The sequence below is a fragment of the Diadema antillarum genome, unplaced genomic scaffold, assembly GCF_040938485.1.
Source record: "Diadema antillarum isolate AM-2024a unplaced genomic scaffold, OU_Dant_1.0 seq00000484_RagTag, whole genome shotgun sequence".
Taxonomy (NCBI): domain Eukaryota; kingdom Metazoa; phylum Echinodermata; class Echinoidea; order Diadematoida; family Diadematidae; genus Diadema; species Diadema antillarum.
This window is the reverse complement of record NW_027271447.1, coordinates 145,142-211,108: the sequence shown is the minus strand read 5'-3', so window position 1 is coordinate 211,108 and position 65,967 is coordinate 145,142. Positions and strand designations below refer to the sequence as shown.

Sequence of the window (65,967 nt, the reverse complement as noted above, 5' to 3'; positions counted from 1 at the left end):
ATGGACTAGCTTAACGACTCGTCTTGTGAGTAACACTGTGCGTGAATACACCGATTATTTTATCATCCATGCTGCTCATCAGCAAATAACGATACGAATACATATCATCGGATTGATGAACGCTTTGCAGAGCATTCTATATTCGTTTCTACATCGTAAGATATAGCTGTGTAGCTCGTACAAAATGTTGTCAGAACATTTTCGTCGCACGAATCACTGACATTCGCCACATTGGACAGTTGCAGTTCTGTAAACAAGCATTATCGACGCGCACCGTATCCAAGTACGCGCAATACCCGAGCGTTTCATTCAAGGACTTCCATTGTTGACGTAACAATAGACCAAGTTCGCATTACCTGAGCGCACCGTATCCATTGACATCCATTGTTGACATAACAATAGAAGACGCAGATAGACGCGTATTACCCTGGACTGGCCAGAATTGTGTTTATCTTATCGGCATAGCAACGTGTATTGCGACATCATTGCTTCTACTGGGACCATCACTCAGCGGAAGGATATTTCTGACAGAGCATACACAGTTTCCCGTTATCGCAGTTCATCTACCCTGCAAGCTACATGTACAACGTAGCGAGGACGGACAATCAAGACACGGCACGATCCAGACTGAGAGTGAATCCATATGCAACCAGATAAAAGAGATGAGAATTAGTACAATTCAGTAAACTATCTCAGACATTTGAACACTTGCGTGTGGACAATTACATACATTCGTTATTTGTGTACATGAATGTTTTGACATATTCATATGCATCTGTGTATTACTGTGGTAATATTGACATCTAGACATGTTTCGATGTATTTTGGAGAGTGTACATTATTGATACATGTATATCAGTAGTGACTTTGTGTCATATATTTCTGTGTTTCCAAACTATTCTTGATTTGTTTACTTTGTAAACTATATCTGTAACCATTCAGCCGTATAAGTTTGCACAGTGTGACGTTGATATCAAGCATTGTATCATTTGTATCTCCAACTCAATCTAAATCAAACCGCACGATGGCAAAGTATCCAGAAATGAATTGGAATAGTGCTGATGTGCCGGAAGAATTCAAGTTATTCAAACAACGCATGGAGTTATGCTTCCAAGACAACGATGTCCAAGACCCAAAGAAGCAAGCAATCAAAATCAAAATTGCAGTAGGAAATGAAGGTTTGCGTAGAATTAACGCATCCGGTTTATCCAGTGAGGATCAAGAAAAACCTGCAATGTTGTGGTCTACTCTTGAAGGTCAGCTGAAAGTCAAGCTAAATTTTCGCATCCACAGACTGGAGCTGATGCGATATCGTCAACACGCAAATGAAACTATCGACGAATTTGTAAATAGATGCCGGAGTAAAGCCAAAGAGTGTGACTTTACCGAAAATGAGCTCTCAGAACGCGTGACAGAGCTAGTCATTGCGTCTACACCTATCGAGGCGTTCCAGAAAGATCTTCTAGACCAACCCAAAGGCTACAAGATAGCAAACCTCCTTGATGAAGGCAGGAAATACGAAGCCATAGCCGTAGGCAAACAGTGTCTTCGTTCGATCGACTCCTCCGCAAGCAACGTAGATGCTCTATCACATAACCAAGATAGACGCAAGAAGTGTGGTAACTGTAATTTGAATCATCCACCACGAAAGTGTCCAGCCTACAGAGACATTTGCAAAGCATGTGGTTCCAAAGGACACTGGGCTAAATGCTGCAGAAAGACAAAACACAGAAAAGTGCTTCGAGGACGAAGTCCAAGCAGAGGACGCCAAGGTGGTAACCGCAGTTTTTCACCACGAAGACAGAAGACACCCACCAGGCAGCCAACCAAACAAAAGGTAGCCGAGTTCTCCAAAGAGCCAGAAAGAGAAACCCAGGAAGATTTTGAGGAATTTAACACTATCGTACTGGGAAATGACATAGACGCATCTATCGATTCTGTGCATCAGAAAGAAGCATTCGTGAAGATTGGAATTATCTGTCCCAGCAAACGTGGACAACACATCTTACATGCAAAGGTCGATACCGGAGCGAGTGGAAATACACTCCCTCTACGGACAATCAAGGCCATGTATGGAAGCAGGTGGCAAGCAGTTGTACACCCGACTTCAGCACGTCTTACCGCATACAACGGTTCCCCGATACATTGTTTGGGCACCCTTCAGATCACGTGCAAGTACAAAGACTCCGAGTGGAGAGATCAACTTTTCTACGTGGTCGATGTCTCAGGACCAGTGATAATTGGACTACCTATGTGCAGTGAGTTACACGTGGTAACAATCCATGAGATGCACCCTCAGAGTCGTAGTCCAACTAACAGACCGTCTCCGTTGAAATCTGTCAAGGACCTGCAAGTGCTCTATCCGCAACAGTTTGATCGTATTGGTAACTTTCGTGGAGAAGCAACACTACATGTCAAAGAAGGAGCTGTCCACACCATTGATGCTCCAAGAAAGTGCAGCGTCCACATCAAAGACAAACTCAAGGCTGAGCTTGACTCAATGGAGAAGCAAGGCATCATCAGACAAATTGACCATCACACCGACTGGTGTAGTTCGATTACTACAGTTCTCAAGAAAGATGGATCCTTGAGAGTATGCCTAGATCCCAGGAGATTAAACCAGAATCTCAAACGATGTCCCCACAAGATTCCAACTCTTGAAGAGGTCAACCCAGCTTTCTCCGGAGCAAGGTATTTCTCTAAACTCGACGCGAAATCCGGATATTGGTCTGTTCACCTATCCAAAGAATCCCAGGAGCTGACGACTTTTCGTACTCCATTTGGCAGATACTGCTACACACGCCTACCTTTCGGACTTTCTGTCAGCCAAGACTTGTTCCAGCAACACATGGACCGTATCGTTGGTCAAGTAGATGGATGCATCTGTATCGCTGATGATATTGCAGTTGTTGGACGTACCGAGGCAGAGCATGACAAAAACCTCCATAGACTGATGGAAGTTGCCCAAAGAGAAGGACTTGTCTTCAACAGTAAGAAGTGTATCATCAAAACTTACAGCATCAACTTCTTCGGCTCTGTATATACCAGAGATGGCATCCGCCCTGATCCACAGAAGATTGAAGACATTCATGCCATGCCAACACCTCAAGACAAAGAAGATCTACAGAAGTGCCTTGGTCTTCTTAACTATCTCGCTCCACACATCGCCAACTTCTCTGAAAAGGCATCACCATTACGTGAACTACTGAAGAGAGATGTGCCATTCACATGGCAAGACGATCATCAACATGCCTTCAACGAACTCAAGAAAGCGATCTCTGCAGAATCTTGTTTGCAGTACTATGATCCAAGGAAGACAACGATCCTAGAAGTTGACGCATCATCAAAAGGCCTAGGAGCTTGTTTGATGCAAGAAGGCAAACCTGTCGCATTTGCTTCAAAGTCTCTCTCATCGTCACAAGCTAACTACTCCAACATAGAGAGAGAAACGCTAGCCCTCGTGTTTGGAACACAACGTTTCCACACATACCTGTTCGGAAACCAGTTCACTGTCCAAACTGATCACAAACCCTTAGAGATGATCACCAGAAAGCCACTGAGATGTGCGCCACCACGTTTGCAGAGACTTCTCATCAAAATTCAAGGCTATGACTATGATGTCAAGTACAAGCCAGGCAAATCGATGATCATATCAGATGCTTTGAGCAGAATGCCTAATCCAAGAAAGAATCAAGACGTTCCCCTTGATGTCAATGTGGAAGAGATCTGTGAGGAAATCGACATATCACAGATTGACCTTATCTTCTTTGGACAAAAGAAGAGAAATGAGCTGCAACAAGAGACGTCGAGAGATCCTACCTTGCGAGCTCTGTGGCAAATCGTCACGAATGGTTGGCCAGACACAATCAAGGAAGTACCTAGAGAGGTCAGAACATTTTGGCCATACCGCGATGAAATCGGAGTATCAGATGGTGTACTTTTCAAAGGCAATCAAGTCATCATTCCCACAGACCTCAGACAAGACATCCTGAATCAACTTCATCAGGGTCATCAAGGTATTGAACGTACCCGCAGACTAGCGAGGGAAACCGTGTATTGGCCGAACATCAATAAAGACATTGAGCAAATCTCAAAGAATTGCTACGCCTGCCAAGAAAATCAGGTCAAGCAACAAAGAGAACCCTTGCAACCTCACGACATACCAACTTCGCCGTGGACGAAGCTTGGAACTGACTTGTTTACTTTCAACAAGGAAGAATACCTGTTGGTGACCGACTACCATTCAAAGTATCCAATCGTTCGCAAGTTGAAGGATACATCCAGTGCGGCAGTCGCAAACATACTGAGTGGTATCTTCAGTCTTTTCGGACCACCAGCAACTCTGATATCAGACAATGGTCCACAATTCGTTGGAAGACCATTCCAAGAGATGTGTGAGAAATGGTCAATTGATCACATTACATCGTCTCCGCGATATCCAAGATCCAACGGACTCGCTGAACGCATGGTACAAACTGTGAAAGGAATCATGACCAAGTGTACCAGAACTGGACAAGACATCCAGACAGCACTACTACATTTTCGTGCCACACCAATCGACTCCAACCTACCATCACCTGCTGAATTACTCTTTGGAAGACCAATCAGGACAACACTTCCAAGTCACCACTTGACCAAACAATCGTCTACGCCTGATTTGTTGTTTCAGAGACTGGAGAACATGAAACACAATCACGACTTGCATGGAGGTAGAGATTTACCACCTCTACACGTCGGACAGAAAGTGAGAGTTCTGAATCCCAAAGACAACACTTGGCTTCCAGCCGAAGTGAGCAAAGTACGTCAGGAACCAAGATCCTACGAAGTAGCAACTCCCAACGGTAGCATCTTGAGGAGAAATAGATCTCACCTGAGAGAGATGCCAACCGGAACGAAGCCAACAGTTCCAAAACGGGTTCACTTCGAAGACGACGACAGGAGTGAGGAAAGGAGACAACATCCAGACAGAAGACAAAGACAATCTGATAGGAAATCAGTCTCTACCCGGTACATAACGCGATATGGACGTGAAGTCAGACCCCCATCGCGGTACCAAGAGTAATGCAATGCTGGAAGATGAACTAGCAGCATTGTCAGTGTAAATAATATGTTCATTCATTATGTTTAGTGTTGATTTATTTACAGCACATTTGTGTAACCAAGTGAAACACATCATTTTATTTCACAAGACAATATTTGAAATTTAAGTCAGGAACCATAACAACTACGACATATGCTACATTTATCAAAATGTTTGTTGCATGCTATATCTGTGTATTACTGTTAATCACATTTGTGTATTGAAACTATGATGTAGCTGTTCACTAATTTCACATACAAAAGTTAATCTCAACTGAATGTTAAAAAAAAACAACAAACATACAAGCATATATAAATTATTTCCTGTGTTGATGATAATCTGAGTACAAACTCAAATGCTAAATCATTCTGTTTCTATTACATATACTATATACACATTCCATATGAATGTAATTGTTCCTGTCTTATACAATTAAAGATATCACGAAGATATACGTGAAATTATTTGTAAATATGCTGGTGTACGTTAAACTGCATGCATTTTGTGACAATGAGTTTGAATAACGTTATGGTTTTATTCGTCTTATCTTTCGATACCAGATATGTCGAGATTTGTTCAGTATATATGAGAAATGTAAAAACTTATACTGATAAAAAGAATTTCTGGTACATTGCATTTGTGAGACCAGCTGTTTCAAGTAGAATAGATTTCATTTGCCTGCCTGATTGTAATACAACGTATCTATGCAAATCTCAAACAAGCTTCCTCCATTTTTCAGCATTTTGTGTCAGAGATTCACATTTATAATACTTGGAAGATCAATGTGAATGTTTCCATATGTACAAGTGCAGTTTAAAAATATTCGTCATTGTATCTTTTCAGAAGGAGGGGGATGTTGTGTTATATGAGCGCACTACATTTATCACAAGTGTACGCATATTCTATGTATTCTATATTTGAGTGATACGGTCAGAGTAGCAGTCATTACATGACGCTAGTTTGTGATAGTGGATTAAAGTTGTTCATTTTATCGTTAAACAACTATGTCCTCTGTTCATCATTGAATCTGGTCCACTATTACAACAGATGAAATAACATTAATGGTTGTACACTTTAGTATTCTTGTAATAAATTTTAAATGTTGAAAATTTACGTTAAGTAACTTCGTCACAAGCAATCTAAATTTATAGCTATATACTTAAAGCTACCTCCGTTTCCTCTGAATAATCGAAAGAAGACAATCCTGGGCAACCCTGAAACCCAGAATTGCCCCCGAAAGGCACTAAGACTAGTAAAGAGCAAAAAGTCTAGAATGAAGTGAGTGTAAATTTACGTTGAATAAAACACATCACATGTTTTAATACCTGGGACTGAGCAATGAACGATTTCTATCATCACTCTCGTATTCGAACGACTCTCGAAACTAGCAAGAGAATTGTTTTTCATTTACCGAATAAAGCGACAACAATATCTCAGTATAATATCACATATAGCTAAATGTGTTGCTAATTCATATTTCATAATATTTGTGAACCTACCGTTTTCTGTGTACCTTCAAATTCGCACAAGACTCTACGGTCAAAAGAGCAGACGTCTGTCGTGTCGCCATAGCACCATCAAGCTCAACCACAGCAGTATCATCTTTGGTATGATCGATGATGCACGGGGGGTTCGGTGTGCATGCTCAGCATGCACGCATGGCCGTGCCACAACTTCCATTCATCATCTCTCTTCCCTCCATACTGCAGTAATCTACTAGTACCTTCTACACCCTTTCTCCATTTTTATCAACTTCATACAAATCTTGACAGCTCTAGTATCTTATTCCGCACTTTGGGATAATGGAGAAGGCGGGAACACAACAACGACGACGACGACGATGACTCGTCTTCGACGACTACAACATGTAGGCCTACAGTTATGATGATGATGATGATGATGATGATGATGATGATGATGATGATGATGATGATGATGACAATACTAAAAATTATTACAATAACAATAATGATGAAAATAGCCCTAAATATGATGATAACAATGATATTATGACCCGGTCCTAAACATAACCACGATAAATTGATAGATAGATGATGAAACAAATCAGACATTTGCTCCCTAACGTACGCCCCTCCTTGAGAATACTCAACATAACTTTCTCCCCCCCCCCCCACCAATTATTATTGCTAACAAGAGAAAAACGAAAATTAAACCCATTATGTGTCTCGTATTCAGACACCATCAATCTTAAACTGTGAAAGGGATGGTATAGTTTTTGTTGAGACCTGGGGGGCGTTTCATCAACGAGTTCGTCGGGGGTTTTCACCGACGAATTTGCTATCAGCCAATCAGACGCAAGGATTTACACTGACAACTGTTAAAAGCTAATGAAATCCTTGGTCTGATTGGCTGATAGCAAGTTCGTCGGTGAAAACTCCGACGAACTCGTTGATGAAACGAGTTCGTCGGAGTTTTCACCGACGAATTTGCTATCAGCCAATCAGACCAAGGATTTCATTAGCTTTTTAAAGTTGTCAGTGTAAATCCTTGCGTCTGATTGGCTGATAGCAAATTCGTCGGTGAAAACCCCCGACGAACTCGTTGATGAAACGCCCCCCTGGGGGGTGTTTCATCAACGTTTGTCATTGTCAGCGCTGACAATTTCAGCAAAATCCTTGGTTTTGATTGGCTGAGATGCTCTGGTCACTGACTGTTACTATGGTGATTCAAGTTGTAAGCGCTGACAAACGTTGATGAAACACCCCCCAGGCTTTAGGCTTCTATTTTTTTTTTTTGTAAGATAATGAGAAACATCTCATGGAAAAACATACCATTCCACAAAGAATTCAAAGTTTATTTGATGAAAACTGATTTTGAAATGGTTTAGAGATCCAAAAATATGAAAAAAAGGTACGTATGTGGAACCCACCTTTTACTATAACCACTTTGTGTGGTTTTTTTTTTATATCTCAGCCATTTAAAAACTGATTTGAATAAAGTTTGAATTCCTCTTCCTCATTGTATGCTCTATGATACTTTTATAAGTTGTTTGTAATTATTTATCTCGCAAAAAGTAAAAATCTGGAATTCCCAATCTCAACTAAATATAATATCTTCCTTTCAAGTAATGATTTAGGTCATCTGAAAAAGAATGAGAGTTGCAGAGAGAAAGAGAGGGAGAGATAGAGGCGGAGAGAGGGAAGGAGAAACGGTTGATGAAAGCAGTCAAACGCAATCATGAGCTCAATGAAAACTTTTGGAAACTATCAATGATAATTTGAATACAGGATCAGAAAGATTGACAGAAATTGTCGGGAGCGCATAGCGCCATCTGTGGCAATTAATCAACTACACAAGGGCTATAATTTGACCACAAAGTCGGGCAGAAATATAGTATTCAAAGACTATAATCTGAGAGATGGCAGCTAACATGACCTGCGAAGGGCCTTACAATGTGATATTTCGTTGTTCTGAAGTGTCTGTACTGCTGCTAGGAGTGACGAAAAAAAAAAACACAACAACAACACACACAAATTTAGGACAGGCCCGACATTTGAAATACACTAGGCAAAAAAAGGAAGTAAACACTTTTTCGAGTTTGATGAAAATCAATGTTTTATATGCTATATTAAAGATAATCTAATTGGCTATCAATCTAGTAGGTTACTACAAAGGGAAACTTTACGCTTGAGTGAACACATTCATTTTTGCCCTCCAAGGCACAAACGTGAAAATTGCTAAATTTGACATGTTGTCTTTCATTTGGCAATGCCCTTCAAGATAAAAACGACAACAAAAAGCCATTTCAACACAATGAGAGACATGCATTAAATATCAAAAGCAAGTTTTTGTTCTCTTTATCTCTTTATAACCTCAAACAGAAATAAAGTGAGAAACTAAAGGGGAAAAATAAGACATTTCTGTCAGCTTAAACTTCAAACGACATATAGGGAGTAATGGCATAAAGATGATTAAATAAACATAATTTTTTTATTTCACTATTTTTATTTCGTAATTTAAGGGTTCATGAGATAAATTTAAACATCAAATATTATTTACAATTTTCCTAATTTGAAAACAAATTGAAATTTCTACCATTTTTCATATCATTGCTTCTTCTCTTATTTCATTTGAATTTGGGTTTGACCCAAGATTCTTCATTTTTCTCCGATATTTTTGGCCTTTATTGATATTTTGGGCTTCAAAGATATTATGGGGATCAAAGGTTTATTTTTGCAAGCTAATTCATGTATCTAATTGTGTTATTTTTGACTTTTTTTCTTATTGTTATATGGAAGAGCAGTTACGCATGAATGACAACTTGTTCATTTTTGCTATTTTAACTTTTGTGCCTTGGAAGAGGAAAACAAAGGTGTTTACTCATGCGTAAGGTCTCCTTTTTTTTATTGACCTACCAGGCTGATAGCCAATTAAATTACCTTAAATATGGTATGTAATACATTGACTTTTAGCCAAATATTCTATGAGAAATATGAACTTGAAAAAGTGTTTACTTTTTTTTTTTTTTACTGAGTGTATACATAAAGATTACTTCGGTCCGTCGTCGAGTATAATAATGCACAAAACATAGTATTGAAATCACTGGTGAACTGTTCATGATTATACACCAATTCGAAGCTATTTTTTTATATAATCTGGAAAACAAAATGGGTAACGGATGGTGCTAGGGAAACTTATATGATCCAGTTGTTATTAAAGGGAAACTAAAAGGCAGTTGAAAGTTATTTTGAAAAGAAGGAATATTTTATTTAGCATGCAAAACAATGAAAATTTCATCAAAATCGGATGAAAAGGTTGCAACATTTTGAAGTTTCGCTCAATATTTAGGAAACAAGCACTCTTCTTGAACAAGTATGAATATGCAAAAAGTGAAGTGATTATGTCGTCCCCTCACAACTTGCCATATTATACATTGTGTATACATGAAATTTTGAAAATAGCAGGGGGTTTCCTTCAAACGCAATTACGCCCAAGTCTCAAATCCTGATATCTAATAACTGATTATTATTCGGTAGTTATTCAAGCAGGAACAACATCATGTTTTACACTTTGATAACGGAAACATTGCATTTTTGTCATTTTCTTACATGATCGATGGAAAATTGTGAGGCGATGACATGATTTTGTTCACTCATTTGCATATTGGCTCTATACCCTTCCTGTTCACAATTTGACCCAGTCTTCAATTTGCTGATACACGCACTATGTCTTTTAAAAGTGTAATTTCACACCACGTTCAAATTTTTTCTCGTCAACAAGGTAGAAATTCGGAAGAATAAAGTACAAGTGGTCAGTCATCAAAATCAGACCAAAAACAAGAAACATAGATTATTGAAAGATATTAAATAATTCACACATGCTGCCACTGTGCGAAGCAGTGACTTTATTAAAAATTTCTCCTTACGCTGCAGACAACTTTCATATCTTTGTCATTTTCATGATTGATATACTATTTTGAACAGGTGTTGCTCTGAGTAATAATGAAACTATATGGATGAAGCGGCGCAAGGAAACAATTAAAAGGGAGATAAAAAATAAGATGTTTTTCAAAATAAATGCACTGTAATCATGAAGGTGGGGATGTCTGTAAATAATTATAGCTAACACCAACCAACTGCAAAGAGACATGGAAGAAAAATGGATGCTATTATGGTGGAACATTCATTTTGTCTAGAAATACATGTATACCACCTTTCCTTAGCGGAGTTAACAAAACAAAACAAAACAAAATAAAACAAAACAAAACAAAACAAAACAAAACAGAGCCTGTGAAGAAACATGCGAGTGAAAAAGAAAAGAGTCCCGCGTATCAGAGCCTTTCGCAGTATGTACCAAGGTCCTTGCAAACCGTGTCACTTCAGTCGGAACTAAGTATTGCTACTCCTTGATCCTCGAGTTGATGGAACTACTTTGCGGGTGCAGTGTGACATCCAACATGGCTGACAAGAGTAAGTACCAAAATTGCTCATCCCGTTTTCGCATAACTTCTTTAACGAACTTATCCTGTCGTTTCACATTTTCAGCAGTACACTATATTACAAATTGTGAATTTCACGGATACCGTGAATACTTTTGCGAGATATGCCAAAGATTCTCAGAATAAGACGTAGAAACGGCGGCTGGGCCCTTCTCGATCTCGCGAGCGCTGGCTGCGTAGCGGCTATGTGGTACATAGGGACTGCCAGCTGCCTGGAGCTACACAGTGCAGTGTAGGCCTACTTACCTGGAGGCGGCCGGTGGCGCGGCGGAGCTGAGTCGGTCGGCGGAGGGCAATCAATGATGTCTCGGCTGAAGGGCACTGCACTAAAGCCTTTTAGATTATAGACAGGTCTCCTAGAATCTATTCAGTGTCTAATGTCTTTAATCTATACAATCTTGAATGTTGGCGCTAGTGTACTTTCGCACAGACACTGTTTAGTGTTTGTTAAATGATCTCCAAACATGCACAAAGCAAACTCACCCTCCCTGGCCTGGGAGGCTGGGTCCCGGACCCTGGCCTTGGCCTGGCCTTTAATCTTATTTACTATTCAGTACCGGTAACTATCGCTATCTAAAATACGGTAATTGCATCCGAGTCTCCAAAGTCGAATAGATGTGAACTTGAAGTTTTAACACTAATAACAGTATAACACTTTTAGTAGTTCAGTTTGGGAAACCCACTCACAAGGGGGGCCCCTCCTTATAAGTAACCCGTCCCCCTTATAAGTAATCCCGTCCCCCTTATAAGTAACCCCCGGGGCACCCCTTATAAGGAGTCTCCACGCTTTTTTGCAATGCAACACGAAAATGAAAGGACTGCGGCAATTCGCTTGATTATGTCCATAAAGCTTCACAAGTGAATTTCGGTACCTGTACGTGAGCACACTTGCGTGAATCGATCAGTGAACACTGCTGCTACGAATCTATGAAAAAAACCCGAATAATTTTGAGTATGTGTATCAAATTTAACAGGATTTCTTCGATCTTACCTGAATTGGGTGTTGAAAAAGCAACTTTGAAGGCTGTTTTCATACCCCTGGACTAGAGTTTTCAGCAGTTTTCATACATATTCTGACAGAGTGAAATGTCAGCTTTACAATGATACCAAACTTGCTGCCTACCATCGTATCGCAAAAAACCGCCGACGGGAAATCTCGGGGCATGTCCACTGCCTGAACCGGCGATATGCGAGAAAAGTGTGCATTGTCAATGGGAAATCTGGTTGTGTGATGGTCGCGAGAGTGTGTGAACTGATTGGAGAGGGGTGCAGTTTATCTTTTCCTGGTTTATTTAGTTCTTGAAACGCAATAATAAATCATCCATCATTTAGATTTTTAAACTACATGTTGTAGATTTTGAATTATTTATGAATTAATATTTTTTTTAAAGGAATATCATGTCATTTTAGTTCCTGCGGTAGCTGTAGTAACGTTAGGTGTAGAGTAGGATTAAGTTTATCTAGATTTAAGTGAACAATTCAACTGATACAAAATTGTTTATAAAATAATTGCAAACCTACTGAACTGTTTATATTTTCCCTGATGTTTTAGGAAAATTGTAGGTAAGGTTTGAAGAAGGGGGAGAAGTTGAGTGTGCCCCAGATTGGATTGCATAATGTTTAGAAAAAAAAAAATAGAAATGGGACAAAAGTGGCATAACTATGGGGGGGGGGGGGGGGGGGTGTGCCCCCAATCAGATCACTAAGAAATACAAAGTTTGCTACTTGTGATGCTTAATATTTATATCAACATGACAAAATTACTCGTACATTGACATCATATTCATATCTCAATGCTTGGTAAACTTTCATTGTACAAAATGTATGTCACGAGTCTTCAAGGTATGTATACATGTTGTGTATCCTGTAATATGTAAATTAAGTTGAGTGATAATGCATTACCATAATTGTTACATAACTTTGCCAAATAATGTTTATTTGCAAGACCAGCAATACAATTTATATTGTACATATATGTACACAAGTTTTGCACTTCAAATCCCACGAACCATTCCATCACAGAATATAGGCAGATTATCTTATACTCCATAGCAGTGCATGTCAAGTGAAGCTTGATGATGTGCTCATTTGCATAATTATGTATGCATACATACTCCTGTATATGTTACATATCATTTTATTATCAGACATGTACATCAAATGATATCAAAGTGAAGTAGACACTACACTTGTGTCATTATCAAAGATTTACATGTAGTCGGGTATTCAGGATGCCTAAAAAAATACATGTAGTATTGCGGCAAATGTGATGCATTGTAAATACATTGCAATCTCATTTGCATATTAGTATAATTACACTAAATTTACCCCTGAGTATTGAAAAAAGCTTCTGAGTACATAAGATATTGAGATATTCATTGTAAATCTTTCCATGCTAATTTATTATTTTTATTTCAATTATACTGTCTCAAATGCCTTTAATACTTGAACAGCCAGGAGGAGCCGGCAGACACTTTTAAGAACATGCATGCATAATAGATGAGCTCATTTGCATACTTGCCACTAATTCACAAAAATATGTTGACTGACATTATAGAGCATGTCATAAGCTTCAAATTGAATGGTCACTCAATGTACTTCACATGAATTTGAAAAATTCCTTTGGCATCGCTACCTATATCTTTCTCTTTCTTCGTTTCTTCTTTTCATTTTCAGGTAGAATCTACCATAGTTATGGGTAAACTCGGCCACTTGCAATGCGCCAGCTGGGGGCTGAGTTTACCCGCTATGGTTTAACCATAACTACGGTATACCTAAATTTCCCTTTCCTTCCTATCAATCATTTCTTTGTGGCTTTCCTCTTGTCTAACTTTTTCGATTTCCTATTTAACTGTACTTTCTGCCTAGACTCTAATTGTTCTTTGTTTCCTTATTGGGTTGTTTTCCCCTCCAACTACAAGGGTCTTTCCTTCTATCCTCTCCATCAATATTTTTTTTTTTAGTGTATCATTATGATGAATCCTATTTTTCATTTCCTTTACAACCTGCAGTATTCTTTCTTTCCTTCCTAATCATCATGTTTACTTTCATCCAGTTTTGATTCATCTCTCATTCTACTATTCTACCTAGTGCTTTTCTTTTTTCAGTCTATATATTTCTCTTTGCTTTCCTCTTTTCTTTTCAAACATATCCATCCCTCCCTTGCTTTCCTTTTAAATACAAGTTTCTCTTCTTTCTTTCCTTCCATTATCATAGTTAACTCTGTTTTGTAAACCTTTTGTTTAATTTTTTTCCAGTTTTTTTATATATATATATTCTTTCATTTCCTTTCCCCCTTTCCTAGTCTTTTTTTTTTAAGGCATTATATTCTTTCACCCTTGTCTTATAACCAAATTTTTCACAATCTTCTTTCTTGCAAACACACACACACACACACACATATACACACATACCCTCGCACATACACATGCGCGCACGTACACACACACACGCAACAGGAACGACCCCAATCAATAGCTCCCGCAACTCGGTACAAACTGAGGGAAAGGTGGAAAATATATTCCCTTTTCCAAGATACCGTAGAAGAACTTGCTCCGATCGCTGTGAGATAGCTACATTCAGATCAATCACGGTGCTCGCTGCCGTAAATGTGTTTTATACACCGTGCTACGCTGTCTGCTCCTGTGCACAACGCAGTAATCGCAGAGAGAACTAACTGTGATCGACATATTCTGACAAGATGTGTAAAAGTGTCAAAACTGTGAAAAATTATTTTTTTACTGGACTTGAATCTCACTCAGATGCAATTTTTCGAGGCTGTTGGATATTTAGAGTGAGTTTGTGCATGTTTGGAGGTCATTTGACAAACAGGTGCGATAGTACACCAGCGTTCACTAATGTTCACTAATGTGTCGGACGAAATGACTGATTTCGTAATGAAATGGGCCATGCGACACCTGTCATACCTGGCGCTCCATACAAAACTACAGTCTTTGTTCATGGTTTAAACCATGGACAGAGATTGTACCACCTTCGTGAATTCGGGCCTCTGTGTGCAAAATTTTTGGTTTTGTGAGAAAATAAAAATTAAGAAACTGCTTGAAGTCCTTCACCACAAGAAATCATGGATTATAATGACATTGCTTGCCAGTCAAAGATTGAGAATATGGTGGAGTCAGACTTCAGAAATTGAATGCATTGTATAGTAGATACATGTTAAAAATGTAAGATTTTAATTCTTTAATGAGGAAGTTGTAGGGCACTGTGTCCTTGTAGTCAAGAGTACCATTGCTACAGTGAACATGTAGCTGTCAGACACTGCAAAGCATGGTGTCTGGACAGGCTAGTCCTACACTGAGAGCAAGTATGAGTTGTATTTACTGCACCAGCCATCCCCATCTAGCATGAACTGCTACAGGTACAGGAGTAACTGCTTGAAGGTTCTACTTCTTGTTCAGTAGACATTTTGTTTGTTTATGAATAACTACTGCATTTGAATTAGTAAATGCATTGGGATGGCAGTTACAGAAAAAAGAGAGAAAGCAGTGTGAGATACGGAGTGTGGTAACAGCTTGGTTTTCATTGCTATTATTTTTTGTTCTTCAGGCATAGCAGAGCTGAGGTTGAGTGAGGTCAGACTTGGTCAGCTGCCAAGATGGCTGGCAACGTGCTCCTTCAGCCCAGCTGGTATTGTGAGGGCTTTAGGAAGGGGTGAGTATGGTTGATATTTCTGTGTGCACTTCATGCTACTGGCAAAGACATCAGTACTGTAGGAATATGACCTTCTGCCTCACATTTTCCAGTTGGTGAATAATACATAGGATTGTCAATATGGGCAAAAGCTAGGTCACCCCATCTTACATACCGTAAAGTTCCGTGTATAAGACGCACCCGTGTATAAGACGCACCCCTACTTTCGGACCTAAAATTTAAAAAAAAAAAAAAAAAAACACGAAAATTTCCACGCAAATATTGCGTGTGTCATACATATTATTTCAGCTCAAAATTTCCTGAGAATGCAGCATGCATTTGCTCTATTTTTCGTTTCCTTTTATACTTTCTTTTAACGGTATTCATCGGACATCGGCAAAATATGGAAGACTCAAAATGCGAGACTTGTCTCGGTACTCACTTGCTATTGTTTCGCCTTTTAATCGTGTTACATGTGTCATGCATATCGTACTCATGAGTGTACAGTACGATCTTTGCTGTCATACACAGCAGAGGGTGTCTCGCATATTGACGCATGTCAGACTGGAAGGTTCATTACGAAAAATAAGAAAAACATCAACAAGTGTGGCAGAGGGATCATACGGCGAGACGTACGGTGCGTACGGTAATTACACTCACTGTTGTGTCGCCCGGAGGGATTACCAGTAACATGTGTGTCTCTTGTACTGTGCTTGTATGCACAGTGCTAGCCTTTTGAAAAAGGCAGCTCGCTATGATTTCAGCACACGCACACAGAGAGCAATGGACTTGCAAACACAGCGCGCAACGGGCAAGCGCGCTCCGATCCGATCGCTGTGTGCAAGCGAGTCCATTGCAAGAGCCTCTCTGTCTGCAGCTGCTGCCTTTGCAAAATGCTAGCTACAATGTAGCTACAGTGTAGCTATGCTACTAGTATCCTAGCTGGCCTCGTGAAATGAAGAGCAAACAAACGACATGGATGCATGCATGCTTCACACATCGTTCATAATTTATCTACGGTGACATAGTGTCGATCCTACTCCGTATTTTACAGCTTTTGTCTATGGCTATATTGATACTAGTACATTGATAAGTTTTACGGTATCGGTAATTTAGTGATGATACCTGTACATCGCGTATTCCAGCTACTAGGTTGGCTGTTGGTAGCTTGGTAGCCTGACATCGGTAGCATACAGCAGTGATGTTACAGCTGTTGTCTATGGCCAGATTGATACTTCGTTACTGCATTAGGCCGATGTAAGTTTATCTCGTATTTGCAGCTTTTGTGTGTGTCCAGATTGAAAGATCGCTCATTTATCCGTAAGTTTTAGTGATTGCTTACCTTCCAAACGTCGATGGGCATACATGGCCCCTAGTTGGCCTTATAAAATTGGGTGTACATGACAGATTTTTTTCTGTGATTCGACTGTACCCGTGTATACGACGCACCCCCGATTTTCAATGTTTTCCGACGAAAAAATAGTGCGTCTTATACACGGAACTTTACGGTAGTATGGCCTTAGTGTACCAGTTACTGCAAACAGTGTATGCTTGTAAGAGATAATCTTAGTGATTATTCTCACTGGTGTCTGGGATTATCTGTATTTATTCTGTAATAGCCGCAGTAACCTGTCAGCATTTGGCTTGTTATTCATCCAATAAAGATAAGGGGATGTATACAATTGTAAGTGCTAAAAGTTAATGGCAAAACTAAGCAAAAATTCAGTCTAGAAACTTTTTCTTACTGGGCAACTGAAATATTATGCATGGCAGAAAAATAAAAACATATACATGCATGGTACTCTTCATCTCACTCTATAATGTTGATTCCTCCAAAATCAATGTCTGTTGAGCTCCAAACATGTACATGTATTTGAATCTTACAAGTAGAAGTTGATGAAGCTTATTTCCAGGAATAGCACACTCACTCAATCTCAGGTGATACTTCCTGTAGAAGTGGATATGAACAATTTAGTATTAAGCTCTTTCATACATTTGTTTTTGTATTTTCCTGCTTGTTTGGAAAAGAATGAATAGGTAGTACTGTACGAGCTGAAATTTTCGCGTACAGATATTTTCGCGAATTGCTACTTGGAGGACATTTGCGCGTGTTGTTAATTTCGCGGGTTGCGAAGGTCTAACTGAACGTAACTATTTGCGCGTTGTTATTTTCGCGTGTTTTTATTTTCGCGGTTCAAAGAAGATTCGCGAAATTCGCGAAAATAAAACCACTGCGAAAATTTCAGCTCGTACAGTAAATGGCAAATTGAGTCACATGATTATTACACAAGATTGTGCAGATATTCCATTGACTTACTGGCCATCATTCCCTGTGTTCTTCAAACTTTTCTGTCCATGATGACCAGATTTTGCCACCACTGCACTGTCTTTGAACCTATGCTGTTCATGTTTACAGGCAACTGATAAACAAGTCAATGACTGCAATAGGTCAAGCAACAGTGCTAAATGAAATACTGCAAACATTCCCTTGCAGAGGTTACACCGTCTTGCCATCTGCTGAATGCTACAGTTACATATTATGGTTCAGGATGTTACAGTAAAATGTTTTTTGTTAGCGTGATTTTGCAATCAGACCCCTGTTACTGTAAAATACTTCTTTTTTGTGTGATATTGCAATCAGACATTTGTGTTATGTAGTCAAGAATCATAACAAACACTGCATGCAGTTTCCCCAAGCAAGAAGGCCGTTGGATCCTCAGCCCCCCTCCCCCCCCCCCCCCCCCCAAGAAGTATTCATCTCTTACAGCAGGAAACTAAAGCACTCTGGTTAGAAATATGATAGGAGAAATATAGTGAAGTTATGGAAATTAATTGGACATAGAATAGATATCTTTAATTGAGTATGATTGTAAATGGCTTTGATGGGGAGTTCATGAGTGAAACATTGTTTGTGTTCTCAGGTCGCCAGAGGTACTACAACAAGTACATCAATGTAGTGCGTGGCAATATTGCTCCTGTTGGTCAGTTTGTAGCAGCGTTCCTCATTCTCAACTACACATGGCGCTACAAGAATGAAAGTAAGTGGGATGTGGGTAGTTGTGCAAAGTTTGTTTTTTATATCCAGTCTATAAGTGCTGAAGGAGTCTCCTTGTGTTTTATTACTTCTCAAGTCAAAGCAATCTGACCTGAATTTAATGAAGTTTTAAGAGAGTTGTGATGTAATATACCTCATTGTCTAGCACTTAGAGGCATCTTGAATGTTTTAAAGAAAAGGTAATACGAGTACAAGATGGAGAAATGCATATGAATGTTCAATGTATATATATTATAGACATGTGTACCACTTAATCCACAAGATTTAAGCATGAGATGTCTGTCATGGCGCTGATATTACTCAGTGTTAAGTTTCTCTTTGTGAACGTGAAAGGTTTGATCCATCTTGTAACATCCCCATGTTATCTTTTGAAGCTTCAAATTGATTTTGATTTTTTTCATTTCCTATCACAAAAAAAAAATGTAGCAAGCTACCAATGACAATGTTTGTGTTGAGTTTTAGTTACATTTTTTTTTTCAACAGAAACTCCATAACATTATTGTGATAGGGTTATCAGCAATTTGGCTTATATCCTTCTCGTGAAAAAAAACAAAAAAACAAACAACAAAACCTTGTGATTCATTCCATTGTTACTTTCTCCACAGAACAACATCGGATCAGGAAGCACCACTGGTGATGACTGCATCTTGTAGATCTTTAGCACTATCTTCCTGTAACACCTTCATCCTCTGGGAACAACACTGGGATCAAGAGTCCATAAAAAAAAAAAAAGATAGACTGAAACATAGACCCCAAAATTTCTTCAATGTAGCTGATATGCAGAAATTCTACAAAATACAAGAACACATCCATGGAACTGCGGACAGAGGATGGAAAACATTTGATATGTTTAATCTCTAGTCTGCAGTCTCTCCAGCGACTCATTTCGTACTCCTTTGAAAAAGGGATGTTCTGGAAATGACATATTAAACCACAATTTACGACCTGAAGAAAATAAATGAACATTGCCATTTTATGGCTGTTCATGAAATGCCATGTTGATGTTTGTATTATTATTACTGCTGTGTTTAAACAGAGGAAGCTATATAGATTAAAATTTGAGAAATTTTGCCGGACATCTGTGTACATGTGCTTCTTTGTTTGTATCTTATGGTGGCCCATTTTAGCCTAGAAATAAAAATAGGTACAGTGAAAGCTTGATATAAAGAGATCTGATATAACAAAATACCTCATACATGTGTACAACTGTATAACAAACTAACTTTTCTTGTCCCAAAGAAAAATTTTGCTTTGTTTTGTATTGTTTATTGACAACTGATGTAACAAAATATCTGATACAGTATAACAAACAAAATTTTTTGGTCCCAAGGACCTTCTAATACAAGTAACAAGTTTCCACTGTATGAATTTTACAGACTTCATTGTAACGCAAGTTCCCAAGTGCAATACCAGTGATTGGGAAATAGAACCTCAAAAGAAAAGAGACAGAGGAAGAGAGGGAGAGAGGAAGGGAGAGAGGCAGGCTAGCAAAAGCCTAGGTAAGTGTTCTGCCTTGGTCCTGGAGTGTGCCAGGGACATTTTACATGACTGTAATACAAATACTACAGTTTGATGAATTGCAACAGAAATTACCCCAAGGAAAATGTCATTCCCACATGCTCATTCAGTGCTGAATGTAGAGATCCTTGTGCTTGTGAATGTGTGTGTGTGTGTGTGTGTGTGTGTGTGTGTGTGTGTGTGTGTGTGTATGTGTGTGTGAGTGTGAAAAATGAGTGAGCTCCATCCTTCAGGAATTTGCCTTTTAAATCAAAGGACATTATTATGCTATCCAGTTTCATTCAAACTGGTGCACTTGCTCAAGGTATCATTCCTCATTGTGCCTTTTAAAGTTTCCTTTGACTTCCAGGGGCAGAAATTATGTGAGCGAGAAATACAATGCACTGTACAAGATGTATTTTAGGAGCACAGATAGAACGTGGTAACTGTAGAACTGAATATTGAAACTACATAACACAGACTAAAGAATAGCTTGCACAAAGTGACAAGATCCAGGTACAGTACTCATTTTTTATTTTTCAGACACTGATAAAATAAAAAATATTTTTGTGAACATAGCAAATGCAGCTGTAAATATCCAACCTCAACAAAGAGGCAGGGATAACTCTATATGACACAAGGGCAAGTCATATTGGCCTTTGTAACATCTGCTCATGCACCAACATTTACAGTAAGTTAATTTTGTGAGCTTTAAGATGACAAGCATATTTTCACTTGCATAGAGCAAAGCCAACTGTTACCCTTTTTGATCCAGCTGAAAGAACATTTCACAACATGCAGAACACTGAACCAGTCCCCATTTCGTTATGGTTACGGTTTATGCTATCATGATAACCTTGTAATAAAGAGAGCTTGTGTATTGCTAGTACAGTTTCTTGATACTTGACTTCCAAGTGATGTACCAAGCGGCATTATTGCAGGATAAAACAAATACAATGTATGTCCAAAATTGTGGAATATGGTAGTTTGTTACAAGTACTCATGTGGGTAGTACACTGCAGCTTGGCCACTTGAAATACAGTCAATACGTCAAATAATCATTGAAGTTGAAGGTCTTTTCAAGTCCTCTTCTTTTTATATTCTATTTATTTTAATCCCTCATAAGTCAAATCTTTTCTAAGTCAAAGCTACTAGTATTTCAGTCCACCCATGTACAGTGGAACCTCACACAATGACAAAAAAACCATAACGATTACCTTATATGTATTAGGTTTCTCATTGTATCAAGATACATAAACAGCAACAACAAAGAAATATGAAAGGGTTTGGACATGCAAAGTAGCATTGTTCTTTATATGAGGGCTTTGCCATAGCCAATCTCTTCATAAAGATTCCACTACTCGGATAAACAGAAAGTGTTCACCTCGCACCAACATTTCAAGAGCCGATGGGCAAAATGTACGAAGAAATTGATGTCTACCTGAAACTGTTGAACCTGTAATGCAGCCAAACAACAGGACATTGTGAAGACAGTCATTACCACACAGAAGGATTTGGCCAAAATGGACACTAAACTTGAGGACACTGATAAGGCCAGAAGGCTGTGCTAATCAGGTGAGCAGTGCCACCACAACCAGTTCACAACTTAACCCTAAAAAGACTGGGCTATTTTGGTAGCTGGAAAGACTGGGGGGGCCTAAAGGGCCCCCCCTTAAGATCTCGGCCGTGGATCACGCGATCGCCGCGGAAATTTGCACAACGGTAGTTTGCGATGTAATCTACAAGATCGTATATTCAAATTTTACAAAATAGTCTTCTTTTATTTTATTTTGATTAATTATGCTAACTTATGCAAGAAATCAGACTCTTTGGTCTAAATCAGTAAATAAAGCTCCAAAAGTGCTCTTTTTTAGTCTAATTATTCTTTGTGGCATTCTTAGCAAATGTACTTGAAAAAAAATTCGGTATCAAAATTAATTTCTTATTAATTTTATTGTTTTATGAATTTCTTATGTATTTCTTTGTTTTTTGACCTTTTGTTTTTGTTGTTTTTTTAAACAAAATTTGTGGCAGACACTTTTTGAAGCATAATACTCCTAAAACAAATTAATTTTAGCCATTGAGAGTAAAAATAAGTATATTTATATGAACCATGTGAAAAAACTCAATTTGCATTGACTTTGTACACAAAATCACATATTTGAGCCATTTTCGGACTCACGTGCATGTACAAAAAGTTATGTAACTTCAAAACCGTACCCCCGGGCGTCAAAAATTTGGTGTCAAAATGTGCGGGAAACTCGAAAGAAAAAAGTCATAGAGCATCGCGGCGAGAGCATTGCGTGTTGCAGAGTAATCGCGCGAAATGTCGAGGGGGGCCCTTTTAGGCCCCCCCCCCCAGTCTTTTTAGGGTTAATGCAAGAGCAAAGAGAGCTGCCAAAAGGCAGCAGAGGTTGCAGCTCTCAAGGCTGTTGTGGCCAACAGGATCTCCACTATCCATGAGGGCTCTGAATATGGGCAGTGGAGATATGTCAACTTAGAAAATAAATCCAGCTGATGGTGTGTCCCATCTCCCAGAGGAAAGGTGCCCAAATGGTGCAATTTAGCGCATTTTTGTTTGTGTTATCTTTTTCTTTTTTATTTTTGAGGGGGCTAATATTGACAGATATTACAAATGTTGACAATCGGTAAACTTGCATATACTTTTATAATCATTAAGTATAGCTACACACACTTACAATTTACAGGCAACGGGAACAAGCCTTGAGTATAAACCAGAAATAAAAGGAAATCAAGATTTCATTTCTCATTGTTCAATGAGTATTTGACAAACATTGGCACATTTTCATTCAGTTTCACATGCAACCTTAAGCTGAAGTTGGTGAAAACTAAGGGGGAACAAAAGAAGATGGGTTTCTACCTTGCAGAAGAAAACCACCCCTTACTTGGAATGCAAACTGCATACAATGAAATCAAATACATTACTATTTCAATGTCTTAAAATACACCTTGCACTTTTTTCCCCCTTTTTAATCACAAAAGGGTACTGAGAGAGCATACTTTTGCACAGAAAAGTTTTTCTGTCGAGTAAGATTGCACATTCCATCAAAACACATTCCGAGAAGGACTCGTCATTTCTTGCCACTTTTCAGTGCATCCTGCACGAAGCTGAACACATCCCGCGTGGAGGATGTCCGCGTCTGCTTGTCTTCCCCATCCCCGCTTGCCACGAATCCAAACCCCGTGGTCGGCTTGGTGGCAAGGTTGAGAGGGGTCGAGCTCGCGCCGCTCAGCACTGAGTTAGATAGCTGCGGGTACAGGCTGGCAATCTGCTGTGACGTGAGACCAGGCTGAGCACTTGATCTTAGCGGGCTGCCGTGAACACTTGGGACTCCGCTCGAGGTGGGCAGTGGTGGCTTCTTGAGGGGCTTTTTTGTTGGTGAGTCGTTGGGTGAGATGCTGCTCCATAATTCTGCAAAGCCCGCTTCTCTGGACATCAACGGATCTACCCTGGCGCCAGAGCTTGTAACATCTCCTTTGTTCAGTTGCTGTGTGGGTGGTGTGAAGTTTACCTGGTTGATGTCTTGACCGGGAGGAATGAATACTGCTTGTTGGATTTGACCATCCTCTTTTGTTTGTGGATCTTTTATCCCATCGGTGAGTAAAAGATCCTCGCACAACATGCTCTCCTTTCCCTCAACTTTTGAGTCTAGAAGTGAAACGTCTACATGAGATGACGGGGATTGGGGCGGAAGACCTCCTAACAGAAGTCCAGCTTCTGACGGCACACCCTGATGGGACTTTGCTGAGGGAGTCTTCTCAGCCAGACTCATGCCACTGAAAAGGGACCCTACCGAGTTCGATGTTGAAGGTATGTCAGTTGTAGATTGCAACTCTTGACTGTCTGTTGGTATCTGCACTCTGGAAAGGTCCAAATCTGGTTGGGGAATGAGTTGTGCATCAGACATCACGGGCTGATCTAGTCTGGTGTCAGCCTCTAATCTTTCCAGCTGCCGTAAAATCTAAAGTAACAAATAAAAAAAGCAGAAACATACAAACTTAAATAATAGATGTATAGATGTTAAAACCGCTGTGAAATGTAGAATGTCTGAAAGTAAACATAGGAATTGACCCATGAACATTACAGAATAATTCCACACTACTACTACAATGGAAACAAATTTGCAACATGTGGGAGTAAATACAAATCTCATCTCACTTTCAATGTGCGCAGTTAAAGAAAAACATTAGATAACAATAAAAATCCCAAACAGGGTTAGTCAACCGACATGATGTTCTATTGGCACCTTGAAGAGCCTCGGCTGCAGTATAAATGCTACAGTTTTTGAAAACCAGCTTTTTGCTGACAACAACGTTAATCACTGAAGGTCATTGCAAGCCAACATAAACAAATCAGCCATTTTGACTGACTGCGGCTGCACAATTGGCACACCTTCGCACTCAATTGCGTTTGCAGTTATCAAAGGAGAACTCAGTCACAACGAAAATGGAGCCAGTCAAGGTCTGCTTTGGGCGGGCAGCCAGAGCAGTATAAACTAACAAGAGATTACTTTTTCAAAAGGGTTTTTGAAACGGTTCGAGGAGGCACCAAATTTTGGCAGTAGTATAAACGGGATATAAAAAGGCAAATTTCACCTTGAGAGCTTTGGATCTGATGGCCCTGTCTGGGCTGGTCGTAAGGGCCGAGAGATGAGAGCTGAGAAGGGCCAGGGCTACATCCGATGAGACCAGGTCCTCCTTCACAATCCCTTCAATGCCAAAGAGACATCGCTGCAATCAGAAAGAGATAGGTAGAAATATATATATATATAAATACACAGAAAGAAAAGTAGATATACAAACACATATCAACTGGTAGATGGGTAGATAGACAGATTAAGAGAAATGTTTGGGAGAGACAAGAAAAAAAAAAAAGATAAGGAGTGTCTTCATTATTGTAAAATTTTCATGTGGTTAGGTGGGTTCCAGCTGCAATGAATACAGATATGACAAATACCTACACAATTTCTGTGTTCCTAACCATAGCACTATATCATACTTGGTAGTTATACTGAGTGAGTACTGACTTTTGTATAGCCATGAGACATATTGAAGTTTGAGATTTCACCAAATCAACAATTTCCCTTGACATTGAATAATTTGTTTGTTTGTTTGTGTTTCAGCAGACTTCTATCACAGAGAAAAAGAACACAAATACAGCTAAGACTGCTTCAGTCCAGAGTGAAATGAGGAATCATTTCAAAATCATTTTAATGAATTTATTGGAAATTGAGCACAAAATTATTCCCAAAAAGTGTCTCTTATATGCTTGAAAGTAGTGCACCCGGTTTCCTGTCTGTAACAGTAATGATGTTAAGTAAAGGTAGTCACTTCAGTGTAAGCACTACTCTCCAAGAAGCCCTTTTCATTGGATTAGGTAAGTTGTAAAGCCCTTTGACCAACAGCAGGGTCACATTTTATTAGGTATATTAGGACAGCAACTCTTGCTAATAAAAAAACTTTCCACAACAATAGCCAACCAGAAAGCAGGGATTCTTGCCATTACTATGACACTTGCTTTGGCAGCAAGAGTTGCTTATCATAGCAACTTTCTTTTTTTTCTTTTCTTTTTTTTATAAATGAAATGGGGGGGGGGGGGGGGTGGGGGCTGACGACTAAATTCCAGAGTGAAATCAGACCAGATTCTCACCAACTGGTTGCCAGGTGAAGACTTTATGCTGGCCGTCAGCAGGTCAAGTATCTTTTGACAGTTTAATGATGAGCTCCTGGAATGAGGCAATAAATAAATGAGTGGATGGTGGATCAAAGTAACAATGGAAAAACAGAGGAAATGGGGGAGGAAATGGGCAAGAGAAGAGCTATGGAAGGTAGACAAATATGATAATAGGGGGTGTTTCATAAAGCTGTTCTTACCGTTACGAACGACTTAAAGGACAAGTTCACCTTTATAAACATAAGGATTGAGAGAATGTAGCAATATTAGTAGAACACATCATTGAAAGTTTGAGGAAAATCAGACAATCCGTTCAAAAGTTATGAATTTTTAAAATTTTTGTGCAGCAACCGCTGGATGAGAAGACTACTGCAGTATATGAATAACTTGCGTACAACAATACAATTTGTATAAGGAAAATATAAAGAGAATTTCACAAAATTCGATCTTTTGAAAAAGGTACACATTCCCCTGACTCGTTACCGACAAATGTTATAGGCAATATTATTCCCCCTGCCTTTAGAAAGAGGCAAGTCAAGAGCTCTTTTATTATGCGAAAAAAGTGAAAATATGTTGAATTTTCTTTTACATTTTCTTTATACTGTTGTACGCATATGACTCACAAGCTGTAGTAGTCTCCTCATCCAGCGGTTCCAACACAAAAATTTTAAAAATTCATAACTTTTGCATCGATTGTCCAATTTTCCTCAAACTTTCACTGATGTGTTCTACTAATATTGTTGCATTCTCTCAATCCTTATGTTTATGAAGGTGAACTTGTCCTTTAAGAACGACTGGAACACATTCTGATGTGCTATTTTTCACAAGAACTGATCACCAGTCGTTCTTAAGTCGTTCGTAACTTTAAGAACAGCTTTATGAAACACCCCCCAGAAGGGGTTTGAATTTAGTCATAAGTTAAATTACGCAATTGGAAAGTGAAAAGAGGAGAGAGAGAAACACACACACACACATTGTACATTTAGAACAGTCCAACACACCTGAGGCAACAGCCAAGGATGTTTGGACCGTTTCGAAGGTACCAAGTGTGGATAAAGTAAATTCCTGGTCACACATGTAAGCTCTCAACCGATCATTTGACTAGAATCTGTTTCATCATTTTATTAACACATCACATATTTTGGGTATATTCTCTTTCAATGCAATTCTACCTATACCATATTTCACTGACTCTAAATTCAGTCTGTCGTACCCTTTGACAAACTGCTGCAGCTCTCCCTTAGGTGGTGTTTGTCTGGTTTCACTGTTTGAGATGAACGTCTCTACCAAAGACACTTCTTGAGACCAATCCGCCACGGCAACTGACTCTAGCCTGTGGAGAGATTATGTAACAGGTGTCAATTTCAAGTTTTGCTGTTACACAATAGTGCAATTTAAATTAGATTTGGTGTGTGCAAAATCATTGTCTTTCTGTAACCTCTTGTCCATGCTTTTCATCTTGTTCTCATCATACTCTACAAGACCTCAGGTTTAGCATTCTCCTGTTAACTGTCAAATTGGGGAAAGTAAACATGTCAACAACTTGCATTTGTACTTGAGTCATTGCGAACAATTTTTGATCATTAAGTATTCATCAAGAAATATTACTCACCTTTCTGACAAGTCAGAACTAGCACCGCTCAACTGATCACTGCCCTTTGAACCATTGCTTCTTCCTCCTGTGCCATCCAACAGCAAATCAGTCACCTTTTCATCCCTACCTGGAACAGCTGGGAAAGAGGGAATATTAGAACAAAAAACAAATTGTTGTAATATGAAAATTTTAACAATGAAAGATGGGACAAGTAAAAACATCAAAAACAAACAAACAAACAAAAAATCCAAATGAAATAAAATCAGGTGAAATTTGTACTTAACACCACATCATCCTGTTGAATGGCTGCTTCACAGGTTTTCCGTCTTCAAGCCCCATTTTTTTTTTCTTTTTCAGATATTCAGAGAACAATAACAGTAACATCCTTTTTGCTGGAATGAATTTCCACAGATACAAAAACAGTTCAAAGTGTAATGCAAACCTGTCTTAGCAAGAAAATGTGTGGTATGTATGTGCCTGAATAGGTAGGTTTCTGGAACTACTAAGCATTAAAAAAAAAAAATCTAAATAATTCAAATAACAAAATGCATTGGCTCACTGTAAGTGTCATCAAATTAAATTTGTCATATTTTGTCACTGTTTCATCAAATTATGTAAATTATAATGTCTCTCTTCTTTCTCTCTTAATGTGAAGTGATATGTCCAGATTACTTGTGGATCATGAAATACAATGTAAAGCACAACTCAATAAGGAACAGCTGTTTTGAGGTGAGATGACATCACAGGACAGTTCACGGTCTAATGCACTTACAAGGGGCACGATAAGACTCATGTCTCATGATGCTACCTGCTTTGGTTGAGGACGGTGTTCGCATCACATGGCTACCGGTGCTTCTAGGGGCATCATCCCCATCGCCATCACCATCATCATCGTTGCCTATTGTAACCGGTGTGTAGTTACTGGAGTCCGAAATGTGATGAGGGAATGCTGGCAATCTAGAGTTGATGAAACCTGGTATAGATTGGAAGAGCAGTAAGTTTGCATCATATCACATTTTTAGATTTGCGGTTACTTTGTTCTTAAACCTAAAATTTGACACATGCAATTTTCCTACCATTTACCAGGATAGGGGAAAGCAATTTGGTACAAAATTGGAATCCGAGGAGAACAATTCATACAGGCTTCCTTTACTGTATGATCAGTGCTTCTGTTTAGGAATACAGATTTAAGGCACAAGCTCAATCAGCATTATAATCCATGGCAGTAGAGAAATGAGAGTTTTACTTTTAAAAACAAAACTTGAGCAAAGTAAGCCTGAATTCCAATACCTATGTGGAAAGCTTGTTGCCATAGACATATCACTATGTCTATATAATAGACATGTTAGGACTCTACAAAGGAGTGCACTTTGTAGAATTAAAAAAAAAGGCACCTGCTAAAAGTTGAGACAGGGTGGACAAACATATTTAACTATGCACTTGATTTGATTGAGAGGTCTAGGATAATTGTGATATCTTGTTTCATATGCCAGTAAGTAGTTTGATGAAAGTTTCCCCTGAAATACTAGAGGGGTGAGACACACAGAGACTCCAACCCTCCCGTTTTCGACGGGAGATCTCCCGCCGAAAGCCCATTTTCGCAAAATCTCCCGTTCTCCCGTTTGAGATTTGATTTCTCCCGCCCTGGCTCTGTGTCTCCCGGTGGAAAGGATTTCTTACTTATTGCTATCGTATGTTGAAAAAATAAGCCTTAGATAGCACCAGAGAACATCTAAAACCCTAGGAACTTCGCGCTTCGCACACATCAACTTGGAGTCTCCCGTTTGTTAGGGGTTTCGGGCGGGAGAATCTCCAGATCAGAAGGTGCTTGGGGTTGGAGTCTCTGGACACACTGTAAAAAAACCCAAACAAACAAACAAGCAAACACGGAATATCACATCAAAGGAAAGAAACTAATGCCTGTTGTCACAAAAAATTGTATTAAAACATTTCTGTAAATACACTGCTGTAACGATGAGAACCTATCTCATGAATTGTACCGAACAAACAAACTATGTGAAGCAGTGAAAAAAATTGCTTATGATGTGACTTATCATGTGACGGGGAATCAACATACCCTGTGTGGTAAACCCATGTGAGTCATAGTGCGATGACCCTGCATCGTTGCCATGGAGAGCCCTGTACCCCGAGCCAGACTGAGAGGACGCCAGTGAGATCTTGTTCTCTCCGCTCAGTCTATTGGCAATGTGCTGCAGGCCTTCCTTCACTGACTCACCAAGAGATTCAATAGTCACAGGCTCTGAAAACACAGGTGCAGAAACAAATACACACAAGTACAAACATGTAGTGCAAACATACTGTATACGCCAAATATTTCGTGAGTTTATATCATCATGAATTTCGCAAGTCGGGTGCTTTTCGCAAATTTAAAAAAACGCAAAAATATCAACACTTATCTTGACATGAATGTGACGTGCATGCATATATACGTTTCTCCATTCAGTATTTCACTCCGCAATTGCAAATTTAAGCACTTGTGAAATTGTCAGAAAGTCCCGATTTGCGACAAAATAGATTCTGCAAATATATGGCGTATACAGTAATATGAATATCCACACACACATACACACATGAAGACACAAAAGACGCTTCAAGAATACCCAAATAAGTTGATATAATGAGTGTATGTTGTTGGGTAATATGTGTTTTTTGTGTGTGTACGTATGTGTGAGACCTGTATTATATGATTGAAAACAAGGCAATCGCCAAATTGTGTCTCGCCCATTCGCGTACAAGGAATTAATATTTTTTATAACTCCCAGAAGTCAATTGACCTGCTTATGACCTTTGACCTTGTGGTGACCTTCAATACCCTAAGGGACATTTACCATCCAAGTTTGGTCACAAACGGACAAAGGGATCAAAAGTAATGAGCCACAATCACAATGCGCCATAAAAACATAACATTGGGCTCTGAAAGTTTGTTGACCCCTGTCTGTGACCTTTGACCTTGTGACGACCTTCACCTCCCCAAGGGACATGTTCCATCCAAGTTTGGTCACAAATGGACAAAGGGATCAAAAGTTATGAGCCATAAACGAAATGCACCCTAAAAACTTAACATTCGGCCCTAAAAGTTCGTTGACACCTGTCTGTAACCTTTGACCTTGTGGTTACCTTCAACTTCCCAAGAGACATCTACCATCACCCAAGTTTGATTGCCATTGTAGCAACATGTGCTGAGTTATGTGTGATCAGAGAGTCTTGCAAGTAAACTTTAACGTATGACCTCAAATGACCTTTGACCTTATCATGTGACCTCTTACGGCACCATAACATGAAGGTACCCCAAGTGCATCCATCACCCAAGTTTGATTGCTATTGTAGCAACATGTGTCGAGTTACGAGTGATAAGAGAGTCTTGCAAGTAAACTTTAACGTATGACCTCAAATGACCTTTGACCGTATCCTGTGACCTCCAACGGCACCATAACATGAAGGTACCCCCAGTGCATCTATGACCCAAGTTAGGTTGTAATCCAAGCAACTTATGTGAAGTTATTTGTCAAAAGAGAGTCTTGCAGGTAAACTTTAACATAGAAAAGAGGGTCTTGCACATACCCTTTAATATATGACCTCAAATGACCTTTGACCTCATCACATGACCTCTGACAACACCATAACATGAAGATACCCCTAGTGCTTCTATCACCCAAGTGTGGCTGCCATTGCTGTAACAGTTGCCAAGTTATGCATCATAAGAGAGTCTTGCAGGTAAACTTTAACATTTGTGACGGACGACGGACGACGGACGGACGACGGACGGACGACGGACGACGGACGGACGACGGACGGACGACGGACGACGGACGGACGACGGACGGACGACGGACGGACGCCATTTGGATCCCTTAGTCTCGCCTTCACCTCCGGTGGGCGAGACAAAAAGAAAAAGTTTTGAGTAGACAGAATCAAAATGCATTACTACATAATACGGATTCTTGACGGACATAAAATGCTTGATCAAAAGAGAAAATGTCTCACTCTGTGCAGATATTGGGGAATTCCCAATGCCGTCCATCTTTCTGGTTGCTTGCGTCATGTGACCAGACCTTCCTGTACGCTGAGATGAACTCCTCCTGGACGAGGCTTCTGTATCAAATAATTTCTCACTCAGCTCCTGGCAAAGAACACACATTGACAGTAAGCAGTGCTTCATTGCAAAAAAAAAAAAAAAAATGTTTTCTTGTTGCTGTTATTGTTTTTATTTTGGGGACTAAGTTGCCCTGATTTAACAATAAAAAATGTCTTCAAAAATTACATACCAGGAGATAAACATTTTGTGGACGAAGTTGCCCTGATTAAAAAAAAAAAAAATGTCTTCCAAAATTACATACCAGGAGATACACATTACATTATACAAATTAGTTACATCACCTTCCCCATAAACATTAACCTGATACACTGATAAATACTTTGTGCTCAGGCGACTACGGAATTCCTTGTGCTATCACAAGAATAAGAATTAAATCACAAAGAGACATTTTCATCCTCCAATGCCAAACCTATTGAGGCAGTTTGAAATAAAATTTCATACACAGTCACTAAAACATCAAATACTATCAGTGAGAAAACTGAAGCAATTGAGAGAGCTACTACAGCTATAGAAATTGATGCTAACTCTAGCCATCTCAACTTGAGAAAGATTTCTCTACTGACAAAAAAACAACAACAACACAACACATAATGACATAAAGGTGAAAAGGCAAAACAAAAATGTGGAAATGACTCAACACTGACTTCATTCAATTAAACATTGCCAAAGCATAAAATGCAATTTTACCTTTGCTGTTTTTCTGACAGCTACATAAGGAGCCATGCCATGCAAAGGATGTGGAGGGCCACTGTATTCTGTGAGGGAGAAATTCAGTTTCCAGATATCACTAGATCTTTTTTTTTTAATTGTGTTTTTTTTTTTCAGTATAACATATTTTGATGCTATCTGACATTACAGTCCAGTTTGTGCAAGTACTGCGATACATGAATAGCCACTGAGTTCAGAGTTTTGTCAGATTTACAATCAATTCTAACGCATATAAATTCACCATGAGAGGACCCCTAATCTGTGCATGTTTGTATTTCAGTTTGGTAAAACCTAAAGGTATACAACCTATGTGATAGTAACACCAGGTTTGAGGTATCTCCACCTTTTCAAACATCCTTGCACAGACAAACGAGCTCAAGCCTATTTTCCTGTTAGCAATGAATTGCCAATATCAACATCAGCTTACAAGGGCACACTCTGTGCTCAAGCAATGAGAATAATGTATTGTTTCTCTGCATCAATAAAATAGCATTTAAACAGCTAAATATCTGATCTTTTAACAAAACCATTACTAGTATCAGTTTACTGTATGCACAGTCTGGTTATCTAATAAAAGACAACATCAATGAGACAACCTAATATACACCTACATAAATCTTCCAGAGGTGTAAAAACCCTAGACACAACACATTTGGTTTAGATATGTACTTGAACCAAAAACAACAGTATGTAAAGAGTCAATGTGGTTGAATTTGCCTATTCTTGAGGAGAAATCATCTCATCCAAGTCCTGGAGATAGTTCTAGGATGGCATGTGTCGTGATATACATCTGGAATCTGTCAATGAGTACATGACCAGGTTTATGACATACTGCGTTGCTCTTACTTGTTGAGAGTTGAATGCCCTTTGCTTTGTTCCTCAACCTGTCAGAGAATGCCTCATGGCCGTGGTCCACTATGTGTAGCATCACTTTAAGAACCTAAATGATGTAATTACAAAGTGGTGAAAAGAAGCAATTTGCTGGCAAATGCAATTACTGGTATATGATTCTTTCTTTATATATGTAATGTAATACTAATAACTTTGACAACATCCCCTGGATCATATTGTGAATATCATATTCAATATTACAATCTCCTGCTTGGATCTAACTGTACTGTAGACCAAAATACCCCATAATCCAACATTTGTGATAGTCTGCAATGACATTGGGTTTTTTTTGCTTTCATCGAATAGGTCATGGTACAGGGGCGGATCCAGGAATTTTGTTGGGGGGGGGCAACTGATATTTCTGGTGCCACTTCCGGGTTTCATTTCATTTTTTAAAATTTCTTTTGTTTTTAACGAAAAATAAAGGGGGTGTGCACCTGGTACAATGTATGCCCCCCTCTGGATCTGCGACTGTGGTAACACCTACACTTAAGGCTGGAGAATTTTTGCCCCACAAAGTATCTATTATAAATGCCCTCGAGAAATGAAAAACAATTTTGATATTGAGAGCAAGATATCATTTCGCAGAGGGGTGAAGATATAGGGTACTCATACCCTAAATCCTGATATTGAAAAATGTGCTACACAGTAATGAAAATTGTGTTCTAAAGATCTGCTGTTTCTTCTCACTTGTCAGATAGAAAGTGGTCATTTTTTTTTTCATCAGCTTCCTCTGATCAAACCAGTAGTCTTTAGACAACTCATGCACTATGAAAAATGTTCATATTATCTCGGCTTCCTTTTATGATACACTTTTTTTGAGCAAAATAAAAAGTAATTCTTTTAGCACAGAACACTGGAAATGAGTTTAACCCATCTTTGGGGAGCATGTATATCATTATTCAAATCATGTAGATTAAGTTGATCTTACAAAACATATGGCATCATGACCTGCTGTACAAGTAATTCTTACATGAAATATTTGTATGCCCCCCTCTAAAAAAAAAAAGAAGAAGAGGTAATGTAATTTATCAAATATTGTAAAGACAGCTTGATTTCTAACATTCAATACATAATTCTAATGGTTTAAACCCAGTATACCACAGTCCAGCTTGTGAGTGAGTATATCTGGCTGTGAATTTACATGATTGTTGGTTTATGAATTGACTTGGCATATGGCAGCTGAAGAAACTCTTGAGCCAAGATTACCTTAAACTTGACATGACAGGAGTTCTTGTCCAGTCTGTCTGCCAGGAAATCCACAAGACACTGACAGTTGCTCCCAGATTCATACGTCAGAGCTTCAGAAAACCAGTAGGAGGTAAAATCGAAAATTGCCTATTGTTGCCTGTTATCCCATTTGAACCAGGAGATTAAAACACATCTCTTCAGAATTTTGCGGTGTGTTTTAAGCGCATGTATACCGGTACATACAGCGTTGTACAAACTGGGTGCACTGCACGTACATCATGACATTTTCACAACCCCTTTTCCAAAGGGTACAAGGTGCTTTATACATTAAATAATGATATATCAGGCATGATAAACTCACACTGGATGTATACTCATAAACAAACAACAGTCTGAAATATTATATATCAATCCTGAAATGATTGAAATTTTAGGTGCTTCTCAAGCAACAAATTTGATAGTTTATTTGTTTGCAAGGAGGGTTATGAATTCCCAAATTTGGGGGTGATGTATGGAAAGGAGCGATCTTCACATTATGCAACAACGACCACATGTAGCATATAGAAATGAGAACTTTGAAAATGATCCAGTGTAGGAACAGGAAGTACAATATCAGGCGCGCCGGAAGCAGTTTTGGATTGGGGGGGCAAACATTGGAGGGGGCTCAAGATTAGATCATGCATATGTTACACAATATACACATACACACACACACACGCACACACACACACACACATCTATTATATATGTATGTATATATGTTAAGTGGCGTACGGTGGGTCGAAACATGGGGGGAACCATAAAGTAATTTTGACGGTCTGTATGCTTGTGCGTGTGTGCCTGAGCAATAATGGGACTACAATTACGGAATGTGATACATTCAACAACGCAGTCATTGAGGAACATTGTAAGTTTTCCTTACATGGCTTATGGAATGACGGTGTGAAACGATCAACAAATTATATACTGTCAGCTAAACATAAGGTGCATGGCATAACAATAAAATGCGAGCGAGCGAGCGAGCGAGCTTGAAAATTTTGATATTCTATAGTTCCAAACTGGAGTTTTAATTGTAGCTACATATTTCGCTTTGAAATAAATGGGGGGCGCATCGGGCGCAACTGCTGGCAATTATTGGCAGCAACATTAGGAGAATGACATAACGATTCAATGCGAGCGAGCAAAGCAAGCGAGCTTGAGAATTTTGACATTTTTACAGTCCAAAACCTCCCGTTTGTAGCTATATCTTTCGCTTTGGAAATTAAGGGGGGGGGGGGGGCATCGGACGCAACTGCTGCAATTACTGGCAGCAACATTAGGAGAGTGGCATAACGATTCAATGCGAGCGAGTGAAGCGAGCGAGCTTGAAAACTTTGACATTTTACAGTCCAAAAACTCCCGTTTGTAGCTATATTTATCTTTCGCTTTGGAAATTAAGGGGTGGGGGCATCGGGCGCAACTACTGGCAATTACTGTCAGCAACATTAGGAGAATGGCATAACGATTCAATGCGAGCGAGCGAAGCGAGCGAGCTTGAAAATTTTGACATTCTAGAGTCCAACAACTGCCGTCGTAGCTATGTTTTTCGCTTTAGAAATTAAGGGGGAGGCGCACCGGGCTCAGCTGCTGGATGCGAGCGAGCGAAGCGAGCGAGCTTGAAAATTTTGACATTTTACAGTCCAAAAACTCCCGTTTGTAGCTATATCTTTCGCTTTGGAAATTAAGGGGGGGGGGCATCGGACGCAACTGCTGCAATTACTGGCAGCAACATTAGGAGAGTGGCATAACGATTCAATGCGAGCGAGCGAAACGAGCGAGCTTGAAAACTTTGACATTTTACAGTCCCAAAACTCCCGTTTGTAGCTATATTTATCTTTCGCTTTGGAAATTAAGGGGTGGGGCATCGGGCGCAACTACTGGCAATTACTGTCAGCAACATTAGGAGAATGGCATAACGATTCAATGCGAGCGAGCGAAGCGAGCGAGCTTGAAAATTTTGACATTCTAGAGTCCAACAACTGCCGTCGTAGCTATGTTTTTCGCTTTAGAAATTAAGGGGGAGGCGCACCGGGCTCAACTGCTGGATGCGAGCGAGCGAAGCGAGCGAGCTTGAAAATTTTGACATTTTACAGTCCAAAGCTGCGGTTTGTAGCCATATTTTTTCCCTTATATTCATATATATACATATTTATTTTATTTTCTTTGTTTATTCATTTATTTTTATTATTATCATTTTTTTTTTTGGGGGGGGGGGGGCAAAAATGCGTTTTGCCCCCCCCACTTTTTGGATTGGGGGGGCGGCCGCCCCCCCTGATCCCCCACTTCCGGCGCCTATGCCCCCAATAGTTTGTAGCTTGTGAAAAGTTACTTCCCACGACAAAATGTTTGAGCACTATCCTCATGTGTCAAAGTACATATATATACTGTACTTCAGTCAAATTGTTAGGCGTTGCATCAAAATTATACCTGTTATGTCATTGTAAAGATAGCCAGGGGTTGGAGTTTCATCATCTTGAGTAGCTTTCAACAGCATTGGCCACTGGAATAACAATGTAAAGATGAGGAATAAAAGTACAGTCGTAGCATCATAAATGTAAACACAAAATTGATAAACAATGCATAGAGCTTTTAGATTTTAACAGAGAAATGTTGATCATATTCATCATTCACTATAAAGTAAATATACATGTATGTTTACATACATACATCCTTAAATTGGAAATCTAAATTGTCAAATAAATATAACTCACTGCATAACTGTCCTATGACAGCAATTAACAAGCAATGAAATAACCAGCCATCATCCTGTTTGGTGATTAAACTCATTTTTACTTTACACAAATTGAAATGTTATCAGAGTTTACAATTATCATGTATTATGAAGTGTCTGGTAAGCACAATGTCAAAGTCCACAGATCCAAGGAGAAGAGATATCGAGATTGGCACAAACCAAACATCTTTATAAACATACTGGAACAAGTTTAAGCATTCCTCTTCTGTCAAGTGAAATACAAGACTGCAAAGTCATTTACACTCTCTCAGCCAGCTCGTAGGTAGTGTCTAGGACTTCTTTTCATAAGTGTATTCAGACTGATTTATTTTTGTTGTCTCTGAACCATGTATCAAATGCATTTCAAGGTTAAAAAACTGAATAGATTTTTAAATCTTTATATGAATTCATGAAACCTCTACCAATTTGTTTGTCTGATTTTCCTTTATTTTTCAGAGTCAATTTGAATATGATGTGGTGTGAAATTGCAGCCAAGCTTTTGTGGCTCAGTGGATATAAGGTCGCATGACATTATGAAGGTCCCTGGAGTCCCAAGGCTTCAGTGGTTGTTGTGACCACAAAGAATAGCCAAAAAATGCTTTATCCTTCTTCTTCTTCTTCATCCTCTTTTTCTTTCAATAACCTTCAATGGGCTATGCAGCCTATTCCACAGACTGATGGACTTGACTTTGTGTGCTTGTTTTGAGGTGGAATGTGGTTCTACTCAGAGGCAGTGAGATGGCCTATCAGGAAATCTTGGAGTTTAAAAAGACCCAATAGCACAATACTGTATAAGCTGTTATTTTCGTGAGCGCTTAATTTCAATTAATTTTTTCGAATCACATTTGGATTTAACAACACATGAAAATGTCACCATGTGTTATACCTGGTACATTAGCGTTGATGTCTATTCGTGAAAACAACATCTCGTGAAAACGTCTATGTATATCTGTACACGAAAATAACAGCTTATACAGTTGTGTAGGGATTCAAAGGTGGCCTGATGCATTCGCTGCCCACTGGTGGAGACAGGACTTCATTCATAAGCTTGCATTTTTGGGCTGGTCGCAGTTAAGGCAGGGAGGGTGCGTAGCTATGGGGGGCACTTTCCGCTGCTACACTGGCCTACATTATGTACATGATATGTATGTGTGCCTCTTCCAGATCCAGCCAAGGCAAAGATCAGTATGGACAATTGGACATGTATTGTAACGTTTCATCTATTACCCACTCTAATGTCAATCACACACCCACACTTTAAACACTCATGTGGCTGTGGATGTGTGGTTGGCCTGGTCTGGGCAGTGGATGCCATAACACAAAAGACACGCACATGTCGTCATTGACTCAGTTGTGGTTGTTTGGTCTTTGGTACACTGGAGAGGATCTACATTAAATCATGTAAATCTACTTTATAATGTAAGGGCTAAGGCCTACTGCAGTCATCAAGCCACGTCCACTATTAAGCTGGTTAAATTTACTGTTCTTTGAGACTTTGCATACAAAGTCAGCTCTGTGAACAGGTGAGTGGTCATGACATTCCAGACAATTCATACTCATCATATTCATCATCATAGCCATAGGATCATAGCATTTGAATAAATTAATATAAAATTTATGTATTACTACTCTAGTTCTAGACCTATTGGAGTCTGGAGATAAACTTAGTGGAAAATGAGCAAAGAAAATGGGATTGTGCATCGCCGGTATTTGAACCCGGCTTAACCCAAGGCCCAAGAAGAGTGGCAAGACCTCGACCTCCGGATTGCTAGCCCGGTGCTCTACCAAATGAGCTACAGAAAGCCCTAGAACAGTGTTCGTCCAGGAAATGCTCGAATGGTCAGAAGCTTTAGCAATGAGTGCAAAATGTCAAATGTGTATGACACACACGCACATTCTCATTATCGTAACTTACATGAAAAGCAGTTAGTGGGACTAAACTACACTTACACACCTAGATCGCTATAAGAAATAGGCTCTAACATTCAGATAGTTTAACTAAACTTTCATACGAAGTATGATTTTGCCAAATTAAGGATATTCATAGACATGCAAATAATCCAGACTATAGAAAATGTGGCACCTCACCTTATTGACGAAAGAAACTTTTTCGACCACTTCCGTCAAAAACCCTGTGGGCGCAGCCATTTTGCTACAACAACGTCACTTGCGACTGCCGTGTCTTTGATTGCGCTGCATATGCACGCACTAGCTAAGCACACACACACACGCCTAGCTCTCGGCTCAGCTCTCGCATGATCGCACGATCCGATCGCATTCATCTCCCGCGGGCTGCTGACGGGCTGAATGCATGAAATTGGCGTTGCAATCAACTTGACGGTCCACTTTTACATCGTGAGAGTCGTTGTACCAGCTGCATACTGGCTGTTGCCCACATCAACATCAGCATCACACCACATTGGTATGTGTACCGGTATAGTATAGTTTTACGCTGTATTTCTAGTAGTATTTTGTTTGACAGTACAGTACTGCGACCAACCAGTCCCAACCCACAGGAAGTTTATAAACTGTGTACTAAAATTACTATTAACGTTACAACTAAGGAGCGCCCTGGCCCTGGCCCTGGCGGGTTGGTTTGACACGAATGTCAATATTTTACACGTTGTGGTCATACACAGCACTAGACAGAAAGATCCGTCTGTCCGGAGGACTCTTTTATATTTTGCCATTAACGCTGTCCTCCGTAGATCCATGAAGCCAGACGTAGTCTCCGCGGAACATTCCCCGACGGACAGATACAGACCGATCTTTCGTTCAAACACAGCACCACAGCACAGAAAGTATTCACATAGTCATAGAGCTTAGAGGGTTCTACCATCTTAAACACTCTCTACCCTAATTTGCCTTGGCCTTGTTTGGTGGTTTACCGTTTAGTGTTGGTTGACTTGCGCCAGTGGAATTTAAGAACAGGCTATAAATTTACCAAGGCATTACCAATACCATACCAGAAGATAGAAATTTTATCAGCTTCAGTATTTAAACAACTAAGAAATCTACGTTAGTGATATAGTGTCTACTAACGTTAGCAGTTGTGAAGTCTGTAGAATCAATAAATGTTTGATGATGAATTCATGAATTGTCGTTTCTACTTGTGTTTGTTTTTTAATAATGACAATGTTTGTACAAGACTTTTTGTTATATTATTTGGATTAGACACACATGTCTAGACCATCTACTGTAAAAGTGGATATTTTCACGCGACTAATTTTTCGCGCTTGGGCGGGTAAGAAGAGTTTCGCGTGTTTTTAATTCCGCGGAATCAAGACATCACGCACAGGAACATATGGCTAGCAAAAATATTCGCGTGCTTTCATTTTCGTGGTAGTTTCTGGTTGCGCGAAATGCGCGAAAATTTCAACACCGCGAAAATTTCCACTTTTGCAGTATATTAAACTAATAAGTATATGAAAACTTGAAAGGACGAGAACTGTAAAAGAGGAGATTTTCGCGGTGTTGAAATTTTCACACTTTTTGCGCAACCAGAAACAAGTGCGCAAATAACACTCACAGCACGTGAATATTTTTGCTTGCAATATGTTCCAGATGTTAAAATAAAAATCTTGATTCCGCGAAATTAAAGGGATAGTACCGGTACAGTATTGGTGGAGATGAGAATTGGGCTTTTAACTTTTTGCGAGATACCAAGAAAACACTTAGGAAATAGTACAGAGCATACCATTTTAAGAGGAATTCAAAGTTTGTTTGATGAGGATCGGGTTTGGAATGTTTGGAAGTAAAACAAAGCAATCGTAATATTAAAGTGTGGGTCCCACACTTATTAGAATCGCTCTGTTTTGGATATCTCAGCCATTTCAGGACCAATTTTCATCAAGTAAACGTTGAATTCCTCATGGAAATACATGCTCTTTCATATTTCATAAGAGGTTTCTCATTATCTCACCAAAAAATGTTAGAAACCTGAAATTAGGTCTCAACGAAAACTATGCAATCCCTAAGACACATGAAACTCTTCTAACCCTGCTGAGTGCGAAAAATTAGTCGTGCAAAATATCCACTTGTACAGCGTAGTCTTGCTTGTATAACTAATAATATCAAGAAGTTGAAACTTCAAATCCCCATCGACTCATCGACCACTCTTTTTAAATACCTTGTATCTTTAGTAGAAAATATGTGACCGTGCACCTCAAAACGAACATAAAGTCGCACACACTGATTTTGCGTGAGGACTGAAAATAAGTGATATGGGTCAACCTTGACTTTTTCATATTTTCTGAAAGAGCGGGTCTTCTTTTACATTATGCTAAAATTTGGTATCATAAAACGGGCAGGAAAGTGTGTTTTTTTAGCAGTTTATCTCGAACATTTTTGGTAGAATAGTGTGATTAGGTGTGTCTTTAGAATCCCTTTTTCATTTCTGAAAAACCTTGTCCACACTCTTCACTTTCAACTCTAATAACTTTTGAAAGGATAGTGCTACTGCTTTGAAAGTTGGCATTAAATATGGACAGAATGTGTTAATGAGGCATGCTTAATTTCAGTTAAATCTGATAATCCCTTCCTTGTTGTTACTCTGGTGGTTTACTTCCTGTTTTTTGTCCCATTCATCGCACAGCCAGCACGATTTGGTAAAGATTAAGCGCTTGAATAGACACTGTACTTCAGAGCCTCTTTTCTCAATTCACACTTTTCCTGAGTTTGTGCTTTCTTTCCAATATTTAGATAGGTTAGGAGAGTCCATTTGATTTGAGTTATACATCATTTTAAAGCTTAAAGTCTGCTCTTTCAGAATATGGTCTTAACTAAAAGTTTATGTCTGGCGACTTTTTGTTTGTTTTGAGGTGCAGGGTCACATATAGGTACCTATTGGTCAGTTTCACCTTATTTTAATTTCACCATGGCAGAAAATACTGCAGATTCATATCTTTTCACTGTTGCATTGATCATCTCCAGAATCGGGTGAAAAGTGTCAACAGAAAGACAGTACCTGTGACCTTTTGACAACAAGTGAAGTAGCCGCAGCAGTGGACTTGTACCTCAAGCAGATATCGCCATGGGGTCTGATGCAGGACCTAGTCAGAAACTTCGCAACAGCAGTGCAGGAAAGCTGTGGATGCTGATAAATATAATCACGGGAGTGTTCTTTTCTCTAGCTGGACTGGTACAGGTAACTGGCATGCCCTGATTCCTGTCATATCATAAACAATGTGTTACAAAAAACAAAAAACAAAAAACAAGAAAAGTCAAAGCTCATTAGAAGGGCTCTCAGCTCTACTGGGGAACTTTGCCCAGTGCACGGGAGGCAAGTAAAATTTTAGTAAATTAAAGAAAAAAGAAAGGAAAACATCCCCTACCCTGTGGTGGATCAAGGTGGTCATGCACCTGGCGCGTGCCTCCCCTTTATTTTTTGTTAAAACAAAAGAAATGAAAAAGGGGGCGCATGCGCCCCCCTTTAATTTTGTAAAGTCTAAGGCAACCACCTTTACCAGCTGTTGGCGGATTTATTTTTTGTTAAAACGAAAGGAATAAAGGAAAAAATTGGGGGGGGGGTGTGTGTGTGTGCCTCCCTGTAATTTTGCAAAGGCGCCTCCCCTTCGCGGAATTCCTGGATCCACCCCTACCTACCCCAATACAAACTTGTATGGTTGAAAACAGTCTAAGAAATTAAATGCTTATATAAATCCTTACATTCTGTAAGCTACAGAATTGTGTCACACATACTGTGACATGTTATATAAATTCTCTCAGTGGAATGTGTGGAGTGTAGGCCTACATTGATACACTAGCACGAAAAAAGCTCTGAACACATCTAAGCTCAGAAGGGGCACAAAATGCTTTATTTTAAGACACGTTTCGTATAGGCATCAAATAGGCAGTAGGCCCATATGGTTTGAAATGGGGGTATCTTCACATTCCCTAAGGCTTGTAGAAGCCAGAAGAAATTGCCCGATTGATTTCTTTCATTTATGTCATACAGAAAAATTGATTATCTTTGCATATCAAGCAATATTCTGTTTTGCCAGTGTATTTTGGTCATTCTTTTATTCATACACGTCACATTGTATGCATTTTAGCCTGATGAAGATTTTCTTGTTCTTATTAGTGCTAATTGATGCTGATGTAAAGAAAAAGAACCATGTTAAAGTATGCAATATACCACTCAATCTGTGAAATTGATATAATGGCTAAATGTCTCTTCTGAAGCACGTTTTTCTGAACCACAAAATGCTTATAAATGTTGCTTTTTCACAAAATGTATCATACAAACAGATAACTTATTGTGAAGTAAATGTTAGCATGAATCCTACATGTATTATCATAATGTTCAACATATAGAGAGAGTAGATCAGTATTTTGAAGTGAGGTAATTACATATGTATTATAATGTGGCTCTTTCAGACATAAGTTTACTTCACATCAGTAAAAGGAACTGAACAATGTCAATACCAAAGTGAGTAGAGTTGCTTGTTCTTGTTAGAACAGCTGTGTACATAAGATGTCTATCCCATAGAAATGTGTCGTTTTGTTTAATTTTGCAGATCAATGACATTGATCCCTATGTATGGATGGTAAGTAGAACACATCTAAACAGTACTGAACCAATGTAATCATTGTTGGCAGACACATTCGGACAGACATATGGTTATCAATTTGCAGTTGAAGTAAATATTTTCAGGCAAAAAAGACAGCAAGTGCTTTTCTGTTGGCCCACTAAAAGTAGCAATGGGACGAAATACAAAGTTGCATCTGTCTGTTCTCAGTCACAAATGTCAACAAATCTCCTCACACAGATGACTAAATGCATTTATGACTCCAATTTTGATCCAAAGGTGTAATTGGGAAATCTTCATGTAATGTTGTCCACAATCGTGTGTTGTAAAGTCAGACGTCAATTTAAGTCGCATGCTTGCATTTGTCTGCAGACACTTGCATAGTAAGGAACTGTGGATGTTTCAAGCCTTTGTCAGAAATGCAGTGGCGGGGTGGGGGGGGGGGTGGGGGTGGGGTCTTCATGTCGTGCTGTTGTCCATGCATGGCCAAGGTCAAAGGTCACTGAATGTCACCTGTTTACCAGCTGCAAGTTTTGTCAAGTTAAAAAAAAAAAATCCTTTGCAATCATTATGGTACTCCAGTTGTGACCAAACTTGGGGCAAAGATCACATTCTGCTGTCCACATACAGCACTTCCTAAAATGTCTCCCACCCTTATTTGATATCATAATGAAAATGATGAAAAAAAAAACTTGTTTAGCTTTGCTTCTCTCCTTCATGTAGCCAGTTTATCAATAATGAATGTTAGTTGCATAGTCTCTTGCCATGAATATTCCATAACATCATGAAGTCCCATGTAGGCTAGATACAATCGTGGCAGTTGCCTTTTGTTTATAAATGTCACTGCTTTAATGAGCCTGTGTACAGTGATATAAGATTCAAATTGAAAAGAGTCTTTCTCAGCCTGATGATAGGATGATAGAATTGTAGGCAAAATGTGTTGACCTGCCATGTGTGCCAGTCCATGAGTGAGTTGTATAGATTGTGCATACATGTTATGCAATCCCAACGTACGTTGTGTATCTCTTCAGTCAACACATGAATACACGTTCATGTATGACTGTTGGGTTAGAGAGTCTTCTGTTGAATATTCCTTCAGTTTTATGTGGTACAAATGTTCATCTTCTAGAATACCTGCAGTAATAAACGTTGTCTAGCTTGTTTAGTAATTGAGGAATATGTATATTTGGAAATAAACTTTTCAGACATCTGAAGTTGCATGTGTAACAATTCTGTACTGTTCTTTCTTCAGCCCATCTACCTTATTCCTGCATGTCTCTGCTTCACAATAGTTTGGAATCCTGAAGTTGTAGGTAAGTAGTCAATGTGTCAATCTACTGAAAAAGTGTTCAGTCCATGTTCAAATCCAAGTTCAAGTAAACATTGATAAAAGGATCCACGTTTTGCAAATGGAGTCATAAAAGGGTTTTCATGCAATACTGATATCAGTTTCATTCAGTCTAGTGAGTCTTTGTGTTTGTACAATCTTCTGGAATATATGTATATATGTATATATGTATATAAATATCTATATCTATATATAAAGCCAGGATTTAGGAACTTAATTTCCTTTTCAAGAAATTATTGATGCTAAATCGTAGAACTCTAGCATGATGTTTGTAATAGAGAGGATCTTGCTAAATGTTTTATAAAAACAAGGAAATTTGCTGAAAATAAAAAAACCCCAACAACAACGAACTAATGATCAATTGGATGGCTTAACTGACATGACAGTGACATGCTTTCCCTCCCCCCATGTTTTACTGATAAGTTGCCACGATAACTACAAATATGTCTTTAACAGGAGCAACATTCTTTTTGGGGTTTGTGCTTGAAGGTTTAGTATTCTGGTTTCTTTTGATGGTCTCCTTGTATTGATGTTTGTGTGACTTGTCATGGTAGGTCCATAGTGATTTGGTTATTTTTCTTCAAGAATTTGCTCCATTATAGACCAGCAGACAGACACACAGAAAGACAGACAGGACTGTGACAAAAAGAAACAGACATGGACACACACAGACGCAGACACAGACACAGACAAATAAGAACAAAGCAAACATCCCACAACATTTCTATATTTCTGACCAGTTTTTGAGTGCTTGGAAGAAACACATGATTTCGGCTCTGTACCCGTATCCATATGTTTTCCATTTGAAAACAACAACAACAACAACAAACTGACAAACAAACAAACAAACGAAAAACAAGCTTATGCCAATTTTGCAAACCATAATGACTATAAAGATGTTGTTACTGGATGTTTCCCCTTCTCCCTTCTCCCCACAGATAAAGGGCTATGGAGAGTGATAGCAATAGCCCACCTGATAGTCTGTCTTATCGCAACCTTGGTGGTTGGTGGAACTGTCATCCATTATCTTGAAGACAGAGTCATAAATCCACTCAGATATGAGGAAGGGAGGTATGTATGAGCAAGTGCTAACATTACAAGAGGCTGTATGACCTGTTTGTATCCATTAAAGGAAATATCGGGCTAGCATTCGGAGGTCTCGGGTTTGAATCCCGATGGAATCCCATTTTCTTTGCTCATTTTTCCACAGAAAAAAGTTATGAATTTTATATGTCTATTGACCGATTCGGGTTTGTTGAGGGCAGCAGACATTTTACGGCACAGGGCGCAGCCATAGTGGGTGTATCAGCCGACCCCCTGCTCTCCCCCACCCCGGGGCAACATGTTTATCGCGCACTTGTAACAAAGGTTCGCGCACTAAGCATGCATTCGCGCACTCAGTACGAGACGCCCATTGGCTAAAGCAGTTTTTCATTCTGCGCGCGTGCTAATGTGGGGAGAGGGGTGGGGGAGTGCGGAGGGGGGGTCGGCTGATACACCCACTATGGCTGCGCCCATGCCAAAAATACACATAGCGCGTCACAGAATCGGTCAATAGAGAGTAAGACAAATTGGCAACTCGGTATGATCTAGGTGTCGAGCAGGTCTCCATGCATGAAAATGCACCGAGTTTCATTTTCTATGAAGTGAGATTTTCTTCAGACCTCTTCTTGGTACAGTACAAGTACATGTATGTGATTTTAAAGAGTAATATGTTTTTTATGTGCCCCTTTAAAGGATAAGTTGTCTGCAGCTAAGTATTTGAGAAAAATTAAAATTCATGAAATTTTGTGTACAAAGCAAATAGAGAGCTGCTAAGTTGCTCGATCACACAGAGTTGCCAATTTGTCTTGCTCTCAGATTTCATGGAATTTTTAACCTTTTTATGTGTCAAACTTTTTCCTCAAATTTTCACTGATTTACTTCTCTGGTTTTTACAGTTTTCATACAAAGCAACATGATGTCAGGATAAAGATTTTTTAAAAACTCTTTTATGAAGACAACTTTGGACTCAATAAGCAATTGGAAGCGATAAAGGAGTCAACTGCTCAGGCTATAGGTTTTTGGCACAATCTGAGCGTTCTTCTGGCTTTTAATCTATCCGTACAAAACCAAAATAAAGTAGTGTATGCACATGGTTCCGTACATCAAATATCAGTGTCTATCTGTTCAAGAAGATTGTGAACGAAACTTAGACATCTCTAAACCTGACATCTGATGATGCATGTTGCTGAGTGAAAATCGCTATGTCTCATTTCAACCCCCCCCCCCCTTTTTTTTTGGGGGGGGGGCAAGTTGGTGGTGAAGGGAGGGCAGTGAATGGGAAGTTAGGACATTTTTTATCATTTTTTATAAACAGAAGTCAGATGTATCCACGTTTTGTCTGTAATGACAGTTTTTGCATATATACTTAAAGAGATCACAGTGTGTCTAGTGTAAATATTTATGCACTGAGTCACCCGTTCATACATAGATGGCAGATTTGTGAAATTTTTCTTGCCAGTAACCAAGATTTGTATTGTACTAGTATAGGGAAGATTGTAGACTCACCGGTCTTATCCATTGTCACCTGCCAGTCAACTTTGATAGAATTTCCCAATACCCAGTATGATTTTATAACCTATGCTGTAGTACACTGTACATCATTTAATAGTGATCAATAGATATATGTGCAAAGTATTGAATTGCTGTTATCATTATCATCATTCATGATGCAGGGAACTGTGTGGTGTTATGATCATTGACGTCTGGTTAACAATATGCCTGTGCAAATGCTGTGGTGTCGTCAAAAAGTAAGTAACCTGTCCTAGTGTTTGTGTAACCCATCTTCCATTCCCTGAACTTGACATTGGTTTGTATTACAGAATCTCCTCTGCTATGGAGGACGAGCTAGAAAATAATTTCTGTGTTGCACGTATACATTGTATGTCACGGCAGGAGTCATCATGAAGATAGTCTTTCCATTATGAGAAATGAATGACATTTTGCTCTAAACCTCTCTGTGGTGCTGGTCAAAGATCATGCAAATTTAGATGACCTACAAACATTCAAATGGTCATGAGGTTATGGTCGTTGGGATTATCTCTCATCTATTCGGGAGCCTTCTCTGTGTGATATGTTTTATCTTATAAGCTCTCTATCATCAATCCCCCATAATGTTACTGACTGTTGCAGCTGATATTTATTGCAATTTCTGGAGAAACAAAATTAAGTGCTGACAGTTAATTGGTTGCTGCCTAGCTATTTTATGTGACTGCAATTATTGTAATTGCATTGATGCAGTGTTTGATAAAAGCAGACACCAAGTTAGCAGAGACTTTAATGAGTGGAAATGTTTTCCATAAGTTACTGTCATCTCTTGTCTTCTCTTTTCCCCCCCTCGCATTTTGCTCTTCCTTCTTCCCTTCTTCTCGCACATCTTCTCTTTTCTGCCTTGTACTCTTCTTCCATCTCCTTCTCCACTATGTCCTACCATGCACCATTTCTCTTCCTCCTCTTTCATTGCGTCATTTTTCTCCCTCTTCCTCTCTCACATCATTTCTTCTCTCTCTCCCCTCCCCTTGTTTCATTTCATTATCTCTTTTTTTTCCCCACTCCTCTTCCTCCTGGCACCATCCTCCTCCTCTCTTGCATCATTTCTAAACCTTCTCTCCATCCTCTTTTTCCTCCCCTTCCTCTCTTGTATTTCTTCTTCTCTTCCTCCTCTTCTTCACCCACCTCCTTCTTCCATTTTTGATTTATTTTTTCTTCTCTTCCTCCTCTTTTTCCAACATCTCCTTCTTTCATTCTTCCTTCTTCCATTTTTGCTTTTTTTTTTTCTTCTCTTCCACCTCTTTTTTCACCACCTCCTTTCATTTTTGCTTTATTTCTTCTTGTCTTCCTCTTCTTCCTCCCCTCCTCTTCCCTCTTCCATTATTCATTCTTCTCTTCCTCCTTGCACCATTCCTCTCGCATCATTTCTTATCTTCCCCTTCATCCTCTCATATTTCTTCTCCTCTTCTTACTCTTCTTCCTTGCAATATTCTTCTTCCCTCGTACATTGTTTCTAATCTTCTTCCTCTCCTTCTTCTTCCCCCTCCTCCTCACCTCTTTCATTATCCATTCTCAATTTCTTCTCTTCCTCCTTGTGCCATTCCTCTCTTGCATCAATTCCGTTCTTCCTCTTCACCCTCCCCTCCTCATCCTCTGATATTATTTCTTCTCCTCTTCTTACTCTTCATCCTCGCACCATTCTTTTTCCCTTCTTACCTTGTTTCTAATCTTCCTCCTTCCCTTTCCTCCCTTCTTGCATTATTCATTCTTAATTTCTTCTCTTTCCTCCTTGCACCATTCCTCTCTTGCATCAAATCTAAATCTTCCTTGTTGTCCACTCCTCTGCATCTCAAAACATTTCTTCTCCTCTCATCACTCTTTCTCCTCTTCCTCTTCTTCCACCTCATCCTTCTTCCTCTCTGGTATTCTCTGTCTCCTTGCTCTCTTCTCTCTGACATAATTCCTCCTGCTGCATCCTGGAATCATTACCCTCTCCTGCACATCTCACTTTGTACCCCATTGCATCATTTCTATCCCTCCCTCCTTCTCCTCCTCCTTCTCCTCCTCCTCTTGTGCATCATTTCTGTCGTTCCTCCATCCTTGCCTCCTCCAGTGGCACGTCGACGGGTCAGATCAGTGTGGTCATGTGGCTTACGCTGGTCAGTAGCCTGATGCCCATAGTTTTCTGGGGCCTGTGCTGCTTCTCCCGCTTCAACCACTGCATGGACATGTGGTGACTAGTGGGGCCCGCCGGCCACGGGGCCGGCCCATCTGACGTGCAGGCCACCTAGTCCTGACAACACTTGCCAACCACCACGCACCATAACAATGACTTGCATGTATTTTTAAAGATGTTTTGTACTTACATTGCTCTTTGGACTACTCTTTGACTTATGAGCATTTGTTTGTTTGTTTGTTTGTTTGTTTCTTGTGCCAGTAAGTCAATGCATCATTCATAACATTCAGATAAGAGCACCATCTATGTAGGAAACATTTATGCATTAAATCCACAGTGGGTTAATCAGATTTGCCAACTAAACTTTTGTTTTTTTCTTTAGTGTATAACAGATACTTGTTTGTAAACTGAGTAAAGCAAGAGTATACAATGTACCTAATACTCCCGTTATTTTTACACATGTTTTGTCTTTGTATGTAGTATATATGCACAACATGCCAAGGGAAAAGTTAAATTGGTGCCAGTCCTCTGAAGTGTGAAGTAAGGGTCATGACAAGAGTGCCACATCCAGCCTTCTGCATGCTTTTATTGTGGCTGTAGAGGGCGCTCTCTGGATTAAGTCACAACCTTCTCTCGTTTCACTGTCTTTAACCTTTTGGATCCCAACCTGTCAATATTCAGTGCAAATCAACAGCTAATACTATTTTGCCTTCAATTCCCATGATTTTTGTTTTCTGGTCATAATTTAAAAGCTTTACAAGCAACACTTGCCCGTGTGCCACTGAGTGGTTTGACTTTGGTGCCATGAAATTCCCAGTGCCGCTCGTGGATACCACCAGACAAAATGGAATGTGGCAAAAAAACTCCTCCTTATATCAATTCTCAAAATTTCAAAATTCAATGTTTGGCGGTTTTCCTCTCTCCTGTCCTTAATTTCCGAAATTGTTCTGCCACTTTTCACCTTAATGGGACCTTCAAAGAATATGCTGTTGGTTGCTTAGGCTGAATTAAGTTTAAACATAGTCATCTATGTGATTTGTATGCTTGTTTACCTGCACAGCTTGGGTTTGTACTCTTGTGATTGTTATGATTTCATAGGAGTCCTTTTCACAACATTCATGTATTTTCATTAAATATTTCATTTTCCTTATGATCTGTGCTGGGATGTGGAGATGCTGCAAAAGAATATAACAACTCTGTACATGGGACTTGTGCTAAGTAGTGATCTATTGATTAAGTCAAGTACATTCTTTGTATATATGGCACAAATTTGTGCTTGATATTGCCCCATATGTTTAAGACCATATTATCACTTAAAAAAAAAACAACAAACAAAAAAAACTCTTTTCTTGTACATTGTTCTGTGAGTTTCCATGTTATAAAATCAAAAGAAAGATCATTTGATATGATGTGTACTTGTTTGGATGGTATCAAAGCACACCATAGCATTCTTGATACTTTTTATAAATAATGGTAATGGCAACCTTGGGCTTTCAATTTGACTTTTGAATTAATTTAGGCTTTTGTTTAGACAGATTATTACTTTCAAAGGGTTATTGAAAGGAACTCTGTAACTTGTATATATTGTTAATTTGTAATCCTTACATTTAATGCAGCCAATATCCTAAGAAAGAAGGTTATTTTGTATCTTCAGCTTCCTAATGGTACCATAATCAAAAAGTTGCAGGATATTGTACTAGCATTTAAGAACAGTACTGTTTGCTCTTATGTCAAAATTATAGAACATATGTGCATGTTGCATGGAATTTGACTTTGATAAAACTTCGTAATATCACCAAACAATTCTGGTAGATTTCACTTTGAATTTTCTCCATATTTCACATGAAAGAGGTGAAATATTTGTTATTGATAAACTTGTTGTTTCAAACAAATGAAAACTCTCAGCTGGGTATTAACATGGAATGTGTGCAAGTGCAACAACTGCCCTGATATGAAGATAAAATCTGTCTGAAATTGGTATGAAATTCATTTTGTAAATTGTATTTGTATTTTATGATGCTGAATTGATTACTCATTTACATCTTAAAGATGATAATCACACAACTGCAAATTCTTTGGCTCAAGGTTCCAATTATTGACAGCATGTTCCATACGCTGTACTCTGACAATGCAGTACGTTGTATTTCTCATGTACATGCATAATTCAAGCACAGTATTCATCAAAGTTGGCCACTAGTATAACTTCAAATGTCACACATGTATTTGCACATGAGGAAGCCATTTTCCAGCACTTTATCAGATCAGTTTATCTTCCAATATGCATTGGGCATTCGGTCAATATGCAGACCTAGTGTTTAACAGGTTATGGTGGTGTTGATTTCTTAAAGGGATAGTATAGTTTTGGTTGAGACCTAATGTCAGATTTAAACATTTTTTGATGAGATAATGAGAAATCTCTTGAAATATGAAAGAGCATGTTATTCCAAGAAGGATTCTACGCTTATTTGATGAAAATTGTTCTTGAAATGGCTGAGATATCCAAAAAAGTGATCCTAATAAGATTGACAGGCCACGACTTTTATTTGTATCTCTTTGTTTTACCTTGTTTTTGGATATCTCTGTTATTTCAAAACCGATTTTCATCAAATAAACTTTTGATGCCCCTTAGAATTGTATGCTCTTTAACATTTCATAGAGTGGTTTCTAAATATCTCGCAAAACGTTACAAGCTGAATCCTCACCTCAACCAGTCCCTTTGATGTTTGCAGATGCAGTGTTTTGCACCCAACTCCCTGTGTATGTAACATTGATATTTTTCTTTAATTTTAGTAAGTTGAGCAACTCTACTGATTACTGATTTTTCAGAGGTTATGCTAAGTTTGACTGGGGCATGCATTCTATCTCAGGGTGAATGAAATGAAACTTGGGTCTGGCATGATTGTCTCCAAAGTGACATTAAATGGCCCTAATGCTAGTAACCTCCAGATCTGTCAAGTGTCCAGTCGGTTGATCATGTTCAATGAATTCACATTAAATCAGTACTTACGTAGTTGACTTAATCCAGAATTAGCATCGAGGGGAAAGATGTGCTCTGGAAAAGTCGTTGAGTCTCTCCAGAAGTAATACAGAATAACATTTGGAAAATTTCTTATTCATCTGCCATGGTTACTTACAGAAATTAGAATGACTGCCTAAAAATGCCCCAAGTTTTGGTTCTTAAAAGAAATTAATTGAACGCACAATATTCTGAAATACTTTTTTAACGGAACTACCTGTACAGGGTAGTGCATTGAAAAATTGGTGCAAATTATTTCTTCTTTGTTCCTGAAGGTAGTGACTTACATGTGAAAGTGGTACACATATAAGGAAGTTAAGAGCAGAAATTCACCCATTGTAGCTGAATTTCTTGAATGACTTGACAATCGTCCATCACCCAATTTAATGCATTGCCACAAGTAATGACGTACTTGAGAAATGTAACAATAAAATCTTAAAGCATGGAGCAACTACTGTGTTGTAGCTCCATGCTTTGAGCATGCTTGCTGTTTCTATGTAGGTGATCTCGAGCAATCTGTTGTCATATTGTTAAACAAGTGGCGTTTCCTCTGAATCTAGAAGTATGGGCCTAGATGTATGGGAAAATTATACTTCCTACTCAGTCCACTATTCAGAAAGAAGTTCAGTTTCTTCCCGTGTGCATATTCATGCAACAACGAAAATCTACCTGGTCTCTAAGGAAAAAACAAAACGAAAAAGACTATTCGCTTCTGTCTGTATGGTGGAGGCTAGACTTCTTTTGTATATTTGGAAATATTGATCAATGACTTCTTGCCTTGTTGCAAGAATGAATACACATAGTTTTGAAAGTACCTACTAATTTGCAATGCAAACAGCTGCTATGATACCTTCTCTCAATTCATTGGAAGGTGGAGTGGTTTGATTTTTTGTTTTGTTTTGAAATCTGTTAAATGATGTTGATTTCTGAAACATTATCTTCTCTGACTGTGGTTAGATCTAGGTACTACTAAACCAGAACCAGTGCTCCATGATAGGCCTACTAATCAAATTATGGCTGAGTATTTGTTTTGTTTTTTTAAACAGAGTACATCTGTTATTTTGATGTCAATAGAAATTATATTTCCATGAAAATGGAAACAGGTGATATGCATGATTAATGGTTTGAGATGCTATGCATTTATGAGGAAAGTATTTAGAACTATTAAAGAGTAACTGATTTGAACTACCGAGAATATTTTCATGAAAAACTAGCAGATTTTTGTGGCATGTGATAGGTCTTAAAAAGGTGCTGAATGAAGACAAAAGAAAACTTGCATTAACAATAAAAGAAGTTGGTTATATTAATTTTATCATATTTTCCCTCACTTTCATCGGTTGGTAATGTCAGAAATCATTTAGATATGTATGCACTTGCACCTGTATGTATCTGTATATTCATGCTCCTGCACATTTATAGTATGACATATCTATGCAATGCTATCCCCCATAATGCTTAAACACTATCATTTTATTCTGATATAAAGCTGTCTTTGGAGGAGAAGAAGAAGGAGAAGAAGAAGAAGAAGAAGAAGAAGAAGAAGAAAGAAAAAAAAAGAAAGAAGAAAGAAAGAAGAAGATGAAGAAAAAAAAACAACTTATTTTGATTTGCAGAGAAATAATATAGAAATGAACAGGTACGGTAAATCCATGGAATCAATTAGCCTTGTAGATTTGCTCCAGTTATCAAACTGTTAAAATTGTGAAAATAATGAAGGTTATATGTGTGGGGGTACATCAGTCTGCTAGTCACAAAGTAACATATACAAGTCATACTGCCATGGCCACTTACAGCACTGGCTGATTAACGGTAATCAAGGCTATCTTTCCGGTTTATTGTCTGCTTCAGACGTTTAGATTCTTTCATTTTGTTTTGCAAGCAGGGCCGTCAGTAAAGAGGGACAAGAACAATGATATGAGATAGGCAAATCCTCAATGGTATTAACTAGAGACATTTTGCAATAACATGTAATTTGTGTAATGGAGACAAATTTTTACAGTCACACTGTCCACTTTTAAGGACATTTGGTTGTGGGGCAAAATACACAACTTTATTAGTTGTGGACAAACCCTTTGGGAAGTTACCGTAGGTTGTCTTTGCTGGGATGCAATCTGCAAGGCTTGCCATAATACCATGTTTCTTTCATGCTTCAGGCTGTTCAAAGATTTAGGAAATTTGCTTGTTTTCTGGCACTTTGTGCAGGCATTCAACAAAAATTTGTGAGACATTACTATATATGCACAAAAAAAAAATGTCTCTAGAATGAATAATTTATATGAAGGATATTCATGCCTTTAATAGTCTATGGTGTATTACGTGATAGTTCTTTAAAGGGTGAGAGTGACAGTGGAGGATATACAACACACATACAGCTGTATAAGATGTGCAAGATGTCGTCAAAGTTGACGAAACCGAAAGAGACGTAGATCTATGGTTTATTCATACAGCTTGTACTACTGAAACAATAAAAATGTTTTAATGTTTAACTTTGAGAGGGTAAACATTTGCCTGAATTGTACCTGTTAGAGGATGGAAACTTTGAATTGTTATGTTCTGGTATGTTATGTGTCACGAGATCAAATTTTCTATGCTTTTTAACATGGATGCTATGGTTTAGAATTTGTTGTTTCTTTTGCTCCAGTGTTTTCTGTCTGATAATTCCAAGTGGATACTCATTGCTTTTATTTCTATGCAGAGTTTGTCTATTTGATATAATTTTGATTTGCGATGAGACTCATAGGAGATAAGAATTGAGTCTATTAAAGTCTTGTCATTCAGAAAATCAGTGATCTGATACAAAAAAATATATATACTGCAGGTGTTTAATGACTTGACCTCAGTTCTTCGTTTTGTATGTTAGTAACAAAATCATCATCAGGTCATTAAACTATGAGTGCTACTAGTATACACTTTGAAGATATGCCCGAGCAACATGTGTATAAATATGTACCATGCATTCCTTTTACCAGTATTGGAAGCATATTGATGTACAAGATTATTTGAATTGAATAATGAATTAAATTCAAAATGATTTGCAGGCAGTTGCTGTTGTTTGTTGGTGTACAATTTGTGTCTACAGCAAAAGCAATTTCCAGCTCTATGTCATTTTCCGTTGGGACAGGCGGATAGGACCAGGGACTGTCATTCACAAGCTCCCTGATTCAAGTCCCCTTGTTGCAGCGGTTATGCCCCTACGCAAGGCACCTTATCCCTCATTCATGGCCTAGTCCTTAAGAGGGAGGGACACTGAACCATCCGTCCTGTTGTTTCATGTTCACTAGCATCTGTTGCTTCCTTAGCTACCACATACTTTACAATGTATTCCTCAATATTTTTGTGCGATAGATTTGTGTCGAGCGCTCAAAAACATAATTATTCACCGGTTCTTTAATTTGCACGCTGTGCAATTATCAACCTATTCACAATGCACGGACAAAATTGTGAAGATAATTTCCTGGGTTTTGGAATTCTTGCCAGCCAAAAGTTACATGAAACACATGAAGATTAATGCAAACATTTCTGCATTTACAGTACATCATTAGTTCAATTCCAATTGAATCCATTTCCAGTTCTAATTCTCTAGCTCTTTCATTCAAGAAGTTAATACGTGTAGAATGGTGTCATATGAGTTGTAAGGTGAGGACTCACCTCTGTTGACTGTCTTTCAGGTTCCGTGAATATTAGCACTTTTGCTTTCAGAGTACATTGTATAGACCACCATAAAGAAAAGACTTCATAGATTTAGTTTAAGTCAAACATTTCAGATCAACCTGCCGTGAACAAGCAGCAGTCCATCTACAGTACACTGTCTAAATGTGAAGTACATGTATTTTCACTTCTCTTCCCACTCACTCCATTGTGTTTTCATATGCCTTCCTCTTTACCACATGCCCCACATGTCATCTTGGAATGCATATCCAGCACAGTGGGCTCACATTAAATAAAAAACCAACCAACCAACCAACCAACAAACAAACAAACACTCCTTCAGACCATGAAAGTCACTTTGTGAAATCAAACTTTTATTAGGTTTGGAACATTCAACATCAATAACATAACCTAAAAAAAAAGAGAAGAAGTTTTAAACTTTGAGGCAAGAAAAACTTCACTACACACATGTCAACATTTATCTACAGTGTGATGTAGTTTTAAAAAAGGCCAACTTAATAAATTCATTGAGTTGAATTCAATTCTCCTCTCACAATTTAAAGATCGCCATCTTGCAATATTGGCCCTAATGCGTGCAATATTCCCTGGCATCCCATTCATTGCCATTCAATATAATATGAATGTGACATACAGTACAGTATACAACTTCCAAAGTCTGCTAATCATGAAACCATTTTCTTCAAGTGCAAGAACAGCTTTGTCAAAATCATTCTGGTACAGGGGCCATCGATGGAACTGTTTGGGGTCAGTTTCCCTACTCTTTAAAGGTAGGGGATACCTTTTACAGACCTCCCAAAATGCAGCAAAACATTAGATATGAACCTCTGGGGACTTGCTTAGGCCACTGCTTAGAAATTTGGAAGTCAACAGTTATCTAAAATTTGAATAATGCACAAAACTCAACTACTCAGTAGTTCTGTGTGTCAGCCACACTTAAGCCTTTTTGTTGCATTCTTCTGTATTTGTGATCTATAAACACAAATCTAACAGTACAAGAGCTGATGTAATAACATATAGAGTGTGTGGTAAGAATGTATATAGAAATGTTTGTAAGTGTTGATGAACTTTCTTCACAAAATATACATGATGGACACACATGCAGTACATTGGGTCTGCAAAGGTAGCCTAGTAATGTACTGGAATTTACGGTGAGCCCCGAAAACAATTCAATTCAAAATCTAACCGTCAAAAAAATGTACTAAATGTTACCTTCCACTTTCAATACTTTATGGGAGTTTCTAAAATGATATTCTCTTCAACATACCACTGTATTTATACAACTCTTCATTTAAGGCATACAAATGGGATTCCCTACCTTTAAGAAAAAAAGAAGAAATAGGGAAAAATCTGAAAATGATTTTAAAAAATTTAAAAAAATGTATATGAGTTGTGTACCGGTATTTGAATTGAATTGAATTGAACAGGTTTTATTAAAAATTATGTCTGGCAGCCAAAGGCTGAATTGCACATGCAATGTTTACAAGCATAATTATAAAAACAGATTACTTCAGTGCTTTGTACAAACAATGATATAAAGACATGATATTAAAAAAAAAAAAAAACAAACAAACATTACAGTGGTCACATGTGGCAAATCACAACAAATTGTCAATCAGTGAGGGTACCAGCCCAATCCAAGAATTGCTCTAAAAAAAACAACCCAAAAACAAAACAGAAAAAGAGAGAACGAAAAATTGACTTTAACATGGCAACACACTGCTCAACGCTGAAAAAAAAAACTCACATTTTGCTATTACAACTAATGATGCAACTTTATCAGAGAGTACCAGCTCAATCCATACTAAGATTACTTTTAATATAAAAAAAGAAGAAAAAACAGGAGGAAAAACAGGGGGGAAGAGTTTTAGTCCATGGGCCAGGCCAGATATTGGTACCATCTGAGGTGGCAAAACCTTTTTGGTGTCATTTTGTTTGTCGGGCATAGATATGCTTATCAAGCTATGATAGCATTTCCAAATGAGTAGCTTAGTCATAGAAAATGAATTTTTAACCAATTTGGTCTCGTTGTTATATCCCTATACTTCTGAATCGAAACTAACCGCTATACAAAGAAGAGCACTGTCTTCTTATGTTCCATAGAGCTGTAAAATGCAGCTCTATGGTATGTTCACAGGTGTTCTGTTGTAAACGCGGTGCGCTTAGTCTTTATTGAAGGCAGCGAAGGGAATATCCAAAGATTATGATGTCCACAGCGCTTAGTCTTTATTCTAGACGGCGAAGGGAATATCCAAAGCGTATGATACAGTGTTTATCCTTTTATCTAAAAACAACAACAACAACAAAAGCAATTCCTTGTGAATTTTACCGTATCTTTCAATTATTTATCATTTTCCGGCGAAAACGCTACGGTGAAAACGCTGATACCACGCCAATGTTGCTTTATTTCCCTCCAACAATATAAGATAATGCAAAAACAATGTACCGGTACACTACGATACATTATAATGAATGATATTGTAAATGAACAGAGTGATTTTGTTTAAAACTGATGTATTTGTTGATAGGGTAGTATAAAAACAGTATAGATAATCCCTTTTAAGAGGAACTTTAGATATGATAACGGTATATTGGTCTAGATAAAGACTAAGCGCACCGCGTGACAGCTGTGGACATCATAACCCTTTGGATATTCCCTTCGCTGCCTTGAATAAAGACTAAGCGCACCGCGTTTACAACAGAACACCTGTGGACATACAGAAGGCAGTGCTCTTTTTTGTATAGCGGTTTAGTTTCGATTCAGAAGTATAGGGATATAAAAACGAGACAAAATTGGTTAAAAATTCATTTATTATGACTAAGCTACTCATTTGGAAATGCTATCATAGCTTGATAAGCATATCTATGCCCGACAAACAAACTGACACCAAAAAGGTTGTGCCACCTCAGATGGTACCAACAACCCATTTTTCGGGTCTTGGCCCATGGACTATTTACTGTCAACACATAGCTAATCGCTGAAAAATTACCCTATTTCTACTATCAATTTTGATTTTAAAAAAGAACAAAACAAATTTATACACCCGCACTTGACATTAATCACATGTGCCAAATTTCAAATAAGAATACATAAAAAACTAAATAAGTTAACTCAATCAACAATATATTTTCTGTAACCATCTTTATGACAGTTCATCATTCGACATAGATGCAACATATCTTTTGCATATCAAAAAACTATCTCCATCAAAAAAACTTTGGAAATGATCAAGGAATGGTGCTTGGTGGAAGATCACACGGACAAATACATTTGAAAATATTTCCTTTTATTAACTCACAAATTTTTGAATATCTAAGGATGAAGTATGCTCTCTTTGAGTTTGAGGACTTGAGTGTAGAGGTTGGAGAAGTATCTCGGATAGTTATTGACCCTGATACTGACCCGATAAACCCACTTGATCAAGTCGGGAAAGATGGTGAACGTGATGTGGCCAAGCGCGGGATCGAACAGCAGTATGAAATCACCTAGGAGTTATTCTGATACAGTAGTTGCAGTGAATGACTCAAAGCTGATATTATGTGAAAAACCGAATAAGCTCTGTGATGGACGCACCATTGATACTGACATTGAATTTGGTCGAGGAAAATGGACTAAAAAAACCTGTTAGATAAGACTCAGGTGACTTAGAAGAAGAAATGGAATCGGAGAGTGAGGATGACGCACAGCCGAGACCTGCCAAAAAAGACAAAGAAGACCTGACAACTGACGGTTTCTGATTGTAACAAGGTTGCCAGTCAGCTACGAGACTGATTGAACAAGAGTGGCACACGTTCAACATTAGTCAATTCAGATTCTTCTGACGAAGAACCGCCTACGCAGACAGAATTAAACAAAATAGTCTGAGACCTGCAAAATCTTCTGCAAAAAGAGCAAAAGGAAAAAATTTTCTACAAGAACAGTCTTCTCTTGCTCAAAGATAAACTTCCACACTTCATTGCGACGATGGAAAAGATGGAAGAGCGGTTGGTGATCTGTCTGAAGGACACTGGAGACAACCAGAGCCGAAAGTCAACATCGGGACTGTCCTCATCTGCAACTGTATCCGTTGACAACATGCTGCAAGGCTCAAGCGATCTGGCAGAAGAACACAAGAGCGGCACAGGTTTAACATTAGTCGATTCAGATTCTTCTGGCGAAGAACCGCCTACGCAGACAGAATTAAACAAAATAGTCTGAGACCTGCAAAATCTTCTGCAAAAAGAGCAAAAGGAAACTAGAAATGCGACTGGTATGCCTCTGCCATAATGCATGATTCTCCTAATTGGTCTATAGTTCATGTGGACAATGTGTGATTACATTTTCACAAAATTGGCATAATATTAAAATGACATGTTTGTCACAAAAGTGCTGAATGTTCACCTTCCTTGACCTAGGTTTAATTGGATAAATGGGAGAGCATGTATGTATCTGGGGATTTTAGGACTTTTACTTGACTTTGACCCTTTTATAAGTTTATGCATCTTGAGTATTTTTCAAGGTACAGAGAAAAAGTGCAATTTCTGTATTGAATAGTAAATTGTAATCATTTTCATCTGGCCTTTGACCCTTGACCTTTGATCCTAAAATTCATATGATAATCACTGTCAGGAAGAACATGTACAAATATGTACTGAGTTTCCAAGATAACTTGAGCCATTTCCAGGATATGGAGGAAAAAGTGCAATTCAGCACTTTTACTTGATCTCTGACCTTTTGACCTTTGACCTTTTGGCGGAAAAAAAAAACCTTCCCAGAGAATTTCTACTGGGTTATACATGCACACACCAAGTTTAAAAAATGATAATCCTGTAGGCATTGCAGAAATATGAGGGAAATAGTAAAATTTTGAAGTGTTGTCCTTGACCTTTGACCCCTGACCTATGACCCCATGAACCCAAAATTTCCTAGAAAGTCACTGCCAGTCAGTGCATGCATACATACTATGTTCCATGAAGATACCTTGAACTATTTCCAAGATATGGACAAAAAAGTGAAATTTTAACATTTTTACTTAACCTTTCGACCTTTGACCTTGACCTCATGACCCAAAACTTTCACCAGAGAGTCTTAATTGAGTAATACATGTACACACTAAGTTTCAAGAAAATATCTTCAGGCAGTGCATAGATATGGGGCAAAATAGTGAAATTTTGAGCATTTGACCTTGACCTTTTGACCATTGACCTTGAGCATATGCACCCAAAAGTTGATAGGCACAACTTCACCCCCTAATACACATACATGCCGAGTTTCATTAGGATACCTCAAAGGGTTTTTTAGTTACGCTGTCCACAAAATTCATTACGGACGGACGGAAGGACGGACGGACAACCCGAAAACATAATGCCTCCGGCACCACTTCATGGTGGAGGCATAAAAATGTTCTATAAGAATAGTCTTCTCTTGCTCAAAGATAAACTTCCACACTTCATTACAACAATGGAAAAGATGGAGAAACGGTTGGTGACCTGTCTGAAGGACACTGGAGGCAACCAGAGCCAAAAGTCAACATCGGGACTGTCCTCATCTGCAACTGTATCCGTTGACGACATGCTGCAAGCGATTTGGCAGCAGAACACAAGCGATTTGGCAGAAGAACACAAGAGCGGCACAGGTTCAACATAAGTCGATTCAGATTCTTCTGACAAAGAACCGCCTGCACAGACAGAATTAAACAAAAAAGTCTGAGACCTGCAAAATCTTCTGCAAAAAGAGCAAAAGGAAAAAATGTTCTATAAGAACAGTTTTCTCTTGCTCAAAGATAAACTTCCACGCTTCATTACAACAATGGAAAAGATGGAAGAGCGGTTGGTGACCTGCCTGAAGGGCACTGGAGGCCACCAGAGCCGAAAGTCAACATCGGGACTATCCTCACGTGCAACTGTATCCATTGACGACATGCTGCAAGGCTCAAGCGATTTGGCTGAAGAACAGATAGAGAGCATGGTGGACCTCTCACCCATGGTGATCAGCGAGATTTCGGAAAATTAACTAATGACCTTCTGGTAGTTCTGTTTGGACGGGAAGAGCTCTACAAGTATTCCTTGACCGGCGCAGCAAACAGTCGTGGGGAAAAAAAAATCTTGTCCTCGGTAAGGACAAAGTGGATGCTTTGATCACTTACATTTGTACGTCCAGCAACACTTCCCCAGAAGATTGTATCTGTGCCTTTCACTTTTCCCTAAAATAGATTTGTTGTCTGGCTTGACTAGAGTAAATTTAGAATTACAGAGCTGGAAAGGGAATTAACCCTTTGCATAAATGTGAAATTAATGAATGCAGAAATGTTTGAGAATCATATCAGCGGAGTATGAGGAAAAGTGGACCACCTTTCCAAAAAGTTATGAAGTTTCAAAGTTTTGGGTAAATCAATACCGTGTATTGTCATTGCTGGAAAATAAAAGGCTACAACAATTCCCAATTTAACAGTAGTGGAACAATTAAAGAAGAATTCAACACATTTTCATTACTCTAGCAAAATGAAAGAGCAATTGACTAACCCCTTTAGAAGGGCAAATAATATTACCCTTCTCATGTGCCACAAACAAGTTGACTGAATGAGTACTTATCAAGCAAAATTAAACTTCGATAATCAAAGTGTGATCTGATTGAAGACATTAATAGGTGTGTGTGTGTGTGTGTGTGTGTGTGTCTATGTGTGTATTAAGGTATCAACAGTTTTTTTCTGATCACCTTTCTAAACAAGTTACCGTTTCCATCTACCTATAAGGAGGGGAGGTACATAAGAATGTTGTGACAATATGCTGTTTATGTGATGTGGCTAAATGCTTGAACTATAATGTTTATGCCGCAGAAGTTTCTTCACTCATCTAATGATTTGAGGAATGATCATGTGTCTCTGCAGATGTGGAATGGTTCAACAATGTGTGCTAAGGGCAGATGTGAAGTCAAGACGCGTAATCCAGCCACGCAGAAGAAGTAGAATGTGGACTATGTGATAGTTGAGGAAGACTTTACACCCCTTCTGAGTAAAACAGTGGCAGAAAAAATGGGCATCGTAACAGTGAACTATGATTCCATTACACAAGTCAACTCAGCTAGACAGACTGATTTCATGGAGGAGTATACTCTGATGTCTTCTCGTCATCACGAGTTGGGACATTGTCAGGTGATGAAGTCCACTTGTTGACTGAAGAAAATGCACAGCCAGTCATCCGTCCATCTAGAACTGTGCCCGAGTCACTGAAGGCAGCAGTGAAGGAGGAGCTGGACAATCTTCAATGCAGAGGCGTGATTGAAGGAGTGCACAAGCCAACGGACTGGGTCAGCCAGATGTCTGTCGCTCAGAAGAAGTCTGGAAAAGCCAGAATTTCTCCAGATCCAAGACCGTTGAATCTGGTGTTGAAAAGAGAGCACTACCCTCTACCCATACTCCATGACATACTACCAGAGTTGGCTACTGCTAGTCTGTTTTCAGTCTGTGATCTCAAAGATGGTTATCTCCACTGTGCCCTAGATGAAGACTCCAGTCTGCTGACTACATTTGCTACACCATGGGAAAGGTATAGATGGAAGAGATTGCCTTTCGGACTCAAGGTGAGCTGTGAGATCTCCAAGAAGAAACTGCATCAGGCACTAGAAGGCCTCAGTGGAGTATGTTGTGTTGCTGATGACATCATCGTGTGGGGAAGTGATGAAGCAGAACACAATTCTCAGATCGTCTGTGTGAACTATGTTGCAGAGATATCATGATGTGGGCATCATGCTCAACACGGAGAAGTGTCGATTTGGGTGAATTCTTGGACACATCATCTCAAGCTCTGGGTTGAAGCAGGATCCATCAAAGGAGGAGGCTATCTTGAAGATGACTGCCCCAACCAACAAAGATGACAATGAACATTTACGAGGCATGGTAAACTACCTAGCCCGGTATCTCCCGAATCTCTCCGACGTAACACAAGCTCTGAATGCGTTGTCTCGCAAAAACGTTGCCTTGAACTGGGATGCCAACCATGAAGAGGCATTCAGAAAACTGAAAGTTGCTGAGAGAAGCACCAGTGCTGACGTACTACGACCAGGCAAAAGAACTTGCCATACACACGGATGCTAGTGCACTTGGTTTAGGTGCAGTGATGATGCAGGGAGGCAGACCGATAGCTTATGCCAGCGGAGCTCTGAGGGATGCTGAGTTTGCGGTACTCGGTGATCGAGAAAGAGATGCTCGCAATAGTCTTCGCACTCGAGAAGTAGAACCAGTTCATGTTCGGTCGGGAAGTCACAGTTTACTCAGACCACAAGCCTCTGGAGAGCATCATCAAAGTGTCAGAGGTGTCAGAGTGGTTCAATTGTCCACGTCATTCTGAAGAACAGAAGGGACCAGGACAGGGATTAATCCACGCAGGAAACAGGCCAGACCGTTTCATTTGATACGAGTGGAGAATGCATGGAGCTACGTGTACATTAGCATGCAGTACAGTAGCAAAGCAACACAGTGTATTGAGATGTACTAACCCAACGTGTGCGGTGACATACATTGCATTGAATGTGCTTGACTGTATTGTGTGTCCAATGACCTGCATAGGACTGTAAGCAGAGGGAACAGAAAGTTCAAGAGGTCAAATGACCAGACTGCATGCACAGTGTATGTAGCTGCAGGTATTGAGAACGCATATGGTGCATGCAAAATACTAACCCCCTGTTATACATTGTACTTGTTGAAAAGATACAGTTTTATGTTAATTTAGTTTAACACTATTCATGTGAGTGAATGATCAGAGAGTGAACATGGCATACTTAACCAAACCAGCACTGCTAGATTTGAGTGGTAATTTGTCTGCGAATTGGAAGAGATTTAAGCAAAGATTCACTCTGTACAATGTTGCTTCTGGAATGTCTAGGAAAGATGATAAAGCACAAACATCAATGTTGTTGCATGTGATAGGTGATGCTGCCCTTGATATTTACAATACATTCACATTTGCTGAGGGTGATGAGATGACATTGGAGAAAGTGCTTGAACAGTTTGAGAAATATTGCACTCCCAAAAAGAATGTCACATATGAGTGGCATAAATTCTTTCCCAGATCTAAGGGTGTGAGTAAGAACGTTGATCAGTATGTCACAGAATTGAGAAATCATGCACAATTGAGTGAATTTGGATAGTTGACTAATAGTTTGATCAGAGATCAGATAATTTGTGGAATCACAGATGGTGGTTTGCATGAGCGTTTGCTCAGAGAGGATGATTTGACACTAGTTCAAAAGGCATTGCAAATTTGTCGTGCTGCTGAAATTACCAGAGCTCAGGCACAAGAGCTTGATTCAAAGGTAGCTGTGTCAGTCCCTGTCGATGCTTTAAACAAAAAGGCAGTCAATTCCGGTAAAAAATCAGAAACTCCAAGGTGGAAACAAAAACAAAGTCTTGGTCAGAATTCCAAGGCTTGTGGCAGGTGTGGCAATCGACATGCCATGAATGCATGCCCTGCACAAGGAAAGGTGTGTAAAAAATGTGGGAAAATGAATCACTTCGC

At 39.0% G+C, this 65,967-nt stretch overlaps 3 protein-coding genes across 3 annotated transcripts; 2 read left to right on the top strand and 1 right to left on the bottom strand.

Moving 5' to 3' along the window:
- Nucleotides 1–10,976: 10,976 nt before the first annotated feature.
- Nucleotides 10,977–19,828, top strand: LOC139733586 (ATP synthase subunit f, mitochondrial-like). The gene is made up of 4 exons (XM_071644398.1): nt 10,977–11,010; nt 15,606–15,710; nt 18,611–18,727; nt 19,350–19,828. The coding sequence occupies exons 1-4, from the start codon at nt 10,998–11,000 to the stop codon at nt 19,379–19,381; spliced, it is 267 nt and encodes an 88-aa protein (XP_071500499.1). The 5' UTR covers nt 10,977–10,997; the 3' UTR covers nt 19,382–19,828.
- Nucleotides 19,829–23,333: 3,505 nt separating this feature from the next.
- LOC139733598 (AP-4 complex accessory subunit tepsin-like) lies at nt 23,334–39,355 on the bottom strand. Its single transcript, XM_071644409.1, has 13 exons — nt 39,296–39,355; nt 36,904–36,976; nt 34,456–34,547; nt 33,202–33,295; nt 32,335–32,402; nt 31,536–31,671; nt 29,608–29,790; nt 28,303–28,503; nt 27,549–27,666; nt 27,150–27,269; nt 25,913–25,988; nt 24,859–24,993; nt 23,334–24,224 (listed from the first exon to the last, which is right to left on the bottom strand). Exons 1-13 carry the CDS (start codon nt 39,353–39,355, stop codon nt 23,334–23,336), a joined length of 2,247 nt encoding a protein of 748 aa, XP_071500510.1.
- A 143-nt stretch (nt 39,356–39,498) lies between these two features.
- LOC139733585 (transmembrane protein 220-like) lies at nt 39,499–49,862 on the top strand. Its single transcript, XM_071644397.1, has 7 exons — nt 39,499–39,629; nt 42,140–42,353; nt 43,726–43,755; nt 44,990–45,050; nt 46,024–46,156; nt 47,803–47,877; nt 49,731–49,862. Exons 2-7 carry the CDS (start codon nt 42,240–42,242, stop codon nt 49,852–49,854), a joined length of 537 nt encoding a protein of 178 aa, XP_071500498.1. The 5' UTR covers nt 39,499–39,629; nt 42,140–42,239; the 3' UTR covers nt 49,855–49,862.
- Nucleotides 49,863–65,967: the final 16,105 nt, after the last annotated feature.

Bases quoted from the DNA above. Each gene is read 5' to 3' on its own strand.
- LOC139733586 (XM_071644398.1), top strand. The intron at 15,711-18,610 runs GTGAGTATGGTT...TTGTGTTCTCAG, and splicing joins TGTGAGGGCTTTAGGAAGGG to GTCGCCAGAGGTACTACAAC. The intron at 18,728-19,349 runs GTAAGTGGGATG...CTTTCTCCACAG, and splicing joins ATGGCGCTACAAGAATGAAA to AACAACATCGGATCAGGAAG.
- LOC139733598 (XM_071644409.1), bottom strand. From the start codon at position 39,355: ATGGCTGCGCCCACAGGGTTTTTGACGGAAGTGGTCGAAAAAGTTTCT. The intron at 33,296-34,455 runs GTAATCTTGGCT...TACATCATTTAG, and splicing joins CCTGTCATGTCAAGTTTAAG to GTTCTTAAAGTGATGCTACA. The intron at 31,672-32,334 runs GTAAAATTGCAT...GTTCTTTGCCAG, and splicing joins CTGTCAGAAAAACAGCAAAG to GAGCTGAGTGAGAAATTATT.
- LOC139733585 (XM_071644397.1), top strand. From the start codon at position 42,240: ATGGGGTCTGATGCAGGACCTAGTCAGAAACTTCGCAACAGCAGTGCA. The intron at 46,157-47,802 runs GTATGTATGAGC...TTCATGATGCAG, and splicing joins CTCAGATATGAGGAAGGGAG to GGAACTGTGTGGTGTTATGA. The intron at 47,878-49,730 runs GTAAGTAACCTG...TGCCTCCTCCAG, and splicing joins TGCTGTGGTGTCGTCAAAAA to TGGCACGTCGACGGGTCAGA.